At 34.8% G+C, this 72,089-nt stretch overlaps 2 protein-coding genes across 2 annotated transcripts; both read right to left on the reverse strand.

Annotated features, from left to right (window-relative positions):
- Nucleotides 1–12,622: 12,622 nt before the first annotated feature.
- Nucleotides 12,623–13,063, reverse strand: LOC128984216 (uncharacterized protein C21orf140 homolog). The gene has a single exon (XM_054403515.1). It carries the CDS (start codon nt 13,061–13,063, stop codon nt 12,623–12,625), a length of 441 nt encoding a protein of 146 aa, XP_054259490.1.
- Nucleotides 13,064–27,617: 14,554 nt separating this feature from the next.
- On the reverse strand, nt 27,618–46,153 carry LOC128984217 (uncharacterized). The gene is made up of 3 exons (XM_054403516.1): nt 46,029–46,153; nt 33,054–33,723; nt 27,618–27,764 (listed from the first exon to the last, which is right to left on the reverse strand). The coding sequence occupies exons 1-3, from the start codon at nt 46,151–46,153 to the stop codon at nt 27,618–27,620; spliced, it is 942 nt and encodes a 313-aa protein (XP_054259491.1).
- Between the last annotated feature and the right edge of the window lie 25,936 nt (nt 46,154–72,089).

The raw sequence follows: 72,089 nt of genomic DNA on the forward strand, positions 1-72,089 counted from the left end.
TATCAGGACATAAAACTGGCTGAAAACAGGGTGGGTGATAACTTAGAAATAAGTAATACATCTGTCTACATTTAAAATTAATTTAACCATGTCAACTTTGATTTAATCTTGAGACTACAACATTCTCGACATTGCAAATTAAAAATTTTACACACCCCAAAATTGTAAAACTAACCACCTTTTAATTCTTATATTGGATTTGTGTGGGAGTCTTAAGCAGTGTCCTGGAATCACTTGGAAGATTCAAACTTTAAGAGGTGTTGAATGTAACTAAACGTGATGCAAGTCATTTCAGTTGATCTTTTTTTATAGCCCAACTATCTAAACCTTGTTAAGTGGGTCAGTTGGAGTTTAGAGCTCATTGGAAACTCATATGCCTGAATCGCCTCAGCATTCGAGGAGTTACTTTTTCAGTGACATCTTCCTCTGCTTCGTTAACACTTTCCTTTGATTGGTTGTGAACAAACCAATCAGATTCTTCTCTGGTCAGGAATTAAAAAAAGGGGCTTAGGTCTTTCTGTTTATCTGGTTTTAATTTTTGCCTAGCAAGAAAGAGGATATTACTTAGATCAATTTCAACAAAATTTTAGCCCTAAATGAAGAAAGTAAAAGGCAGAAAAATACTTTGGTAGGTCAAAGAAGTCAACACAGGGCCTGACGACACATACTGAATCAATTTGGATTCTGAAAGATTTTGTCTTCTGAAGATACATTTATAGTCCTTAAAAACATTTCCATAGGCGAGCTAAAGTTTTTCCAGAGTCCAAATCCGTGAATCAACTCAGATTTACTAGAAATAACTGCGTCATACTTAGATGTTGTACTGATTCTTGCCCTTCTATGCAGACAGTTTGAGTAGGCACCAAAGTTTCTCTCGCTCTGGTTGTTGGAGTTGCCCCTCACGGAAATAGTTGGGTCACCTTAACCTTGTACCTTATTCTTAAAAATTAACAGATCATCATATTTTTTTGATTCTTGTTTTGACCACCATGGAGCATTATCAGACATAGGAACTATATCTCTTGTGTTCGGATTCTTTTTCATTTCTCTAGATATGTAGATATGAGTCACGAAGCAAAAGTGTCAGGACCTTTTGAACAGTCGGTTTCTAGATATTAATAGATAGTACTTTTGTCATTGCTGTGACAATGAATGTTGAAAACATAATACCAAAGTTGCCTTAAAAAAAAGTGAGTTAACAGTCATTTTCGGCAGCGGTAGATTTTTTACGTCGTAGATACACTCCAAGAATCATTGCGAGATTTAGCTTTTGTTAATCAAATGGTCTTGTAAGTTTTATAGGCCTTAAACCTTTCTTTCATGCAACTGAAACATTGTTTTGGACGATTGGTCTTAGGATCACTGTTTCATTTTCATCAGTCCGTGGTTTTGTGATAGCAGAGATCGATTTCTTACAATGATATTCAGCGTATGTGTTGATTTAATTTTTTAGGCTGGAGTATGTCTTGTCTTTATAGAATTCTTGAAACATCTTAAGGCCTGTGATTGTAAGATCATTTTGTCAAAATAGAGTCTCTTACTTTTCCTACTGCAGTAATGTAATTGGGCATTGGGTAATGAGGCCCAATGATCTTAAAAAAAACAGCCAATCAGTTGGGCTTCTGGCCAAACTAATTGTGCTGCATTACTCATCGCTGTCTCAAAGTCAACTACGTTTATGTTTGATTTGGTTTGTAAATGGGTTTCACGGTCATCATAATTTTAGTTTTTTTTTAGCAATTTTAATGTGAAACTAATGTAACTGTTAAATCTTAACTTACCGACGATAGACGTTATTAAAGATTTCCCTGGGAGTTCTTTGACTTGTCAATCCTTCTTCTCTGAGAGCTGCCCTCGACCTCACCAATTCTATGGCTGCCCTGTCAGCATCGTGGTTGTGGGGGTGCTTTAATGTTACGCCGGCTTCCGCACTAAACTAAGTCCGGCTCGCGCATACCGACACTTTACATTTCAGATAATGTACACCATTTACAATCTTATTTACTGTGTAGATAAAGTTGTCGTGTACATACACATTCCCCCTGTCCCTTTCCAATATTTCCATTTTGTGGAAATAGCAAATAACAATAACAAATAGTAACAATAACAGTAACAAAAAATATAAAAACTAACAACCTATAACACGAATGAGAGAATGTGGGATTTTACGAAGATGAACAATACTTTAGCGTGAAAGGCAACATAGCAACAAGTGATTTAATTTAGTGTGGTAGGCTATCCTCTGCTTCGTCTTGTGTGGACGAGTCCAAGATCTTATAGCCAGGGGAGTAAGCTTGGAGGAGAGCAAAAGCACATGGCTCATTCGTGGGCCTCCACTTACCATGCTGCGTTACCGACCTCATAACAATAAAACCAAAAACAACCTTTGAACCTGTAATAAACATTATTAGCCTACAGAACCGGGGGACCAATCCATGCTAGGGTTTGGTCAAATGAGTTTAAATAATAAAGAATCTCTTTTATAATTTACGAAATAATTTGTTTTACAAAACAGTAACATTTTATTGAACAAAAATATGTAATGTATGCATTGACACACAATAAGGATAAACATTAATGATATTACTTAAAGTGATATCAGCACAACGATTTTCATTTTTTTTTTAATATGGATTTTTCTAAACTAGAATTTATGTAAGGGTATCAAATAAAAAATGTTCCTATGCACATATCGATAACCTCTTTGCTATTATTCAAATTGGTGGGTTTTGAATACTACTGCACATACTCTACTTACTATATATACTATACTTACTGTAAACACAGTAAATGCTATACATACCTACATACATACACGCTCTACATACTATACATTCTCTACATACTAGACATATTCTATTTACTATAAATACTCGACATGCTATACAGGTTTGTGATGAAACTGGCGCTGGGCGTAGGAAGGGATGTGGATGGTTGGGGAGGGCGGTCCCAACCCCGGAGTCGGTGTCTTCCGTTGTACTAGCCATCCAACAAACGTTGGTCCTTTACTGCAGTAGTAGAACTTATGAAGTAATATGTCCAATGCTACTTAGACACCGCCGTTATGGTGCTATCAAGAATTTGTTTGTAGATTCCATTTTGCCCTGAGGGTCCAATGGAGAGTTGATAGGTATAACCAATGACTACCTAAGTAAAACATTCTATATATAAGTTATTGGTACCTATAAAAAAGTGCTGTTCTTTATAAGTTCTTAAAAAGATTACAGTACGGTATTCGAAAACAATTAAATAAATACCTAACCGTACAGTTTTTAAAGTTCTATTATTTTTTTGCTACTGTCCCGAAGTGGTATTAAACAGACTGTAAACATTTATTTTAATGAAATCTGATATTTTTATATAGGGCGTACCTGAACCCTAAAAGAATATTTTGAAAAATCGTGCCTGAGGTAAAACAAAAAATTCTATAACTATATATCCTAGAACGTGTAGTTTACCTAATTACAAATCACATAAAAATGAAATATTTAATTATATGTAAAATAATGTGGAAATCGGATAAAAAGTAGTTAAAACTTTTTTATTTGTAACTAAAAAAACGTGATAAGTTTACAAGTAATTCTTTTGTTTGATTTAATCTCACTTCTCAGGAGCAATTTCACAGATTATTTTCAGTTAGGCTAGTTCAAAGAAACTCTGTATAGCTCCTAAAATCGTTAACATTTGTTTTAATAAAAGTATTATTTTTGCAAAATTTTATCATAAATATGTTCTAGTAAAAATTCTAGTTAAAATATATATTCTAGTAAAAATTGAAAATGGTAATGAAATATAGTCGACTAAAACGGTAAGAAAATAATTTATTAAAAAAAAACACTGGTAATAAGTTCATCGTTTACATAGAACATTTCTACACCCTTTAAAATTAAGGTTATAATAATAATATATTTAAAAAAAAACGCCGATAACAAGTTCATTGTTTACATAGAACATTTCTACACCCTTTAAAATTAAGGTTATAATAATAATATATTCAAAAAAACACCGGTAACAAGTTCATTGTTTACATAGAACATTTCTACACCCTTTAAAATTATGGTTATAATCTATATCTATAAAAGAGGAACTATGTATGTATGTGTGTATATATGTATATACGTTATGGACTCCAAAACCGCTCGACAGATTGTAATGAAACTTTCAGGGATTGTTAAGCATCTTTCAAGGATGGTTCGATTAAAGTTTGGTGCAGATCCGTCAAAAGGGCTCTGCCCCAGAGGGTTTTAAGTGGGCCAATGTCAGACTTTTTGATCTAGAATGTTTACAAATAAATACAATAATTTAAAAGCAGATGTTTACTTTCACCAACTGTTTTGTACGTTTGAATAACTACAACATTCTGTATTAGCATTTATTAGTCATGATTTGAAATAGTGCCACAGTGTTTCTACAGATTGCAGCACAGAAAACTATTTTACTTTTGAATAAGTCCAAATGTATTAAACCCCAATCGCAGCACACCTGTGCACTTAACAACGTTTAAATTCTCCAATGTTAAATATTAAAACATAAAAACCGTTATCTAAGTACTGTATTATAAACAATAAAAGGGATGACTTTTTTAAATGTATGACAACAGCTAATTTGCAAACAAAAGGTGAGTGAGCGTAGCGAACGAACATCAACCTGGAGGCGAGTAAGCGTAGCGAACGAGCTAACCTGAAAACAAGTGAGCGCAGCGAACGAACTTCAACCAGGACGTGATTGAGCCATGCGAATACTTACGAAGTTAAGCGGGGCAAAGCCCGCGGGTAGAGCTAGTAATAATATATTTAAAAAACACCGGTAACAAGTTCATTGTTTACAGAAACATTTCTACACCCTAATTTGACTAATGGCATTGAGTTAAGTAATACAAATGACTAGAGAACCCGTGCGGCTCAATGAGCCGCATAGTATGAAACATAACGCCGAGGAAAACGTTATGCTTAAATTCGAGTAATTCTAGTTACATCTTAGAGTTGTTTAAACACTTGTTAGAAACTAATTTTAAATATCTCTATTTGTATCGTCAAGGTTCACCTACATTATTTCTGCTCTCAGTTTTAACTGATAACTTCTAATAAACGCTAAATGATCTGCTTCAATTCGAGCTAACATGTTGCAACTAAGTTTTTCCAGCATTGAGAATTTAAGAAAACTGTTGCCTAGACATCCCCCTAATCAAACTAATTTTCTCCGAAGAGAATCCTGAAAAGTGGAATGATATCTACCATTTAATGTGCTCCATTTTTTACCCATAAACTCTGAGTTATCAACTGGAAAGCCATAATCTGCTTTGAATAGGCAAAAGCAGCAACACCATTGATAGTTTGTTAACGTATTTTAACGTGTTGTGTGTTAGTCATAGTATATGACCCGCATCAGAACGTTCTCACGTTGTTCAGTGGGGATTCTCTTAAGAGGCTACCTGTCCCAAAGTTTTGATTCATTTGTCGAAATAGGTTGGATAACTCTGGATAGCAATTTTCATTTTCTCTTTTTGAACAGCGTATATTATTTGCCTCTCCTGAATTATAAAAATAAACTTAAAACAATCCATTTTTGTTTTCCTCAATAAAGTAGAGCTAGTAATACAAAAGTTTACAATAAAAACATAAGGTCCGCCAAGATTTTGTATAATCTTATTACTTGAACTTATCATAGTCGAGGTATTATTATTGTTTGTACTAATTTTTTTGAGATCTCTCAGTGTCAGAAGTAAACATTTCTCACGTTAATTCATTTGATCTGACATTATCAAGTTTATTTTACCATCGTGACAACACTACAGTATGTGCTTCGTATATTTTTTTCACTTCCAAAGTAAGTTGCATAGCAGAACTGGCAAATATTATTCACCTCACCAAGTGAATGTGTATGTATGGATGTGTATCTGTTAGACCAGGCCTCTCTTTCTCTACTCTCCTTATACGCATAAGATACCTTATTATTAATTGTCTCCTCCATCCGTTTTCAATATTTCTTCTTTGAACTTCAGGCATTTTCCGTTCTTCCAAAAAAACTGATTAACTGTTTAACTTGGTCTTAACCTACTATGTTTAAACATCAATATTTAGGCTACTCCCAAAAAGCTAATGAGTTTCTTTTTATAAACAGCTGATTTTTGTTTTTAAATTTGTTCTATGTATTTCTTATGGAGAAAACCCGACCTTTGAGAGGGTCTCGCGCCCTTAACAGTAGACATTTTAAAGTTCTAAAACCTTATTGCAAAACTACATATTGAGACGAATCTTTTGACACCTTGAACGTTGAAATTGGTCCACAAATAAGGGAGGAGTTGCGTTAACAAAATACGGCTTCACGTATTATATAGAATAGATAGATAGATGTTGTTTGCATCAGAGTTGTATCTGCAATTTCGGAAAATAATTATTTAAGTGTTAAGCTATCAAAATTGGGACACTAACTATTGTTTAGTCTATTTTGATTTTCATTTCTGAAGCTATTTCCAGTTTTGCTTTTCTGCCAGTGATGGTTACTTGCCAAAGTGCTTTATGTTTGTTATCAGATTGTTCAATGAGGTTGTGGGTTGATAACTACCTGAGGTTCCTTAAGTGTAAGTCATAGCTTCTTTTTTTGTCAACCATATCTATTTTATATCTTTAATGATTCCATTTATAGATTTAATGATTATATCTTTAATGATTTAAAAGGATCCTGTGGTTGCAAGGATTCTGGGAATGCGGTTGCAAGGATCCTGGGATGTGAGCGCTCAAAAGGCTCTCCAGCACTTCTTCTGGGCCATCCTCCTTAAGCATCGTTCTTAAGGGATTAGCTTGGCCTCGAGCTAAGACTTGATGGAGCTTTGCACATTCAGAAAAACTGTCCAGGTTCACACACAGATTCTTGACTATGGGTGGAGATGTTGTAAATACTTGCTACATGTTGTAATTACTTGGAGATGCTAATTTAATACTTGCTTGAATAAATTAGCTCAATTGATTTATAATGGTTTAAATACCTGCATTCAGTAATCCATTATGCTGCTTGTGGCAACTATAGTTTCGGTTCACAGGGAACCATCTTCAGGCCGTACAAGGCGTCGTTATTCACTTCCATATATGAAGGTCGTCATAAGTACATAGAACACGAACACACGAAAACACACATTGACACGAATATTTAACATTAAAAATACCGAGTACTCGGGAACACGAGACAGGTGACGCGACCGGGTGGAAGTTGTAGCTCGAACTAGTTGATGCTTCCCCTGCTTATAAAATAGCAAAAATGTTGGACAAAGTTATTAGGAAGGAAATAGTATTAGAAAACAGCCATAGTATAAAAAACAGAATTGAATTAGTCGAACAGCTAAAAAATCATGTAATAAAAGGAAACCAAAAATTAGTTTCATTTGACATAGTTAACCTTTACACCAACGTACCAGTTCAAGAAACAATAGCCATCGTACATAAAAACCTACAAAAAAACTCAAAACTTTCTAAAAACGCAATAGATGAACTCATTAACCTTACAAGAATTGTATTAAAACAAAACTATTTCAGATTCCAAAATGACTTCTATGTCCAAAAAGATGGCCTAGCAATGGGTTCACCCCTCTCCAGTATATTATCAGAAATATTTTTGAACCATATCGAAAATGAACATCTATTTTCTGATACCAACCGCTTTCGAGAGAAAATAACATTTTATTATAGATATGTTGACGACACTATCGTTCTTTTCAATGGCAACAGCAGACAGTTATCTTTGTTATGCAAATATCTATGCAATATGCATAAAAAAATCGAATTCACGCTTGAAGAAGAGAAAAACAACTCATTAAACTTTTTGGATTTAACAATAACCAAGAAAAACGACCAATTCTCATTCAAAGTCTATCTATAGAAAACCAACTTGTACCGACCAGACAATCAATGCAGATTCACACCACCCACATTCACATAAGATTGCCGCATACAACAGTTTTGTTCACAGGTTGCTCTCAATACCAATGAATGATGATGACTATAAAGAAGAAGTCAACATAATAAAATACATAGCGGTTGCAAATGGTTTTAACAGCAGTTTAATAGACAATTTAATTTACAAACACTCAAATAAAACCTCTAAAGCCCCTAATCAGAAACATTATATCTCTGCTAAGTATGGTTCGTCATTAAGCCACACTTTTAAAAATGTCATGACCAGAAATAATATAACAGTTTCATTTAAAACTACAAACAAGCTCGGATCCTTATTGAAAGAGCGGCAACAAACGAATTCCACTGTTTATGACAAGTCTGGGGTTTACAAATTAAACTGTAGCGATTGCCCAAAATATTACATCGGACAGACTTCACGCTCTTTCAAAAAGAGGTTCAGAGAACATATCCCCAAGAAAACTACAGGCCCACAAACTTCAAATTTCGCAGAGCATTTAATTTCACTCAACCACAACTATGTAAACATAAATAGTAATATGGACGTTTTACATCTTTCCCAAGACCGATCAACCATCAACACTTATGAAGAATTTGAAATATACAAGGCAGTCAAAACAGATGGTCAAAATGTTTTAAATGACAAACTCTCATTCCAATCGAATTCCATTTATAACACCGCAATCAAAATACTGGATGGGGGAGGAGGAGAGAAGGAATGAATGCGAGCCGGCAGTGATAAGGAGACAATGGCTGACGTCATACCGTTAGACCACTGACCACCAGTTCGAGCTACAACTTCCACCCGGTCGCGTCACCTGTCTCGTGTTCCCGAGTACTCGGTATTTTTAATGTTAAATATTCGTGTCAATGTGTGTTTTCGTGTGTTCGTGTTCTATGTACTTATGACGACCTTCATACATGGAAGTGAATAACGACGCCTTGTACGGCCTGAAGATGGTTCCCTGTGAACCGAAACTATAGTTGCCACAAGCAGCATAATGGATTACTGAATGCAGGTATTTAAACCATTATAAATATTCAAACGTAATCCGGAGGCTAACAACTCTTAAAAATGAAATTAGCTCAATTGAGTTAACATATCTTTTGAGTAGTCTGCCACACCCCCGAGTTTATGCATTTCTCAACTGAAATCTGCTATTAAGACTTACCCAGGTATCTTGATGACTGCAAGTTATTTTTGCAGACGCCATGCTCTGTCAGAATAAGTATTGTTGGGTTATTCTCCTTTAGTAGATGATTTAGCCACCCTACTTTTTTCGTTAGTTCTCTTATATTTTGATGGAGAATAGCTATGTGACTTTATCTCTTTCTCTGTCTAGTGTCTATTACAGTTGCTGGTTATTTATGGGCTCTCTTTTACAAAATTCTGATTCTTTCCTATAAAAAAATGTGTCTGTTCAGCTTTGTACACTTCTGATTGAATTAGAATCTGATGTCCAGGTTCCTGTGGAGATTGTGGGGGTGAGAGAGGATGAGAGCATGCTGTGGTGTCCTGCTGAGTATCTGGTTTTTTTTAAGAGCTGGTGTAAGAATAGAAAGATGTGAAATTGACCGGGTTTGCTCTTCGCTCATTATCTCGAGGTAAAACCCAATATCTTTGTGAAAAATCATCTATAGTTTGTTTTTAGACTTCAAAATGTTCAAATGGATGGTTTCAAAATTTTCATTTCTATTTCATCTGACTGATGTAATTCAGAGTTTTCCGGGATAATATGTTCTGTTATCTTTAGAATTGACTATTGGATTCAGAAGTAGATATCCCATCTATATGGACCAGCTGTTGCAAATTTTTTATTAAAAAATAAGGTAGTTGTGTGATCCAGTCACAGAATGCGCTAGTGCCTGAATTTCTATTTTATACCTTATTTTTGGTTTCTGACCAGGTTGATGGGTCATAACAGTTGCTATAGCTCACTATAAGTCATTCCCTAAAGTTGACTTGGTAAAAAAGTTTGTGTATGCGACAGAATTTAGTAATTTAGATCAGCGCAATCTGTAGGTGGCTCACATCAACTAGAACAATTTTGATAAAAAAGCTGGCTACAAATTTAACATGGGGATGGAATGTCTTCTTTAGCCTTTCTTTACTTTTTGAGACTTGTAGGGATACGCTTAAAACCTTTTGTTTTCTGGGTTCGACCTTAAAAGAGATTACTTGAAGGAAAGATCTGTTTGACAGTTTCTTCCAGTCTGTTTGTGGTTAAGCTTTTTGGCAGGAGTTTGGTTGGCTTTCCTATCCAAGTCATCAATAAGTTTTTTGGAGAGAGTTTGCCTGTTTCTCCTAGTAAAACTGTGGTTCAATTTTTTTGCAGGAGTGTACCTAAAACCATAGATCAGGCAAATGTAACAATAAAGAACCACTGTTGACTAGAAAAAAAGCTTTATTACCAATTAAAAAAAACCCCGGTACACTTTAGGCCTGTGCTTTAGTTCATAAGGAAAAGTATACCGTCCTCTGTTTATTTTGGATGGCTGAACATTTGAAATTACATCTGTTAATTGAATGATCATTTCGTCATCAACAATAGGAAATGTATAGTCATTTCCTGTTCATTTGGAGCTTCTTCTAAAAAACTGCTCCTTTACTTCGTTCTTCTCAAAACAAGTTCCAAGAACGTCTCCACATAACTGTTTGGGGGTTTCGTTTTTTGTGTTCTTATTGAAGATGAGCTCAACAATGATGTAAACATCAGGTTTAAGCTCTTCTTTAGAGACTCCTTTTTTTTGGGGGGGGGGGGGGTTCATAAGTCACTTCGTCTGGTTGTAGATCTATCTCTGATTCCAGGTCACTAAAAGCCTTTTCAGGATTTCAATTCGGTTTAAGAGTACAATACCAGCTGCCTGAAATCCACTTTTTAAGTTTTTACTTATGTTTTCCTTACCTAAAGCATCAAGATACTTTTTCAGAAGTCTTGGAAACCGGTCTTTTGGAACAGAGCCACGATTTTTTTTTAAGGGCCTAAAATTGCCACATCTAAGGGCTGTGTGTAAAAGCGTACTGTTAGGAGGTAGCAGTAAAAACTTGATGTTATTTTTTTGCATTCTTCAACTATATGGACAGAGCTGTGACTTGACAAAGTGTCTCCTCCTTGTTTAAAGTAGGGCAAAGCTACTCTCTGAAACCAATATTCTAAAATTTCCAAGGTGGACCACCCGCTTTTAGATCTATTACATACAGTGCCTGCTGGACCATTGCACATGTGTCCATGCTCTGTCCATGTGTCATAGAGATGTGCTGCCTTGTGAGTTATATAAGGAGGCAGTAGCCTTCCACTTGCACTTCCAGCAAACATTACAGACGTACTAGATTTAGATGAGTCTACTATACGCTCCGGATGCCGTGATCCTCTTCTCACGATCACTTGTTGTTTTTTGAGATCTCTCAGTGTCAGAAGTAAACATTTCTCACGTTCATTAATTTGATCTGACATTATCAAGTTTATTTTACCATCGTGACAACACTACAGTATGTGCTTCGTATATTTTTTTCACTTCCAAAGTAAGTTGCATAGCAGAACTGGCAAATATTATTCATCTCACCAAGTGAATGTGTATGTATGGATGTGTATCTGTTAGACCAGGCCTCTCTTTCTCTACTCTCCTTATACGCATAAGATACCTTATTATTAATTGTCTCCTCCATCCGTTTTCAATATTTCTTCTTTGAACTTCAGGCATTTTCCGTTCTTCCAAAAAAACTGATTAACTGTTTAACTTGGTCTTAACCTACTATGTTTAAACATCAATATTTAGGCTACTCCCAAAAAGCTAATGAGTTTCTTTTTATAAACAGCTGATTTTTGTTTTTAAATTTGTTCTATGTATTTCTTATGGAGAAAACCCGACCTTTGAGAGGGTCTCGCGCCCTTAACAGTAGATATTTTAAAGTTCTAAAACCTTATTGCAAAACTACATATTGAGACGAATCTTTTGACACCTTGAACGTTGAAATTGGTCCACAATTAAGGGAGGAGTTGCGTTAACAAAATACGGCTTCACGTATTATATAGATAGATATCAGTTTAGGTCTATAAAGTGATAAAATGCAGTTTGAAGATATAATAACACGTTCATTATTACAAAGAATATTTACACACAAAATTGACTATTACCATTAATTATGAGGGTGTTTCAGAACTCCCTATCAAAACTTCATGGGCACGTTCCTTAGGTCAAAACAAACAAAAAATGTCCTATAAACAATGGCCTATCTCGTTCCGTTTTCCGTCTGTCAGTCTGTATGTATTTTTTACACAATTAAACATAACTTTTGAACCATAGGCCTATAAGGTATAAACATCAAACTTGGTACATGTATTAAGACTATTAAGACACAGTTTTGAAAAAAATACAAGACACAGAAAATGTGTGACATTTACATAATTATGTACAATATGGGGAAAAGATAATTAAGATCTTATAGTAATGAAATAAGTAGTAGCAGTTATACCTTAGACGGTTCAAAAGTTATGTGTAATTAAAAAAAAATACATACAGGCGGACAGACAGAAAACGGAGCGAGATAGGCCATTGTTTACTTGACATTTTTTGTTTGTTTCGACTTAAGGAACATGCCCATGAAGTTTTGGTAGGGAGTTCTGAAACACCATAAAAAATATATCAATTTAGGCCTTTAATGTTTATAAACATCGTGGACAAAAGAGTTTACAAACGACAAGGACTTACAGGCTTTAGTCCAGTTCTTCTATTCCACTCGTATCGTCTTCACTGGAAACAGAATCATCGTCTGTGTTGTCACTTTCACTGTCACTACTGGCATCCACACGTATCACAAAACGTTCAGTCTCTTCCTCTACAATATGTTCACGGTTCAGGTAGTCCTCTTCTATTTTCTTCACATGTTCACATCGCTTCTTCCAGTCTTCTGGAGAGATCTCGACGAATTTCTCGGCTGCAAGCTGGAGAACTGTTTGTAAACAAAACTTGACGTTCTTTTGTTTGATGTAATCCTTCACTGTGGCCCAAATCACCTCAATCGGATTTAGATCCGGATGGTAGGGGGGTATTCTTAAAACTGAATGGCCGTGCTCAGCTAAGACCGCATCTATCTTATATGTTTTTAATTGGGGTTTTCGGTGTTTAATTAAAGCATACAACTGAGGTTTTAGCATGCTCTCGTGGTAGGGAATACAACAGTCAGTCAGCCATTTCTACATGTCGGTTTTTTCCCAAGATGATGTTGGCGCCGGGTTAACTTGCTTATTGTGGTACGGCGCGTTATCGATAACCAGCACGCTGTTAGGCTTCAGGTTTGGTATCAATTGGACTTTGATCCACTTCTCATAGTTCTCAAAATTCATGCCCCCATGGTAATCTTCCCTTTTAAATCCAGATTTAAACAAATAAACCATTTGCGACAAATCCATCCTCGCCTCCTGCATGTAGAACTATTATTCTGGAACCTTTGCTGACAGATTTCTTTAGGCATCCAACTGAGCTGTCCGTCCAGGTTTTCTCAGTTGTAGTTGTGCTGTGAAAATATGTTTCGTCCATATACACGATCGGTCTACTTTCCGCCCTATACCTGTTTACAGCCACCAAGTAGTTCAATCTTAGATTTCTGATATCGTTTTTTTTTTTTCAATTAATACTTTTCTATTGGATTCAATTTTTTCCCACCGGAAACCTAATTTTTTCACAACCTTGCGAACACACCATAAACTTCCTTTGAAACCTATATTATTCTTCAAAACGCGTAGCATTTCTTTGAGAGTAGGTCTTTCACCTTTGCTTACGTGGAACTCTTGAATGGTGTTACTGGTAAGTCAAAATCATCAAAGGTGGTTTTGGAACTTTTCTTAGGCCTCTGCTTCCTTGGCGTAGTAAATTTTGGTGACGATAGACCAGGTGTTTTCTTTTGTTCAATGACAATTCTTCTAACACTACTAAATGATATACCGCAAGCAGCAGCTACTTTAGTTTGTAGCGCCTTTTCATTCAAACGATTTTCTTCTCTTTTATCATTATCTTTTCTCATTGTATTGTAAACATTGTAAATTATTCTCCTACTTTGGCTGTGGATGACTTTTCTTTCGACTGACTTACTTGTAGTGTGAGGTAGTGAAGACGGTCCGGACATTGCTGGAGGTAGCGCGCTACACTGGTAATACACAACGGCACTAGGCTACAATGTTTTTAGAAAAGCAGAAACATCGTCACCGCACAGGGAGACAGACCCCAACTGACAGGGTTGTTGCCTTTGGCCATTGTTCTGCGCATGCGCAAACTTTCTCTTTGGTACCGCCCCCCCCCCAGACCAGTTTCATCACAAACCTCACGTCCTGTACCTACATGCATATATAACGGCGTTGCAGCCTCACCCAATGTTAAAATCGCCAGGTCACAAATACTCAAATCTATCATTTTCGCGCGCATACCATATTCTCAATAATAAAAATAAACAAATGACGGAACTGAACGAATCCTATACGATGATAAGAAATCAAATTATAGTGTAAATATAATTTCTCTTGGGTTGTTGAACTGTGTTAATTATAGAGTCTTAAAACAGGATTCATATTTACATGCATATAACGGTGTTGCAGCCTCACCCAATGTTTAAAATCTCCAGGTCACAAATACTCAAATCAATCATTTTCGCGTGCATACCATATTCTCAATAATCAAAATAAACAAATGACGGAACTGAACAATTTCTATACGATGATAAGAAATCAAATTATAGTGTAAATATGATTTCTCTTCGGTTAGTAAACTGTGTTAATTATAACTTAAACCAGGATTCATATTTTAAAGCATAATTTATGGATAATTTAATGGTTGGTTAATGTTATTATGTAGGAAAACGACAATTTTACAGAAGATTGGATACAAAAAAAATTGAAATTTACAACTTTAACTCTAAATTAGATTTTCCTTAACAAATGTATTAAGTATTACTGTATTGTAAAAATATTAATCATATCTTATAGTATCTGATTTATCAAAATTACCCTTAAAATTAAAGTATATTAAAGTATACTCTGGTATATTATAAAACGTATTACATCTACTAAAAACTTATTTCTGATCCACAGAATAAAAATATAAACTAACAATAAACTAAAAATATTGTTCGAAAGTCTTATTTGTCGAAGTAAAGGTCTCCAGGTCCTAAACTTCATGTGGCAGTTCCTCGTAGAACCGTTTGTGTACCTCTTGACGTACAACACAAGTATTGCCTCGGCAAAGAGAAACAAGGTCTTTTTACTTTGCTTTAGGGATTCTTTAAGGCTTATGATTCAACAAGGCAATTGGTACATCCTTTATGTTCTTTTTCTGTCTCTTGAGCTGATTTGTGGCATAGTCTTCCTGTTAATCTTGCTTTTACAATATCGTCGCCTTTTCGATACGTCATACATAATGTACACTGATCTATTTTAGGTCTGTGGAAAGACACATTTTTCTTTTCAAACGCTCGTCTGTAGGTTGAAAAGGCGGGTAGTTCTTGTGCTGGAAAATCCCGATGTTCATTTAGGTACATGCTATACATCTTCGGAAGTGTAAGATCTTTATGTAGATAATATCTGTTACTACTTGATCGGCAGTAATGTGATTCAACAAAAGCGAATCTGTAAATGTGGTCTTCTGCCATCTTTTTTTCATCACTTTCTCTGATTGATTGTGACTGTCTTCCACCCCTTTTGTCGCTGGTTAGAGCAGTTCTAACAATGCGCTCTGATATATTAAGAGTGTTTAAGAAAACTTTCTTGCATACCACAGTCTTTTCACTTTTGTGCGTTAAAGTATACTTCAAACTTTGTTGACGGTGCGATTCAACCTTTGTTGTTTTTTGTTTTGTTTCCGAGTTACAATGTGTCTGGTTATAAACTCACGCTGTAACTGTAATTTTCCCAAGTCGTAGTAGCTTACAAATATATTTAGTCTACCTTCTTCATCAATTTTGTAACACCCTTTCCCTAATCTTTGACAGTTGTTGATGTTGCAGGGTGGTCTCACTTCTCGTTTTGGCATTGTTTTTTGTTTGTTTTCGGGCTTACGTATTCTTTCCCTTTGTTTCGTAAACGCTTAGCTATGACATATGTATTTTTTTCCTGGGAGATTTAGGGGGTCTATGTTGGTCCTCACCACCATCAACCATGAAGTCTTCTGGTATCATTTGCACTGTGGGTTCTATGGTGCAGTGTGTTTCACAGCCCTTTAAATTATCAAAATGGTCCCAAAATAAAAAATTAGGCAAAATGGACATGCAGCAAATACTTCTTGTTTACTAATTCCAACCTCACAACTCCCTTCTTGGTACTCACCATCTTCATTAACAAGATTTTCTGACACATTATTGTTCTTGTTTGTATTAAAAGTTGTTGTAGATTGTTTGTTGCGTCCAACTGTTGTGTTCACATTGCTTGCCTTCTGTTTTGCTGGTAGTTTCTTTTTTGTTGAAACACGGTTTGTGATTTGAAAGGTGTATTTCTCAAAAGAGTTTTTCACATAAATTACATGATTCCAAAATTTCGTTAGCACAGTTAGAATTTTCACATTTTCCTACTAAGTCTGGATCTTTGTCAGTCATCAAAATTACTTATTGTTTATTCATCATTAGTCACTTCCTCGTTCTGGTTTTTTATCACTGAAAGGGGAATGTCATCGTCGAGCGGATTTTATCAAGCACACTGGCCTTATTTTGGATTTAGGCAGAGGTCAGTGTTTTTTTTTCGATTTGCGAGACGGGTATTGATTTCTTTTGCTGATGAAATTGGTGGTGGCGCTGCGGTGGTCGAGCCTGAGATACCCAGCAAGCCAACAATTGAACCGTTAGGACATCTGACTCCTTGTGAGGCTGAAGCTATCAGAACCTTGTGTTCTCGTTTCCCTGATGTGCTGACGCCAAAGCTCGAAGTCACTAACCTGTTAGAGTAAGAGATTCGTCTGACAGACACCCGTCCCGTCCGTTCTCACCCATACAAATTAGCTCCAACCAAAATAGAAACTCTTAGAAAAATCATCGATGAACTTCGAGAAAATGGTGTCATTGAACCTTCCCGTTCTTGCTACGCTAGTCTAGCTTTTCTCGTTCCAAAGCCTAATGGCAAGTCCCGAACGGTCCTGGACTATCACAAATTGATTGCTCAAATTGAAATTGACTCTTGCATTCTGCGTTTGATTGGTTCGGTAAGGCCAAGTATTTTTTTAGTTTTCGATCTGAATCAGGCCTATCATCAGATTCCCTTGAAACCTGAGTCTCGACCTCTAACTGCTTTCTGCGTTCTGTGGAATTTCTATCAGTTCACAAGAGTTCCGATGGGTCTTTGCGTAGGGGCCCAGACTCTCACCAGACTCCTTGATTCCATCTTTCATGACGTCAAGTTCAAATTTGTCTTCAATTATCTCGACGATCACTTGGTGTACAGTGAGAGTTACGAAGACCACCTGATTCATCTTGAAGAAGTCATGCGTAGATTGAATAGGGCTGGCCTTACCGTGAATCCTGACAAGGTTAGTTTTGCGAAGCCGGAAATTTCGTTCCTTGGTCTTATAATCTCTCATAGAGGCGTCTGTTTCGACTCCGCTAGAACCCAGGCTATCAGGGAGTTTCCTCCTCCCAGAGATGTCAAGGGCATTGCCAGATTCATCGGCATGGTAGGTTTTTACCGACGCTTTATCCCCAATGTAGCTGAATTGGCGGCTCCTCTCAATGAGCTTCGGAAGAAGGGCGCCAAGTTTGTCTGGGTGATGCGCAGCAGACGTATTTTGACCTTCTCAATGAGGCTATCATGCAGCCCAATGTTTTGGCGATGCCGGATTTCAATCAAAACTTTGTCCTGCAAACTGATGCTTTCTCCGTCGCAATTGCGGCTGTGTTGTCACAAGGCAGGTTAGGCTGCCAATTTTGTATGCCTCACGCACTTTGAATCCTTGCGAAAAGAAAAAGCTCTTATGTGTATGAACTCGATTGTTTGGCTGTCGTGTTTGGATTCAATAAATTCAGACGCTTTTTGGAACACAAGGAGTTTTTATTGGAAACTGATAACCAGGCACTCTTGTGGCTTCTTGCACATCCACGCCAGCTTAGGAAAATTGATCGTTGGGTTGTCCAAATATCGTCCCTTAAGTTTCAAGTGCAACATGTTCGAGGCACTCAGAATATGATTGCGGACACACTATCTAGGATGTACCATTCACCTGATGACCATCCCTCTGATAAAGAGCAACCGGGTTGTGCCGTGCTCTTGGAGTTTCCGCTCGCCTTTTCTGATTTTATTCCCCACCAGCTGAAGCTTAATAAAGACAGTTAAATTTGTGACAGTGAATATTGCGGATCTGGACTTAAGACTGTTACTACTGTGTTTTCTGGGTTTTGTCACTCAGGGCCCAGGAGATGGACCTTCAACCGGTGGCAAAACTTCTTCCAACTTGGGGCCAATCTTTTGGACTCTTTGGGATTTTCTCTCTGCCCAGTTTCATTGCCCCTCCACCTAGTGACTGAAATGCCCTAGACAGTTACCACCTAACCGCAAGTGCCTACTATTGTTATTTATTGTAAATCAATTTTTAGATATTAATGTCAAGATTTAAAGTCTATTTATTGTTATTTGTTTAATTATTCTATAGTCTTTATTAATTATTTATTTGAAAAAGTATATATTTTCAAGAGCATTTATTTTAGGGACCCTAAATGTTAAATTGTTACCAGATCAAAATGCGTTTATTGAAAGAAAGAGACATTTATGTATTTATTGTTGCAGTTTTATAATTTTTTTATTTTCTTAAGGTTAAACTTATTAAATTACTTTAACTGAAATTTGCCTATTTTGAATAATTAAATAAATACTTGTAACTTAGTAGGCTAGATGGGAAACAAAATAATTTAAAGTAATTTTTTCTACTGAGTTAGGGCCTATGTATTCTTGTTAATGTTTGTTGTTGTGTTTTAAATGGTTTATTACATTTCGTTTCTCTCAAATGGCGTGTTGTTCTTGAACCTTCCTCCACGGTTTTTCCTCTTAAAGTTTTGTGAGCCGCTCCTCGGGCCTGCACATGGAGTCACGTTTTCAAGTCGTTCGCCTGGGTGCAGGTACGAGGGCGTGGTTCACAAATGACTGTAATCTGTCGTTGTATGTCTTTTTAGGGCTGGGTTTTTGTCTTTTCAATTGATCTTTGTATAATTCAGTCAGATATTTTGGAAATTTAGGGTAGCAAACTACAAGCTTCCTCTTGAAGATTGATCATACGATTGTTAGCGAAACTATGATATTTGAAGTATTGAAACTATGAAGTAGTCACTTACGTTGCTGCAGTGTATTTATTTGTAATTTTTTCCGTCTTAAGACTGACTTTGAAGAGTTAAATCACTTTTTAATTTTTTCCGTCTTAAGACTGACTTTGAAGAGTTAAATCACTTTTTAATTTTTTCTCTTCGTGGAAGCCTCTACAAATTGCGCCATGGGCAATTTAGTATTGTTAGTAGCATATTTTCTTTTCAGTGTATGTCGGTCTTTTATGTTTGAGAACGCCGGAAAAATGCATAGCGCAGCATCCTTGCGCAACCTTACTCTTACCAAAGTCCTGTCTATGTCCGCCTCCCTGAAGTGAACTGTGTGTGAAGTCGACTGTGTTTCGTGGGAGCCCAGTCTTTCCTCTTCACTGCATATTTTAACCGTTGTCTCAATTCTTCGTTAGAGGGAAAACTTCCAAACATGCAAACTGTTAAAGTGCATTTGCTGTGGCAAGGTGATTTGCTAGTGTTTGTTGTGTACTGTTTTCTTTGCAATTACTAATTAATACAGGTATGTATTCATTGGTTCTACACAATCTTCCTTATCGCTACTTTCAACAATAAGCCTCCTATTGGGGTTGCGTTTTCTTTTCTTTTCTTGATCGCTTTGAATATCCGATTACCTTTCAACGTGCTTTAGCTTTTCTTTAGCTTTCAGCAAATCATCTGAAAATTTGTTACGGTACATGCAATTAAATTCTACAAAAAGTGAGAATTTGAAAGTGTGTTGTCATAGATGGAATCGTTTGTGGCAGTTAGATTAATGTATCTGCAATACTTAAATGCTATGGGAAGGGAGGGAAACAGGACCACGACGTAGGAAATGTACACATCAATATTTTAAGTAGAGCTATTGCCTATTAGCTACCTTATCTCAGATAGTTAGATCAATACAAGATATGAGTATCTAATCAATTAAAGGGAAAATAAACATCTTGACCAATAGACTGCAACAAGAAAGAAACCTACATATTTTACAGGTTTAATATTTCAATTTGCTTAAGGGTGACAAAGTGGCACCCTGCAGATTTTCATTATCTTTTTCAGGGTCTTGAAGAAATTTAAAACACTAGAAAACATTGGGTGGGCCTAACTTTCAGGGTTGGGTTAAAAATGCCTTTTGGCAACTAGACTATATTCCCTAATATTTCCTAAATAGTCTAACCAATGGTAACTTACTTCAGACATTTTAGAAGATTCCTTGCTGACTAGTCTGGTTGCAGTTTCAAAGATTTCTAGAATCTTAACAGACGCTTTCATTGTCTTAAAGTCATCCGAAGTTAGTTCTACCGAAAGCTTGATGCCCGCCCATCCAGATATTAATATTAGTGCATCTTTTTTCTCAACGAGCCTTTCTAGCATATAGTACGTTGTGTTCCATCTCATTGGCTCCTCTTGAATAAGTCTATGCTCGGGTAGCTCTAGTTGTCTCTGGATACTCTTTAGCACCTTCGTGTTTTGGCCTACTGTTTGAAGGTTCCCACAACTTTCCTTGCTTTTTTATTACTTTGCTTATCCTTGGATAGAATAGAATAGAAATCTTTATTTGCTACTAGCTGTAACCCGCGGGCTTTGCCCCGTTTAACTTTTTAATTTTCAAGATTATCTCGTTCGCATGGCTCAATCACGTCCTGGTTGGAGCTCGTTCGCTACGCTCACTCACCTTTAGGTTGGAGCTAGTTCGCTGCGCTCACTTGCCTTCAGGTTAGCTCGTTCGCTACGCTAACTCGCCTCCAGGTTGAAGTTCGAATAGTGCTGCACCCCGTTGGTAATCCTTGTAACTTTAATGCTATTGAACATCATAGAACAGAACCAACTTGTTTAATTGAAACAGCTGTTAAGATTCAATAATTCCATTTCTCATAAGGTTAACATGGGAAACTCCAGAGCCACTGGGGCGGAGCCCGAAAGGATTTTTGAAATAAGAATATGCCTATATGTTAATCGGGAATGTGAGCTATCATCATGCCAAATTTCAGCCCAATCCGACCAGTATTTTTCGAGTTTACTTTTCCCATACACACATACACACATACACACATACAGCAACCACCTCTTTTTTATAATAGTATAGATTAACATTATACATGTATTAGTAACAGTCAAGAATATAACTAGTCAAATGTCATGAAACATAAAACTTGGAAGCCAAAATAGAATTTTTTCTCTAAAAACTCTGAGAGGGAATGAAAGGGATTTTTAAAAGCCAATTATACAATTTTTTTAAAAAACATTGAGTGAGTTGGATATGATTTAACGATTTTACTAAGTTTATTATATATTATCTGTGACATCACTATGTGGCGTTTTAGAGTCAAATTTAATCTGAAAAAAAACTTCTTTTAATATTAAAATTGTTTTTCGTATTGTGACTATGGATCTCGTTACATAAAGTGTGAAAGGCTGTAAACCATGATATCATATACTGTATGTACAAATTAATATTTGTTTGGAATTCAAGTTTAATAAAAAAGAGGTTTACAATGAGTATCAGGCTGTTCATTACATGTAATTCCAGCAATATTTTTCTGAATCAGTAAAATGTCCTGAATTCTTGAACTGCTCCCCCAAAATATCAAACCTTAGCGATAAATACTTAGAAAAAAGGCAAAATAAGACATTCGTACATAGCTACTGTCAACAAGTGAGATCAGTGTTCTAACTAGATCAACAACGCGAGATAATCTATGTGAGATTCCCAGCTGAGCTGGTTATAAATGTGCATGCCTAGAAATTTCACACTTTGTTGTATATTATCAATCACCTGATCTGTGGGTCTTAAACTGAAAAGAATGTTTTGAGTTTTATTGTCCAAACAGCCATCTTTTATGACTAACTGCAATGTACGCGCTATACAGGAGTACGCCTGATAATCACTACCATTCAGTGCAGCTGTAATATCTGGTCCGTTATCACGAACAACTCCGACTACTTTAGATTGTACTTTAGATTATATCCCCCATTCATTGAAAACTTCTTGTTAAGAAGTTCCGTATGGCTTATTTCAGGGAATGGAACACATTCCAGACATTTGTGAAGCATTTTTTTTTTTTACTTTTGTTGGTTTTAAAATGAACTATAACTGCCATAAAATCACATTCGGCAACAGACGTCCACATTTCTGTTGTAATGGTCACGGACTTTTCCTCTAAAAGATCCGCCTTCAATTCGCTCATCACACGCTTGTACATTTTGATTATAATCTTGTTGTTGATTATAATCTTGGACACATTTGAATGTGTCCAGGTTCATCGTTGTCTGCTTTTATTGTTGTCTGATTAAGACGGTGTCTGTTTTTATCGTAGTCCGCGCGTGATTTATACTTCGACATCGTCCCGTGTGAACGCTCCCATAAGGCTACATGTACCGACTGACTGACTACATGTAGTGACTGGGAAGCGGGGCCCGACTAGCTAGTCGTCGCCCTACGATCGTGTGAACGGTGGTTTCACAAATTATGATCTACTTTAATAGGCTACTTTTCAATGAAATAACGACATTACAAAGTAGGTATGAATGGTGATGAAATTATTTACGAAAAATTTGAACAATATATACTAAGATGTCAATTTTTAGACACACAAAACACTTAAAAAATATATAAATTTAGACTAAGTTATGTTATCTTGAATGATTTAGATTTATTTAGTTGATTTAAATGATTGAAAAGTCAGCTGGTTTTAATTATTTGTTGTGAAGGAATAAGGTAAATAATAATTGGAAAACGTTTTTTACAACGCTGTGGTTACGGTTACGTCTATCCGTACTATATGAGTTCAAATTTATTTTAAAAATTGTAATCTTAGCGACACATTGTAGTCTTCGATAGAATGGTCATACACCTACCCAAAGAATAATATGACATGAAATTTTACAAGTTTGTTTAAACCTAATTATGATTATTGATTATGTTGATAAATCTAATCTAAAGTAAATACCCCCGCTGTAGCAAACCTGCCGACTTAGCGAATTTCAATTAATCTATTAAATTAACATTTATGTTTAACGAGTACCTAGGTTAGCTGCTACAGGGAAACTAATAAAGTATGTTTTTTATTAAAATATCAATAGATTAGTATGAAATTAATAAATCCACCAAGTTTGGTCAAAATATATCCATAAACAAGCCAACTACAACATTTTACAATATTCTCCACAAGAGTAACATGGGAATTTTCTCCGTAACCATTCACCGTACAAAAACACTTTGATATACTAAATAATTAGTTTTTTAAGCTCTTTAAAAAGTCTGGAGACAAATTTATAAGTTTAGGTGTTTTAAGGTTTGTTTTTAATCGTATATCATACATTTGTTTTTATAATCTTGAGTTTGGAATTGAATTTGTAACTTTAAAATTTTGAAAGATGGCTGAGCTGTATTGCTGGGTTGGATCACATCCTTCAAAAACTGGTCCAGAATAATGCTGTTTCTTAAAATGAGGGATATTTAGATAAGATTTATTTTTAGTATAAAAAATAAGAATTATAAATTCCTGTTAATCTTTTGACTACTTGTTGGAGTGGTCTATTTCCTTTACTTACACATTTCTTTAAAGAAAACAACAAGGTTTTCGAACTTAAAAGTGCTACAATTGTCCAAAGGACCAAACTCTAACACACCATCTGCAATATGTGTTAGGCCATGAAAATTATGTGTTATACACTTTTGTCCATATAGAGATTTAAAGGTTTGGACAAAATTAATAAGTAATTCTTTTGCATACATTTGATGGTTGGCTGATAAGCTTTTGCTAAGAAGAATGGACATAGAGAAAAGAAGTTTTCATCACTCCTCACCGAAAGTAACTGTTTTCGATAACAGCTGACATCTACGAAAGTAGTTGTTTCCCAAGCTCTAATTTAGGGCGAGGGAAAATCGATCAGCTGATTTTCCCTCGCTCTAAATTTACTTTCCCTCGCTCTCAATTAGTTTTCTATTTATTCACTACGCGCGCTAGTGTTTTGTTACGGTTTTATTTAATGATTTGGATCAGCTGTATGTATTGTTCAAAGTTGTTTTATTCTTTTATTTTGATGTTGGAAGTATTGAGAAATATACGAAGGTTTCCTTTAGAATATTTTATTTTATTTTTATATAAAAAAAATTTAACGAAAATATACTAAGGTTTACTTTTAGAAGATTTTATTTTATTTTTATGTTTAAACAAATTGTTTGATAAATAATTATTGCAATATTACTGAGATCTGCTTATCTGTGTTTGTGTATTTTTGCGTCGTGATGAAAAGTGTCGTTCATAACTCGTACCGAAAGTTATTACCCGGCACTTGCTCCATTATTCCCGTCCTCGGCTTAGCCTCGTACGTGAAAATAGCTCTCACGTACTCGGCTTCGCCTCGCACGTGAAATTGGAGTTCCCTGTGTTCGGCTTCGCCTCACACAAAAACTTGAGCGCGCACCGGAAAATGCCACTTTCGGTCCTAGTAATGAAATATACTATTTCATATATCTCTTCATAATCAGGGACCCGAATTTCATGAAGTACAAGTGGTCCAGTATAGAGTAAAAATTGCCTAAGCTCGGTAGCTTTTCACCTATTCACTTCTTCAAGACCTCTTGGCTGTCTGCAAAATTCTGCAAGAATGTAGGACCTCATTGAAACCAATTTTGAGGATATTCTCGGGATAATCATGTTTGGTAGTTTTAATGGGACTGAACCAAACATCCAAATATAAATCTTTGTCCTCATAACACCTAGACATACAAGGTGCAAAAAAATCCCTCTTGCCTACATCTTTTGCAAGAAGAGTAGCCAGTGTGACCCTTTATTCCTAAAATTAAATATTTGGCAGGGGCATTACAACAAATGCCTTTTATGCAGGGGCATCACAACAAATGACTTTTATTCTGATTGCTACCATCTTCCCATTATAACTGAAGCCATTATTTATAAGATCGACTGCCTCTTTCACAAAATCAGATAAAATATTCATAACAATTCAATGGTTTCTCCAGGCCATAATATATATATATAGGGAAAACGGTGGATGACAGCGATGGGATGTTGAATATAGACCCTAAAATTGGCCAAAACTCACAACTGCTACTGTAGAATAATGGTAGCCCATCAATGCCAACCATCAAATCAACAGATAGGAGAGATTCAATAATTTTAGGTACACTGGAAAACAGCTTCATCAACTGACTTCAAATTCCAATATGACAATACTGTCCGGGACTTACATCTCTTACATTTACACATCTTGGGGTTTTAACAACAGTTCGTGCGTCTGATGGAAGAGAACTAAAACATTCATGTTTGCGAAGTATGCACATAAAAGACGTTAAAGCCACATTTCTTATGTTGAATATAGTTGCCCAACCAGCTAATTTTGTTTGTAATTCCTCTGTTTGGCTACTTAAGTCCGAACTTTCACTATCTGAGCCATCAGATGAAAGACTTTGTTCCATTAAATCAAAAACATGGTTCGATATAGGAGATCTGTTGATTAAAGAAATGTTGCAGTTTTCCCAGTTTTCCTCTTGATCGACTAGGCCTACTTCTTTAAATTGTTGATTGTAATTGTTAGTTTAACTAGGTCAAGTACTAGAAGTTAAACAGTCTAAATTTGGTTGGAAAAGCTTTTTCATGCGTTTTATTTGTCATCATAATCATCATATTCTTAGTTCATGGGCTTAAGTCTAGACAACTGAAGTTACTTCGAGACAAGGGCTTCTGTAACAGTAAGATTAGAACCTCAATAGGCTATCCAGAAGTTTGCCACGTTTAACCACGATGAAAATAAAAATTATGGCTAACTTATAGGTAAGTTAGGCCTACTTCACCTGCCATTGATGATTCGCTGATTACAAGCAATAAGTTAATAAAACTTGTTATCTTTTGTTTAATTGTTCTTATAAATTACTAAGTAATTTAGCCTATAGGTCGTAAGTATGTACGTATGTATGTAAGTTTGTGAAAAAAGAAAATGCATCTACACTGCATTTAAAACTTTTACTTAAGTTGATCATAAACTAAACTTGTTTTAAAGCTTAACCGTAGGTTAAATTCAAAATAAATGTTTGTTAATATTTCCTAATGTATTTCAGGTTAGAATTGCATCATCCATGAGTCTACTTTAAGCTAAGTTAGGCATATTTATTTATTTCGTTTCAATTGCATGAGCAGATTTCTAAGTTAGTTTCTAAGTTTCATTTAACTTAGGTTACAGGTAACACAACAAGTAAGGTTCCAGAGTTGAAACTTTAATAACTGTTCGAACGAGCAATGAGCAAGCAGCAAGAGCAGAGCAACGCAAAGGGAACAAGATGGCGTCTAAATAGTATACAAATACTTTGTGATGCTAAGGGCAGCGCTCCCTGTGGCCAAAGGTTGAACCCTACAAATGTGCGCGCGCATGGCTACTTTACGATTCCATTGCACACAGTTGATTAAAAGCTTGAACATTCCAGTCATCCTACAACTGGACCTCTCCAATTTATTTAAAGTTGTTTTAAAGGTTGATTGATCAAACTGTAATCCCCAACTCAATATACAGCTTTAAATTACAGCTGTAAATAAGCTAGCGTGCTATCTGGGATAGATTATAGTTTTCCTACCCCGTTCTCCGGATTTTGGCAGATGTCTTACACGATTGGACGCTGAACAGTATTTCAATAGAAGGGCATCTTGGCTCGCCTTCGTTTTTACAGCGTAGAAAGCATAGTGGAATTCCCTTATAACCGCCTTAGAAAGCAGACTGCAGTTTTTCTTCGACCTTTGGTGCCCACAGGTTGGATACAACGGCATGCGTTTTGCATGCTTACTGTACCTGAATTATTATCATTACGATTTCAAAGGCCACCTATGCCTAACTGATACATTTTTCAGTTGTTGTATTGTGTTACATACTGTTAGCATCCAGTTTGCACATTGCAGAGTTTTCTAAAGATAAAAGTACAGTATTCCGAATAAAGATTTTAACAAAGACAATATTATTTTTTGCTAATCATTAATAAAAGTGATTGCTAAAAGTTGGCCTAAACTATGAGCAGTTAGCCCAAGAAACAGTAGCAGACTAACCTTAAACGTAGGGTGGAGTTTCTTAAACATTTACTTCCATTCTTGATAAATTAAATTTCAAATAATATTATAATCACAGGGCTGGTAACTAGCACACACCTACACAAACAATAATCAAACCTGTCCCGGGTGATCATGGGTACTGGTCGCGTGACTCATTCGTGCCTTCTGATTGGCTGAAATAGAGCTGGCCGAATTTTGTAAGGAACTCACACTTTTAAATTCCTTGTTTAGCATTTTTGTGGCCGTTTTTGTAACAAATAGGCTCCATAATTGAATTCAACGCGAAAAACCCTAAATCAATCATAATATCAATGTATAAAACTTTTTACTTGGCCGGGTTTTTAACTGGGCTAGCATATCATCTCTGCTATCAAGCTATCAATTTTAACAGCCCTGCTCGGGGTAGTTTGACGTAAACTGTAATTTCCTTTCATACAAGGCTTCAATGGTAGGCTGCCTCTTCTCTTGAAGTTTGTAAGTCCTAGGGACGAGTGGAGATGTAGAAGATTGTCTCTCTCTGTTAGGTTCAGCCTTACACACCATTAGGGTTATCTTAAAGCCATTATATACACGTTCGTGATTTTTGTTAGGTAAATATAAACATTTATAAAACAATTGCAATTCCTAACACTAATTTACTGTATTGTACAATACTATTTATTTACAAGAAAATTCTGAATATTTTATTATTTGACATAAACACAATTCCACGTCATTTTTCAACACTGAACCTCTCTTAAGTAAATTCTTTATCGAATTAATTGATTAATTCTTTAATCAATCGTTAATTAGTTGTTTTACTACTACAACTATGCACAATGTAGGCCTACATGGGAGGGGGTTGGATCCCGGATTTTGATACACATATTTCCCATATTGGATCGCGGAGTAGGACACACATAGTTGTATGTACCCTACTATGTTTTCAGAGATGACTGTGTTAATATTTCGATAATTTGTTGTAATATGTGTTCAGTTTATTCGATTATATTACCCCATATTGTTCGTGTGAATGCTCATAATGAGTGAAGCACCTATCCACCTTCTAACTAGGAAATATTTTGTATAATACAGATTAGAAGAGTTACTTAAAGGTACTGCTTGGTACTGCTACTTAAGGGCGACTGTATAGTAAATATACACTTTTCAATCTTTCCAACCATACAGCCTTTTAAAAATCTAATTGATAAATTTATGTAAAGTTTTATTGCATTGTTTATTGGAAATGAACCTTCTTGGTTCATTTTTATCATCAATAGTTTTAGCTATTCTCCTTAAAAATATAAATGACTGCTGTTTTGCACTGAGATCGTCCTTAAATGTGTTTTCATTACCGTACAACAAACAAGGTATATCAGTATTCGTAAAGTATTTGTGATAATAGCTTGCCGTCGATGAGAAAGTAAACTGCAGACCTAGGAACAACGAGAAAAGTTTTAAAAGTTGGTAAACCACCAGAGAGGGCAATCCTCCAAATGCGATTCTTGGGATTTTCCTGAGCTCTCTTACTGCACAGTAAAGCAAAAAAAGTTTATGGAGATACTTTGGTGCTATTCGGGTGTTTTATAATACAAACAATGATATTATCAACCTTTTCTGATTGGTATCGTATTTATATGTCTTTATCAACCTGCCCAACTTCATACTTTGTATAGGATACCGGCCAAAGCAATAAATCTAAACTATACAATACCGAAACGCAGGTAAAATCACGATGATTATTTTCTACTGAGATGGAGACAGAAATTTCAAATCCTGATGTTCACGTCTTAAACGATAAAAACTCCTTTCTCAGTATAAGAAATTTTATAAGCAAACAATTTCACATCTTCATAAAACTTACACAACTATTATTTCAAATTATGGACATTTCACTCTTTTAACGTTAATTACCTTTATTCCGTATTATAACTGTGAAATAAGGTATATGTATACCTGGATGTACATTTCTTACATATTCGAATCCGCCCCATAGGCATTACTGTTTTTCGTAATTATGTAACATCTTGTATTAGTCGGCTGATTGCGATAGAGCTGAGTCACACATTTCGAATATTGTAATTCGTGCTAAAAAATAAAACAAGGTTTGCACACTTTATTGATTAATCAAAACAAACAGTACTAAAAATCTTGTTTGTAAACAGCATGAAATTAAAATGTACTAAAGTAAAAAATGATTTTGTGTAGCGTACTTGTGATGCCACAGCTATTGCACAGTTTTCTTTTAAATCTAAACAAAGGTACAGAAGCAGGGTATGCGTTATTCATTGGATCCAACAAAACTGTCAATGCAGTGCTTCAAACAACGTCCAAACAACATTAGCATGCAAATTAACGGACACCACACGTTGCGAGTGGTGTGGAGAAGTAACCACCGTACTGGGCTGTGAACAAGTTTACATTCTGGTCATCTATTGATTTGGACTATTCAAACTTTTATGTTTAGTCATACCAAAGTAGTATGAATAGTGGTATTGTTACACATATTTATCATTAAATTATCATTTTGCATCTTATTTTAGATTATACTTATAGATTGCTGAACTTTAAGTGCTTTGAAATAGTATTCGAAAAATTATTTGCTTTTATACAACATGAAATCGGACATGCTGTACTTTGTCAAGCATTTATTTATATTTTCTCAAAAATCGCATACGGACTTGTGAAATCCGTTGTACCAGTAACAGTAAGTTTATTAGAGTCAGGTTTGATTTCAATCCATAGATAGTGTATTTAAAAACATTGGGTTGTTAGCCTTAGCTATAGTTTGACCTGAGTCAGTTTGGAAAAAATAAAATTGAATTTAGAACGAAAATCGTGCCAGAACATAGTTTGTGTTTAAGTGAACGTTGGTTAAGGGTGGGTATAATAGTTAAAATGAATACTCAAACCAGCCACACTTTTGATTTATTGAAAAAATAATTAAATTGATTATTCACCCCCTGATTATCAGACATAAAAGCACAAGGAACACCTTCTCTAGTTTCATTCAGTGTTACCAATGTATAAAGCTGGAAAATGTAATTGATTACACTATGAGTTCCGTCAATACTTACAGTATTCCGACCAAAATTCGTAAGTAAGAATTGCTGTGCTATTTGTCATAATGTATTATAACAAAATCATCTTTTCTCAATATAAGCCCTTTTTACCGATGTAAAATATACCCCTTATAACCAAGTGGGGTGATAAACACCTCGGGGCTTATAAATGTAGAAGTATTGTGATATTAGTAGTAAACGAGATCTGAAAAAGAAATTCCCATTAAAAATCTAAAATAATATGTCCAAACGCGTTTCTTGTATGAATTTTTGTCATTTTAAACTACGATGAATGTGTTCATTAATCTACAAATATCACTATATTTTTGTGAGAACTAGACTTAATACTAACAAAAATTAACCGTTTCAGTTTTAAGGTCTTAAAACATTACTTTTTTGTTACCAAGAGAATCTGATTGTATTTTCCTTGAAAAGTGTTTATATGAATGTTTGATATGAAAGATTTTTCTCTAGTTTACGTATTTTACTAGAGATTACAGTGAAACTTAAAAAACAACGCAGTACATAAGTTGTTAGTTTTTACCAATCACAGCCAGCCTAGAGATGGGTAAGTCTTTTGCGTTTAGTTTAGAAACATGCTTGGTTCTCTGGAGAGAGATACTCTTGTACTCTTTTTAGTTGTGACTAGTCTTGTAAAATATTTTGGATGGCCCACTTTTTGTTACTCTTAGTTCGTACATGTTGGTCCAGTTGACAGAACATCCATCATCATCATTTCTGACTTTTAGTATTCTCATGTCTTGGGAATACTTTATGAAATCTAAGAAGTCCTGGCTTGTTAAGTCAATGACAGTCTAAGGTTGCTTCCTCCGGGCCAAAGCAAAGATTGTTGTCAATTGACTTGGCACAAAAATCAGCTACTTCTACAGCTCGGCCTATGTTGCTATGAGCAGCATCTCCTTCACTTTGCCCGTGGTAGGGCTCAAAAAATCTCAAGCTAATATTAGTAATGTTGGTGCTGTTTTTTACACAGTACAACATCATTTCTGGCAAAATCAAAACTTTATTTTGTCCGGCACAACCGTCGGAAAAGATTTATTTTCTTTGACCACCTTGGTCACAAAATGAAGCATACAGAAACACACAGGTTACAATCCCCGATGAACCTCTCTTACTTGTCACTTCATCCCATTAAAAGCAATAGTAATACATCACAGAATCAAATCGTTAAGTTGAACCAGCTGTTAAGATTCTTTATTAATTTCAATTAAAAATATGAGTTCTCATAAGGTTAACATGGGAATCGCCAGAGCCACTGGGGCGTAGCCCTTTTGACGGATCTGCACCAAACTTCACACAAACCATCCTTGAATAATGCTTAATAATGCCTAAAAGTTTCATTACAATCTGTCGTGCGGTTTAACCAGGTGACGGCCCATGAGGAGTAGGTACATAATCTTTAATGTAAGCATACGTTGATATGCACATCATTTTAAGGCTTGTCGCACACTACGGCAGACCAGCTCAGGCAGATCAGGTCAGACCGTTCCGGCAAAATTCGTAAGCCATGTATTCAAATGTAGAGCCGCACACTACGTCAGGTCAGACCGCTCAGTTCAGTCCGGTCAGACCGTCTCCGGCACTTTTCGGTCAGCAAGCGATTTTTGCCGGAGCGAGACGCCGGCCCGCGGCCAGTGAACCAGTGTTGTGCAATAGCTCGTGCGGTACACAGTTCTGTGATTAGTTCAAGCAGTAGTTCAAGATGAGTTTTGATGAAAGATTAATTACTGCAGTACAGGGCTATGGTATGTTGTACGACTTGTCGCACAAAGACTACTACAATATAGTGATGAAGGATTCCGCGTGGGAGGAAATATCTACAAATCTGAATGAAGATTGTAAGTAATATGTGTTACCATACAGTAGTTTGTACATATATATAAACAGTAGTTTGTACCAGTTGGCAACTTTACAACAGAGACAAACATCACAAAAGAACACGAACATAACCTCACACATTGACACATTCTCTGCACTGCGTCAAAATAGATTGTCAGAGGTGAATGACCAGCTATCTCAGAACAGCTGGTCTCGTGTAGTATTATTATTAAAATGTAGTACTATTTATTATACTGTACTTGTTTAAGTTGCTTACTTATTAAGTTCTCGTTCTTAAATCACGATGCATTAAGGCTTATCCCAAGAGTACATAATACAGTGTATTAATTAAGTAATGAAACTATTCATTACTTTTAAAACCCAAAATAGATAGAAACATTTTGTTTGTGGCATTGGCATTTTCACTCTTATCTTTAAATAATGTAGATAATTTTATATAATAAAAATATTATTATATCACATACTATTAAATTGGGTTTGATAACAAAATTTTTTTTGTATATTGAGTGAAACCATTAAAACAATAGTAGAACAATCAGCACAATTTATTAAGATATATCTGTACAAATTTACAATTTTTATATTCTTATAATAATTTTGCAATTACTCTCTGTGTTTACATTTCCTTCATGTTGCTCTGTTCGCACGTCGTAGTTGCTCTGTGTCTTTACACGTTCTTCCTGCCTTTGTTGATCATATCGTCCTGCCACGACACTTTGCCTTGCACAGAGTTGAAGTATCTCTTAAACCCATCCCTGATTTCAAATGCTTCTAAAGATGCGTTTCCCCCTGTCCTTCTTAGTGGTCGCAATCCGTGGAACTCTTCATTAAGTTCCAGTTCACCAGGCCTCTATAGATTTGCCTCGTCACCTCGTAAAAAATTGTGAAGACATGTTGTTGCTAGAACTATGATATCTACGTGATCAGGTTTTACTTGGAGTTTCTGGGAGTACACTCTGAACTTTTTTGCCAATATTCCAAAACCACTCTCCACCACGCGTCTACCACGACTATGCCTGTAATTGTATACCTTGTTCTCTGTGTTATTGATCAGTTGTGGGCCAGGGAACGGCCGCATGATATTCATGTGCAGGGGAAACGCCTCATCGGCAAGCATGACATGGGGAAGTACAATGCTTGAGCCACCCAGGGCTTTAGCTGGAGGCAAGTCAAGAAGACCATTATGGAGAGATTTTCCTATTTGAGACTCTTTGAAGATTCCACCATCACTATTTTTACCATAAGTGCCAACGTCCACAGTAATAAAATTGCAATTGGCATCGACCAAAGCCAGCAATACTATGCTGAATCCTTTTTTGTAATTAAAAAACATTGATCCACTATTACCTGGTTTCTCAATGACGACATGTTTTCCGTCGATAGCTCCAATGGCATTTGGATATTGCCATGTTTCATTAAATGTTTCACTAATCTTCTCCCACTTGTTTTTGTCAGGCTTGGGCATAACCACCGGTGACAGCTTTTCCCAAATTACTCTGCAAGTGCTGTGTACAATGTTAGCAACTGTTGACTCGCCCATTCTGTAACTGAATGCTACAGACCTGTACGTGCCAGCGTGTCCAAGGAACCTGCAATAGAACGTATTTTTAAAATCATATATAAGTAATATTATAGATGGTAAATTTTTAAAATTGACATTTAGGGCAGACCAGAACTACAAGTAACACGGGTGGTTACTAACTTATCGAATTTGGACTTCCATAACAATAATGATTTGTTTTATTTTTAGGTGCACTAATAAAGAAAAGGTGGAACAACCTTAGGGATAGTTATAGGAAAGCATTAGCGAAAAAGAAAACAAAGAGCGGGCAGGCAAACAAAAACATCAAACCCTGGAAGTATGAAGACCAAATGTCTTTCCTTAATGACCACATGTCTGATAAACGACCGCAGATTAGTAATATAGAGTATGCAGACGATAATGAAACTGAAGTAGGAGACTATGACGCGGAAAAAACAGCGGAACACTTGTCTGATGTCTCAGAAACCGAGCAATCTTCGACACTAAATCCACCAAAGAGACATGCATCCAGTTCCCGTGTGGTTCGGAAAAAAACCAAGAACCAACGAGTACCAGTCAAGTGGCCGGTGTACTAGAGAATTATTTTCCAAAAAAAAAAAAAACACTCTACAAACACAACTTCAGATTATCTTACATCATTCTTTAAATCTGCCGAAGATACCGTAAGAACATTTACACCTTTTTTGCAAGTTGAAATAAAATCTAAAATATCGTCCTTATTGTCAGAATATGAAATGAAAAATCTCATTCAAGCCGAACATATTCCATGGTCTACTGGCACACGAACGACATCCTCGTCCTTACGCACAACCCCCTCACCAATGTTACCATCACTAACTGGAGAGCAGACCCCCGGAGAGATTCAACATTATTCCCGTGTCTTACATTAGTACTAACATTAGTCTAACATTAGTCCCGAGCCATGGTACCCCTCAATCTACAAGTTCAATGTACAATCGCACGATGGACATAAATACAGACCAATATAATGTTGCTCATGGATCAAACTTGCAGACCCAGATGCCCCATCAGCCAAATAATGTATCCTCAATTAACCAAGGGAACTTCAACACAGACTTTTCTTCAATTACTTACAGAAAAATGTAACAACAATGTTAAAGTGAACTAATCATATATTATCCAATCATATAAAATCATATAAAATCCAAATCTATTTATTTTTTAGTCCCAGTAGACTACACGGCTAAGCAAATAAATTATATTTTACATGTTCGTTAGAGTTAATTTGATCACAAGTTATTCTAGGCTACAGTGTAAACATTGTAGGTGGGCTAACCAATAAATACGGTATGCAAAAGACCTAGGCCCAATCTATGCTTAGTATGAAATATACAGATTGATAATTTAATAATGTAATGTTTATATTAAGTTATACAATGCCAATCAAACGCACATGAACCTAACAAAACTCTTTAATTATAACAATACTCTTACCTTGTACAAAGTTTTCGCCGTTTTGGAAAAGGAATGAATTCATCTTCACTGTCGTCATCATTTGGTATCGGTAGGTATTCTTCGCCACTATCATTATTTTCTGATGATATACTACCATCAGATATGTCGTCAATCAACTTATTTATTGCATAATCATCCATTTAGGTTGCTCATAAGATACACAATACAACAGTAAGAAAACATAACCTCAATAGTGACAACAACAACTCTTTCTCAGCTGATGTTGCAGATAGAACTCTCTGGTTCTCAGGTTTGCCAACTTTTGCAGATGGAACTATATTTCCCTGCTCATAAATCATAAACTATTCAGAGTTTCGTTTTGGAAATATTAAATAATTATAGAAATATGCTTTAAGAGTATATTAATGCAAAAAAATGAAAAATAACAAAAATTGCAGATGGAACCCTCTGGTTCTCACGTCTCGAAATGTATCCTCAATTAACCAAGGGAACTTCAACACAGACTTTTCTTCAATTACTTACAGAAAAATGTAACAACTATGTTAAAGTGAACTAATCATATATTATAATGATATGTGACACTTTCTGTTTTCCCCATTATCATATCTCTCATCAAGAGATATTTATATAACTTGATGTAATTTTTTTAGTACATTTATGTAACTTGTAATAAACCATGATTTTCAATGTAGTTAAAAATAAAGTTATTCATTAATGTGGGTTGTTATTCATTCAATACGGTGATTACATTTATGTTGGTCCAATCATTGGAAAAATTCGAAATAATGCAGCAACCTGTGTTTTATAAATTTTAATTGCTTTTAATGGTCAATTTTTATGAAACTTTTTTTCTAGGTGTTCCTTGGGACGGAGATAACATTTATCTAAGTCTCAACATTGAGAAAATTAAAAATATATCGCAACAACCTGTGTTTTATAAATTATCTCTTGTATATATATACTTTCCAATACGAAGATTACATTTATCTTGGTCCCAAAATTATGAAAACTTAAAAAATCGCAGCAACCTGTGTTTTATTAATTTGATTTGCGTTTTATGAAGCTTGAGTACTAAAAAGGATTTTGCTTTTCTTGACATGTGTAGGAATTGACTTTAAAAATAATTGTTATAATACTTGTTACTAATCTTACCTTAAGGTAACCGCCAATCGCTCCTCTGGTGATATGCTTCTTCTAAAACGTGTATCACATCTTTTTATTTCAGGTTCAATAATATGTAGCAGCTCCAAAAACTTTTCGTAACTCATACGAAAATATCTAAAGAATCTTGCGTTGTCGTTTTTTAATCTTGGGAAAAGAGTATGATACTCTCCCTCACTATCCCGTGCGACATTAATACTGTGCACCCAAAGTGTCCTCCTTTTTCTCCTGTTTTTTTGGGCCTTCTCGTCCTCTTCCGCAGCAAGTGCTAATGCTACTATAGCAGTTTCTTCATCACTACTACTAGAACCCATCGCACAATCGCATCGCACTGAACAAGAAGACACAAAGCATACATGCAGCCAATGCCGCTGTCTGTCGACTACTAGGTTGGCGCTCAAAAAACGCCTGAGCTGAGCGGACTGACCGGACGTAGTGTGTGGGAAAACTGCCGGACCTGAGCGGTCTGACCTGATCTGCCTGAGCTGGTCTGCCGTAGTGTGCGACAAGCCTAAAGGTCGGGTCAAGTGGAGTTCATGGCCGGAAATCGCATCAAAAAGGTTCATCCGTTACACAATGGCGGTAGTCCAAAGTTATTGTGAAATATACCTGCACAGGCCTTAGTATTGGTAAATAATCATAGTCAACATTAGCCGGGAAATCTGAAAACCGGTTAAATTTGTTTTGAAGATTGAATACACTTTTTCTTTGAGCTATTTGACCTTAAAATACAATTTCAGCTCTCAAGCTAATGTTTAATACGAGTAAGGCCTGTGCAGGTATTTTCCGCAAGAACTTTGGACTGCCGCCATTTTGTAACGGATGAACCTTTTGATACGCAGTTTCCGGCAATGAACTCCACTTGACCAGACCTTTAAAATTATGTGCATATCAACCTATGCTTACATTAAAGATTACGTACCTTACCTACTCCTCATGGGCCGTTCTCTGGTGAAGGTGAAAAAATGGTAATGCTTGCAAAAAGTAACTTTTATACATGTAAGTTAATGTGAAAGGTTTGAATTTTCTAACAAATTTATTTAAAAATATATTAAGCCGTTTCCAGACTTTTTTGTCACCCTGTATAGGTACGGTATAGATGAGCGTAGCATTTCCTCTTGATCAGCTGTAAATACTGACAAACTATTGTATTTTGAATAATGCTGTTTTGATATTTAGATACAATGGTATAGGAAAGATTAAGAATTGCCGAAATCTCTTGCTGCAGCACGGATTGTATGGTCATCGTTCAATATTAATTTAACAGCTGTTTTGATTTTTTCGGATGTTATGTTTTCTGTATGTTTTCTTTTTCCAAACTCGTTGAAATCATGCTCAGTTAGCTGAAACCAAACTACTTTTAATAGATTTGTTTAACCCTTTCTTTCCCAATTCTTTTTTTTAGAAAAAAATATATAGCCTATTTTGGGGTATAATTTTTTTTATGATTGTTAAGTTTAGGCCGAAAGAACTCATTTCACTAAATTTTACAAAAAGATTGCAATCTTTTTTCTGTTGATTATTGTTATAAGTTACTATGGTCATTGTAAGAACGTTGTAAAATTTATAATAATTAACAAAATACTTCCTTATTCCCACTGTGCATTTTAGTCAACAGTTTAATATTTTTGTCAATTTGCAAGTATTTCCCATAGTATACTATGATAAAAAAATATTGTATTTGTTATTTGAAATTGAATAAAACTGTTTTCTAATATTAGGGTGGCATACAAACAACAAAACCCCATAAATTTGTTTTAAAATTTTAATAAAAGAACACTCACAAACACCAATGTGCATGTTCAAAAGCATTTCAAAAGTAGGCTAGTCCCACAGGACACACTCAGCATTGTGAAACTCTAAGAAACACTTATTGTCTTTTGTACGGCATACATGTATTTGAGCACTTGGAACATCTTGCCCTGTTGTCAGACATCTCTGGCCAATGCCCAACATTATCATACCTCAGTTCTTCTAGTGGTAGTAGCCTCTTCGGCCCTTTTTTTTGTTTTAGGCGGAATTCGATTTGGTCTTCCTACTCTCTTAGACTGCTCAGTTCATTTAGTTGGCAACTACGGCGACATTCTCACACCAGTACACAATGCGCATATAGCCTCTTTTGCCCCTTATATCCATCCGGTAGAGCGCTATAAGCATACCAAAAAGGTACACCCCCCCATTGAGGTATTGTATACTTGGACATGTGCTGGGCGTGGTACATCTATTCCGGCTAAATCTGTTTTTGACCATCTTTGGCATATTGCTATTGGTTCTACATCAACGTTTGATGTCATTATTGTAATTGTAATGGCTTATTGTCAAGCCATGTTATTGCAAGGAGGATGCTTTTCACATCAACTGCCGAGTCGTATGCACCCCGTCCACGTTCCTCTAAAGCCTCTTTGTCAAGAAGGGGCACTGTCAGGTCGAATGACTCCTGTCCCCCAGATTCCTTTATCTTTTAAAATTGTGAACAAGGGAAGTGAGGTAAACCAATTGTCTGTAATATACCTTATGGTTTTGGTTGTGTGGAAGGTCTTCACAGAGGTGCAGTACAATGTCTCCTGAAAAGCCGATTTGGTAATCTTCACATGTGTCCCTTCCTGTGTAGATAGCAAAATTATGCATCAAACCCCCTGACCCACATCGCATAAAACCCTTATAACCCCATTTTTTTTTTCTTCACGTACAACTTGAATTGGGATGTCCGTTTAAAAGGGATCATATGCTCATCAATTGACTGATGTTCATCGGCTGGTAAGGTTCGGCTTACTTCAACCATATGGTTGATTAGGGGACGAACTTTAAATAGTTTGTTTGACCCGGGAGTTCTGGTATTATTTTTCGCAATGTGAAAATTTCACCAGATTGCATAAAATCTATTCCTTGTTAGGGGAAACATGAAACTGTCTTGTTCAAAATTAATAGCTGAAGCTAACCATATGTGAGTATAATCTGTGACCTAGCCCAGACCTGAAAAAAACGTTTAAAAACTTATTGTATACTATAGTACACGTTGGGAAAGAAAGGGTCATCCAGAAAATTGATAAAATAAAAAAATAAATTATTTGAGAAAGAAACTATATTTCCACAGTTGGCCTTACTGGGCTACTAACTCAAATATTCTAGCTGAATAGATTGCAAAAATCATTAGGTTACAGTTAGGCTTACTAATAATAACCCTTTACTAAAACAGATCGACGCATATTGGATTAACACACACACACACACACACACACGAGGCAAATGAAACTTTTTTTTAATATAGTAAGTTTTAGCATTTATTGTTCAAACTGTGATTCTAAAGTAGTAAACAATTAGGGAAAAAAATATCCACGGGCTTTAAAATGGCCAATATTGCTAATTTAAAGATTTTTCTAGTTACACCTACTCGTATATATTACAATTTGAGGAAAATGTATTTGGTTTTTTTTCTAAACTTAATTAGGCCCGTGAAACATCTTGGAAATTAGGGTAGTTTTCTTAATTTTCCTGTATGATAAACAGGCTGCATTTAGTTGGTATGCTTGACAGTTCATTCAATACTGCCTTTTTTATCGGGTGATAAACGGCAATAAGTCCAAGTTAAATCATATTAAGTTGAAAATAGCTTTAATGTATAAAATACAACAATTGGATGCGTATTACTGCTCAGATGCATGATCCCACAATTAAATGCATAAAAACCAAATTAGGGAAATATTTAACATGAATGGGACTCCTGCAAGCACATAATTACAATTAATGTTCATAACTAAAAAAAAAAAAAAAAATTGGTATGTTAGCACTTTTATATTGCATAATATGCAGAGAATTATGTAGATTCACACATTTTTCCCCTGTTATTGTGTACATTTTTTGCAACTTCCCTGAAAAAAATCATTGACAAACTTTACTTTTTAATATTGAAAACTAACGTTTTCTATTGCAACACTCAACTGCACATGTAAGCAAATGGAAATGAACCAGGCCATACAAACCATGTAACCATGTGAACCATGTATAACCAGCAAACGTACATACAATACAGGTTTAGATACAGGTTAACATACTTTACAGTTTAAGTGTAAGAAAGGGTCATGTGGCCCTAACTTTGCCTGTGTAAAAAATTGTTTTCTCATTTTATTTTTTACAATCATGTTCCATAAATAGAAAAAAATGTCTGCAAGGAATCTCAAAACAGCTGACGTCCCATTCCTCCCCACTCTCCCATGTATTTAAAACACGACTTTTTCAATTCATCAAGACTTGTATTCTCCCCAAAAAATGGTCCGCAACTCTCATTGAGTCGTAAATGTACACAAAACGTAAACCTACTCCACAACAATATACCAATTCATACAATACTATCCATTTTTTTAGATAATAGATTTTCTATTGTAAAGACAAATGTGACTTTTTAATTTGATTAAGTCTCTTGTTGGGTTGTACATGTTTTGACTTTAGAAACTTGAATTTTTTAAAGTCAATATTTAGAAAATACTGGTGAAAAATTTAGAAAATAATAGGTTAGATGGCCAACTTAATTAATGCACTATTAATTACATACAATATGGTACTTTTAAGGCAACATATTGAATGGACATCTTGGAGGTAAAACGCTCACCAAACAGCAATAAGAGAAGTTACAAAAGTTGGTAATCCACCACTGCGGCTCAAGGGGATTTCACTGAGCTCTCTTATTGTATAATAAAGAGGATATCGTTTGCGGCATTCCTATGAGGTCTTTGATTGAAACTTTAGCCTTTCTAGGGAACCCCTTGCAGTATTCAAACTTCTTATCTCTCCTTTCAGATTATTTCGATTGATATAGCTAGCTCATAATACTCGTACATATCCTTGTTTCACAGTATATAAGAATAACAATCCAGAACTTATTCTTTGTTTATTAGGTTCATCAGCACAAGTCCATGTATAATTTCAACTTTTAAATTTGAAATCAACCTATGTAAGGCTGAGTCAGTTTGTTTAAACTACTTTGAGGGTAAAAAATATTGTGCACATTCTTGCAAAGAGTTTTTCAGTAATTTAATATTGTATAATGCATATCAAGGTTGACATAAAAATTCAAGTATACTGTATTATGATATAGTTAACCCTGCTTATCAGCTCTCAAAATATCACCTCCGCCAGAGCTATTAGCGTTTTAATATTAGGCATTTTTAATTATTGAAAATTAGGATAGATCCCTACACGTTCATTACAAATTTAGTGAAAAACAAACAAATATTGAGCAATTGAGTTAACGGATATACAGGGTGGAACGAAGTTAGTGTTAAAAATTGTTATCTGTTAAACTACTAAGTATTGGTGACAAAATGGCACCAATTTAAGTTTCCATACCCTCACAGGTAGGGAATAACGGACAATTTAAGATTTTTTCAAAATATTTGTATTTGCTTACATAAAATGGCTTTAAGTGCACTAAACATTGTTTTTATTCCAAATTCATTGTCATTTTTAGAATCCTTGTTAAATTTCCAATATTAATAGTACAAATTCGTTGAGATGAAACTTCTGTATAAGCCCTTATTTGGCAATGGAAGTTTGAATTTGTGATTTTTTAGAAAAAAATAATAACCTTTTCCAAAGTTTTTCTATACTACACTGGACTCTAGAGAGTGTCCATTATTACTAAAAACTTCGGCAGTTAATAACCTTTAAAATGATGTATAAACATCTACTGTTCGTTTGATTTGTCGTTCTCAAATTTAAGAGTTTTCTTTAAAAACACGGAATGGCTAATGTTTAATTTCCTGCAAAAAATATGTATTGGATTCAATGATATGGCAGCAGCTGCTTTAAAAATCATGTTTAAATGGGTAATATTGCAATTTTCAGAATCCTTGTAAAATCCCTAATATATTGAGGAATTGTTCGGATTAAAACCTCATGAACCTAGGTTTTGTGATGTATCTTCATTTAGGGTTTTTTTCTTTTTAACTGGCATAACTTAAATATCGTTTACGGTGTTAGTTCTATGGTACACTCAACCGATGTGCGAGATTGAATTAATGCAAAATACACAACTTGAACAATGATAACAATGATAAAGATGGGTCTTATGGTGTGATTTGCTGGCATGCCAGGTCGCCAGACCTCTATTCCACTGGACTTGTTTTGTGTGGCTATGTGGAGTACTTGGACTCCTTATCTTTAGCGGAAGATAATAAGGAAATTTAAAACTGGATAATGAATGCAGATGTTCTAGTCAGAGGAACGTTGTAGTTTAATGTTACTGTTGGTGCCACTTGCAAAGAAAATTGGCTGTATATCAGGGAAAATAAAGAAGATTTTGAAAAAAAAAACACAAGTAGTTGGTATCAAATATAAGGCAACTATTAAAACGTTAAGTAAGTAAGGAACAGTTATTTAAGTTTCGAATACTGTGTGTTTTAGAATTAACTTTTATTTTTTGTGTAAATAAGTTAAACTACGTATTTCTGAGGTTTTAACAATTATTTTAGTAAAGAAATATATCACTTGGCTGATTTTCATTAGCATGTGTCTAAGCACTACAATCTAATTGCTATAATTTACTTAGGTTAATTTTGGGTTTTCGGTAATTAAATTGACAACATTGTAAATTGTAGTATCTACATAATTTTAGAGGTTACTTCATTGGAAGTATTTGCTTATCTTTAGAAAATAATCTTAAGTTAAATGTGCCATGTGTGGGTTTAAACAATATTCATTGTATTCAAAAAATTAAATTAAATAAAAGTTAAACATGTTTTCACAAAACCTACGTTTATATGGATGTCAATCCTAATAGATCTTTAATATTCTTATAATAAATCTCACAAGGATTCTAAAAATTACAATAAACCCTATTCAAATATAATTGTTATTGTAGCTATTGCCATATTATTTAAGCAAATACATGTTATTTTAAAGGGAGGCGATTTTGGCCATTCCGTGTTTTTCAAAAGAAACTCTTAAATTTGAGAACGACAAATCAAACGAACAGTAGATGTTTATACGTCATTTTAAAGGTTATTAACTGCCGAAGTTTTTAGTAATATTTGACACTCTCTAGAGTCCAGTGTAGTATAGAAAAACTTTGGAAAAGGTCATTACTTTTTTCTAAAAAATCACAAATTCAAACTTCCATTGCCAAATAAGGGCTTATGCAGATGTTTCATCTCAACGAATTTGTTCTATTAATATTGGAAATTGAACAAGGATTCTCAAAATGACAATGAATTTGGAATAAAAACAATATTTAGTGCACTTATGGCCAATTTATGTAAGCAAATACAAATATTTTGAAAAAATCTTAAATTGTCCGTTATTCCCTACCTGTGAGGGTATGGAAACTTAAATTGGTGCCATTTTGTCACCAATACTTAGTAGTTTAACAGATAACATTTTTTAACACTAACTTCGTTCCACCCTGTATATATGCATACAGGGTGTCCCGTAAGTAAACAGCTAAACTCTGGGAAATGGTTCTACGGGTTTTATAAAGAGAAAATCAAGAATCAAATTTTTCCCAAAATTGCTCCGTTAACCAGATATTCGCCATTGTTTATTTTTTTTTTACATCAACATTTGTAAATTTGCATTTTTTTCGATTATAATGCAATTTAGTATGTATGTTAAGGTTATTCAGACCCCCGTTAGAACAACAAATTCATCTTAATTCAATTACAAGTAACAGTTTTTCAATATAATCGTAGATACTTAATGGTTTTAAATGATATGCAAAGACATTATTGACTGGTTGCTTAAAAGCCGTTCATTAATAGAAATAGTAGTCCAGTTTGAGATATAATGGGCATAAAATAAAACATAAAAACACTAAGAAGAAAGATTCCCTGAAGTAAAAGAGATGTCAGATTCTGAAATACATGTCTTTCTCATTTGGACAGCTGCCCTCTCGGTTCAAATATTTTATTGAGAACAAGTTCTTTCAATTTTACTTTTCTAACATGGATCAAATGAGAATTATTTAGCTGTGCATAGTGTTGCGATATTTAAATGTTTAATTTTTAACAGTCTTAAACAAATGCACTCTTACTGGTATTGTTGAAGACACCATAAAATCAAATATTTTTATAATTTTATATGACTTACAAAAATAGCAAAAATTGTATAATATTTTAAGATCACTAACACTATTTTTGGGTACATTATCATTGTCGAAAAACATAAATTACGTGAAAGCTCATGACACTTTTAAGAAGTTTGTTTAATACTCATCCAATCTCGTTAAGTCATTTTTTCCATCCAATGCTAAAAACAGGTGGCCTCAATGATGATCCAATGTTCGTAGCAGTAACATCACATTCGATTGCAGTTACTAATCAAGTATAAATCACAGTTACTTTTTGCTTTGTAAGTAAAAATCGTGGCAATATTTGCAGGTACTGTGAAGAATTAATTTCATTTAATGCAAGTTTTTCTTCTTCAGGAAGACTTTCTTCGTTTTGCCAAGTGTTAAAAACATCACGGATCACCCACTCACCACAAAGTTGTTTGTCATTATAATCATAAAATATTTATATATTTATTTATAAATAGTTACACGATGTTCTCATATTATATTTGGTACATCGTCTTGACCATTGATCACGATATCTGTGTTCTTTCTAGGCATAATCTTCATTAAACATTGCATTTTTCCTGCGTTCTCGTTGGAGTAAATTTGTCAATAACACTGTTAAAGTCCACTTTGGAGGTCACGTCACATGCAGTGTATAACACAATTAGGCTGTTCAGTTTTCCCTCTCCCATAAAAGATCTCATTGCACTTATTATTCTGTTTAGAGCGGGAATTCATCTTTCTCTAGAACATCCTGTAATGGGAATAGTTAAAAAGATTCTTATGACAATTTCCAAGATCAGGAAAGAACTTTTCAATCATTATTGTTATTGTAAGCATAATATTCTTTGAAATATTTAAGGTTTTCGAGTTCTAAATGTATTTCTTACATGTGTTACTGCTTCGTCTTCTGAGTCCTCATTTTCATCCGCAAATCGCCTCCGTGCTCTATTGAGTTGATATTTGACAATGTCCATATTACAAAGAGCTAATAGGTTCTTTTCGTGCTCTTCAAGTGAGTCTCTTTTGCTCTTTAAGGAAGTTTTAACGAATTGTAATTTTTTACCAGCAGAAAGAATGCCCAAACCCTCTTTTTGAAGGTTGTTTCTGGTATTATCTACTCTTTCCAATATATCATTTAAAACTATGGCAAAAATGCTTGTGACATGACGACGAACATACGAAATATGAAAACGTACGAAGTGGAGGCTACTACGGCTGTTTGCATACTGATGAATTTGAATCTTGAAGCGTAGGAAAACTCTAACACCAAGACCATTAGCATTGCCCACTGCCGCGACAGCCAAAACATACTTTAATTTTAGACAAAGCCTCAATAACTATTCTGGGTAGATACAATATTCATAAATATACATCTACCTAAACATTTATTTTGAGAAAAATACCTTTCTGGGAAATGGTTGTATTTACAAAAGTTCTCATAACATCCGAGGTGCGCACAACTTCGCTGTTGCAAGAAGCACCTCTTTCATTTTGGAAATTGTGTGCTTAGAGAACAATTTACTGGGTGTATTATTAATCCAAAGTCCCAAAATCATTTACTTATTATTAAAATTATTTATGAAATTACCAAACCCTTGGTATTTTATATTCCTAATTAAAAGCTAATACAAGTCAATCGTGAATATACTGATATAAAAGTGAATATACTGAAAATATTTTAATGCATAGCCTGTCCTTCTCACCTGCTCGGTGGGACTACTATTCTGATGTTCAGCAGACCGTTCCAGTATTGGCCGATTACGAGTCCTGATAAAGATTTTTTGATGTATGGTCTGTCCCTGGGTCTTAGCAGTAGGTCGCGACCCATAGTTTGGGAAGCAAATGCTGTAGTAAATTAATACGGACATATTTTTTAACAAAAACATTATGGTGTAAATTCTCTGGTCCTTAAAGCATAGCTTTTGTGGAATGAAACTGAAAAAAATATGACTATTGGTTATATCATTTTATGAAAAAACAGTCACGCCTCGCTAAATTTCCTTCTACTTAAATTATTAGTTGATAAATAAGATTCGAAACAATATAGCGCATGTTATAATAAATACCCTCGCGCGCAGCAAACCTGCCGACTAAGCGAATTTCTATTTGTCTGAATTGATTTTAAATTAAATATATTGAAATAACATTAGGTGTAACGAGTACCTAGGTTTGCTGCTACAAGGAAACTAATAATGTGGGTTTTTAGTAAGATATTGATAGCTTAGTATAAAATTAATAAATTTGCCAAGTTTGATCAAATATCTATAAACAAGCAAATTGCAACATTTGACAATATTCTCCATAATAATGACATGGGAATTTAAAATTTACAATTTTTTAAAATTTTTTCCGTTACCAATAATCGAACAAAAATACTTTTATATACTAAATTATTTGTTTTTTAAGCTCTTTAAAAAGGTGTAAAGAGAAATTGGGAAATTTTGTGTTTTGAGGGTGAAAAGTGGGAAAACCCAATTTTTACCCCATAAAACCCCCCGTAAAGCCCCGTTACCATGGTCCGATCATGCTGGTTCGCGAACTCATTCAAGTTTGTACCGCTTTACACCTTTAAACCAAATTTCATCAATATCGGACAAAAATTACTCAAGTTATCGCGTTCACGGACGTATATATTATACATATAAATTTGAACGAATGGTGTTTTTGGCCTCTGGGGACATCAAAATGAAAAAGTAAATCGGTCCCGGGTCTAAGTCTTACCGTGCCACCTACGGTAATAGCTACTTCCCTATAGGGAAATTCGCTAAAACTTACCATTTTCTTTTCATATTCTTCATTGGCTATTTGTTGATCTATGGAATTCATTTCAGCCATAGTTTCAATGAAAAAATTGCCAACAAGTCATCAACTTCTTGATCATTTTCAGCCCCATCAATGTTTTGGATTTTTTTACTTGATCCAGCAGCAACATGCCCCATACTTGTCAATAAATCTTTGATTTCCTCATGATAGTAGAGCTTTCTTGAGGACTGTTACACTTTCTGAAAATCAAACCAAGGAAAAAAAGACCAACCAAGGAAGGTGAAATATTTGAAGAGTAGATAAAAATTTGGTTGCAACCAACTCAACTAATTTAATTTCTTAAATCAAGAATCTTGTTTAAGGAAATTGAGTTATACAATTTACATTAATTTACACTATTATCTTATGACATACAAAAATATGAATACCTTTCTCTTCCTTTAAAGTCTGATATTTTCAATATGGCAGTTAACTAAAGAATTTCTCATGAGACACCTTGTATTTTATGTCGATTTTAGACTGTAATTTTTAAAATGTTTGTATTAGTTTAATTTGTTCTATAAAGCTACTTAAAGGAGATACAGCGTGTAACATATTGGGAAAAGTAGCTTCTTGGTACATTCTGCATGATATAGCTCCTAAACGAGCAAGTTTGAAGAAAAAATGCAAAGAATAAATTATAAATGTCTTAAAATTGCATCTACATTCCAAAAAGATCATAAAATATTTTAAAATGATTCCTTTAAGTTCCTACAAAAAGCCACAAAAATTGCGATTAGAGTTCAAATTTAATATGAATCCCCCTGTACAGTACTGTATTTTATATTATGATCTTATTCCTGTATGAGCCACAACATGCAAAATGTTCACAAAAAGCCACTCCTTTCCAAATGTAACTCCTAACCAAGTAGCTTTATAAAAGAAATGCAACTACTAAAAACGTTTTAAATTGCATTTATATGCTAAAAACATTGTAAAATACATGCTGTCAAATAAGAAGTTTTAAAGTTAACCTGAATATTGGAAAATAGTTTTGTTAAAAAATATTTGAATTCATATTTTCGTATGTCACAAGAAAATAGTTGAAGTTCCTATTTAATGTTTTCTCTAAATCCAATAGCGGGTCTGAGATAGCAATGGTGGTACAGTTAAGTTGTTCACCCTATACAAGGTGATTGGTACTCAGTGTGACAATTTTTTTTGTGTGAGTACAAACTAAATGCAGTGTGATGATGCATATAAAATGTTCCAAGTCTAAAAATTAGCTTCCCAAAGAATTATTTTATGTTTTTTTTTTATAACTATGTTTTTAAACTTAATACAGCTATTTCTCAATTGCCTGTAAATGGATTTGAGTAGATAATGTCATTTTCGTGTTCTACATTAAATTTTGAATGAGAATAATGGAAAATGACGGGGATCAGTTGTAAAAACTCCATTGTAAATAGATTCAAAGATAAAAATTAAGATGTTTGATAACAATTAAAAAAACGTTGGTCAATTGCATTTGTTAACACCCTGTATACAAGAAAGTGTCGGAATATGTTAAAAACTGAGCCATTTTATAAGCATTTAACCATATGCTACACCATTGAGCTTTCTGTCTGCTTATGTACGCTTTAGTGGTTTGAAGACTACAAAGCATGGTGTCTTAAACATTTAAAACATAGAAAGTCGGCATGTATTAAGCAAAAGTTGTACTTTTGTTTCAACTTGAACAGTAAAACAGTAAAAAGTTTTCTGTTTTCTGGCATTCAAACCACTAAAACAAAATAAATATCTATACCTCAATAGTGTAGCATATGGTTGGAAAGCTTATAAAATGGCTCAGTTTTTAACATATTCCGACACTTTCTTGTATACAGTGTGTGAAAAATGCAACTGACCATTGTTTTTTAAATTTTTATCAAACATCTTAACTTTTATCTTTAAATCTATTTACAAAGGAGTTTTTACAATGGATCCTCCGTATTTTTTCTATTATTCTTATTCAAAATTTAATGTAGAACACGAAAATAACATTATCTACTCAAATCCATATTCAGGTAATTGAGAAATTACTGTATTAAGTTTTAAAACATGGTTATTTTAAAAAAATATAAAATAGTTTTATGGGAAGCTAATTTTTAGACTTGGATTATTTTATATGCATCATCACACTTCAATTACTTTGTACTTACACCAAAAAATTTTATCACACTGAGTACCAATCACCCTGTATTTACGTAGTAAACCTATATTTATTCGAACGAGTTCGCGAATCAGCATGATCGGAATATGGGAAAGGGGTTTATGGGGTAAAAATCTTTTCTATCGTTTCTCATTTTTTACCCTGAAAACATAACATTTTGCAATTTCTTTCCAAACCATTTTGTAGAGCTCAAAAACAAATAATTTACTCTATTGAAGCATTGTTGTATGCCTAACAGTTACGGAATAATCCTAAAAAAGTGAAAATTTAAAATTACCATGTTATTCTTTTGGATAATAAATAAAGTGTTGTAGCTTGCTTGTCCATGGGCATATTACTATAACATTTTGAAATTTTGTTAACTTCATACTAACCTATCAATATTTCAACAATCGTGCTGTAGCTTGCTTGTCTATGGGCATATTACTATAACATTTTGAAATTTTGTTAACTTCATACTAACCTATCAATATTTCAACAAACCCCTTTTTTCCCGTAGCAGCAAACCTAAGTACTCATTAAAATTAACGATTTTTCAATAGGAAATAGATTTGACAATTTTAAGGGAATAATTTAGTGGAATTCCAGCGGGGTAGATGGAAATTCGCTTAGTCTGCAGGTTTGCTGCGGCTAGGGGTATTTTTTTTATTAATGGCAGTATTTGGTTTGCCAGTATGCATAATCTAATCATGTGAAACGTGTTTTAATATTAACAGCTTATTGTTATTTTGCTATTTAATTGATTTTTCTTTGTTTACATGTTGTTTACCGTTTGCATTTGTGGTTAAATCTTGTTCCTTATGTTATGTGTGTGATTTTAAAGTTATGTGCCTAATTTGTACCAATAATATTAGTGAGTAAAGTGGTGTATGGATTTATAACAATTATTTAATTAGCGGCCGTTGTATCTAACCACAACTGTTGCTAGTTATTAAATAAATAAGACTAACACTTTGACCAACTTGTTTTTGGAACAAAGCCAAACTATTGTTCCATCTGCTTTAGTCCTCTTGAAGTTGAATGAGTATCCTTGATCAAAACCTCGTGGCTTTCCGCGAATCGTTGTTGATATATCCATTCCAAAAGTAAATGGAAAACAACTATAACTAGTGAGCAAATGAATCAAAATTTCTATACTTAAATTATGCTACTGTAAAATGTAAAACTTAGTGAGAAGAGCCCTAACTATGTTGTTACATTACAAATCCACAGATATGAATGAGCGTTTGCCGTCATGTATTTCCCTACTCCTAGAGTTGGAATTTTTACTTATAAAAATGTTGCAGGAGAGGGTGATAGTGTGAATCATAGGTATTTCCTGGTCCATCGGCCGGTGCCTCGAGGGCTGATGACCGATGGACTAGGGTTGGGGCTGATGACTCACCCAGCCAGGTATACAGTGGTGGCAAATGACACAACTCCTAGAGTGGTGGCAAATGACACAAATCCTTGAGTAGTGGCAAATGACACTGGTGGCAAATAACACATATTCCTTGAGGTGCTGGGTGTTGATAAAGGAGTCTTGGGTGGTGTGGTGGTGGTGGTTGGGGTGAGCCAATAGTTAATTTGGAGAGTGAAGGAGGGATCTTTTTCCCAAATTTGTATGGTTAAGTGTCATCCTCACATTCTTTTTCCAAAGATGTAGTGTTTTATTTTGTATTTCGGGCTGACCTTTCCCTTTAACTTCAGTTTCTAATTTGGTCAGTGTTCTTTTTCCTCTTGTCAATCTAATGACATTTATCATTGCTTTCATAATCAAATGCATAATAAAAAATATGTTTATTCGATTAATAAATAAATCATTTAAATTTATTAGGCATAACAGTCATGTAATCGACATGGTTAATATAACACATATTTTTAATATAGGGTTACACAATATCCCAGTAAAGAATAGATTAATAAGCAAATATATCACAGACATCACAAGGTTAATTCAAATGTAAAATTTAGGCTATTCGTGACTCTAGAATGAAAAGGTTTCATGTGACATCAACCTCAATTTGAGAAAAATGCGATTTAAGTTCGGAATTGCAATCCACGAAAAAGTATATATACTTATGAGACTTTTTGTAGTTAAAGTTTGTATAGCCATCCTAGAGTCCCTGTGTGAACAGTTTTGAATTTTTTCATTCACTCATTACTGAGTAATTAACATATGTTAAAAACAGATGGATCCTTTTCACTCACCTCAATGCTGATATTACGAGAGAGAAGGTTCCATCTGGCAGATGGAACCTTATTTGACCAACACTACATAGGAGATTATGTTTTGAAATAACATAGGCAAGTTTAAAATCAAGAACATGTCTGTATTTTTATTATTATTCAATACATAGGCATATGCTTTAGGCCTAATTGTCAAAAATTTACATTTTCAAGAAAAGTGATGCAAAATTAGGCCTACAGTTTAAATACTACTGTATAAAATTCCCTATCTTGCAACGGCATAAATTTGTACATGCTTTTAATGTCTTTAACTTTATCAGCTGGCAGAGTAGGTTGACATTTCAGCTTTGAAGGTTGAATCATTTTCCATACCGGTGGGCTTGGACTGCTTGACTGATTCTTCATTGTTGATGCGTGTCATAAAGGTTATAATCAATCATATATCTATGTTTGTATTTTTTTTTTGAATTTGTAGTTTTAAAGCTAGTTTATCAGCAAAAAGCATATAAAATTGTATTTCTCTAAAAAGGCTGTAACAATGGTTATAACAATTTTGTCAGCTTTAGTGAGTGCTGACTAATGCCGTGTTAAATATGGCTTTGAGGGACAGAATGAACGTTATAAGACGTTTCTTTATTTACTTTCCGTAAAAAACAGTTATACTTTCCAACAAAGTTGAATTTACTGTTCATGACTCTAGGTGACAACGCAATACCGTATCCATATACAGTAGTTACTACAGCATCCTGCACACATAAAAAAAATTATTACTGTTTTTATTATTTCATTTACAAAATAATTGTCCATTGCTACCTGAATACTACCAACTTATTTATTTATTCGTACATACGGCAATCGCCATTTTTCAAAATATGTTTGATTAGGTATACAGAATATTACTATACATTTTTCTTTTAAAGCCGCTTACATGCAATAATAACTACTAAATTCAATAATTTAAGTTGATTCAGTTGCAGGTACAATTAATATGACACAGAAATAACACAAAAATAGAGCATCAAAGACAAAATAGAACAAAGTGAATTTAAGCGCAGTATAATATAGTTCATGCTATATGCTATGAAAATCATGCTATGAAATAATATAATAACTTGATTACATATTTAAACACAATAAAATAAGCTTTTGAAAATGGACCCGAAAGAACAAGTTTACAACCATATGTTCACATATTTACATCTCAAATTACTATAACTTACACATTTTAATGTGATCAATCCGGTTCAATGTCTTTAAATTTGTTCCTGAAATAACCTTTTGTTTTAAAATTATCCTACCAAAAATAACATAAAACTCTTACCTCAACTTAAGGGTTAAACACTTGAAGATCTACTTCTTTACAGGAACAAGAGTAAAAGGGAAAAGACTGCATTGGCTAGGGACCCGTATACTGTATATAACACCCGCGTGAAGTTGGCCCCACCATAATGAGCACAAATTATAAAAACTTGTCCATAATTTAGTGCTAAATTTGTGCTTTTCAAAGGTACATATAAAAAAATTTTTGCTCAACAATAACACACCAAAAAATTATAAAAACTGTTGGCGGGGCTAACTTCACGTTCAGCCCGCCACCAAAGGAATTATCAATGTATTGTTCATAGAAATTTAGTGCTCATTTTGTGCTACAACAATATATACGTTTTATAATTTGTGCTCTTAAAACACCCGAGTAAATTAAGAAAAACTGCCGCCGGTGATGACGTCATCCGCCCCGCCACATTGAGCAAATCGGTTGAAAATGGTGTCATGATTTAGTGCTCATTTTGTGCTACAACAATATATAAGTTTTATAATTTGTGCTCTTAAAGCATCCGAGTAAATGAGGAAAAACTGCCGCAGGTGATGACGTCATCCGCCCCACCACATTGAGCAAATCGGTTGAAAATGGTGTCATGATTTAGTGCTCATTTTGTGCTACAACAATATATAAGTTTTATAATTTTTGCTCTTAAAACACCCGAGTAAATGAGGAAAAACTGCTGCCGGTGATGACGTCATCCGCCCCGCCACATTGAGCAAATCGGTTGAAATGGTGTCATGATTTAGTGCTCATTTTGTGCTACAACAATATATAAGCTTTATGATTTGTGCTCTTAAAACATGCGAGTAAATGAGGAAAAACTGCCGCCGGTGATGACGTCATCCGCCCCGCCACTTGAGCAAATCGGTTGAAAATGGTGTCATGATTTAGTGCATGTCCATAACTTCACTAGCCATGTCCTTCCTAACTCGTGTCGCTTTTAGGTCTTTCTCAACCATTTCCTCCCCTAGCTTTCTTCTCTTGTCGCTTGAAAAGGGTCGCTTGTGTATTTTTTTCGTTGTGTTGTAATGTGCATTCTTATCACCAAAGATTTGGACATCTACAGTAGCTTCAGACCATGGTGTTTTGGGTTCTCAGGTGGGGGGTTTGGGCATGTTATAATCAATTTGTTGCCTCATTTACAGCTTGCTCTTGCTGCTAGCCAATACTTAGCTTCATCTGTACAACTAATTTAGTTCCCTTTAAAACTTCATGAACAAGGCCATTACAGCGAATCCCAGACGGCACTATTAAAAACATCAGTCCAAATACTAGGCTTCAAAACAACCTACCTTCGTTTTGATTTATCATATGACGAAGATAGATATTTAACATTTCTCATGTAAATCTTCTCTTCTGGTTCTATTGCCCGCCATTTATCTTTTGGGATAAATATTTCTATTGCTGTGGAGTGTCTATCTTCCAATGTTTGAATAGGTATTGTGAATTCATTTCTGGTCTTCAACTCCAAATACATTAACACTTATATTATTCTGTGTTTCAAATTTTTCTATATCAGATATTTTTACGGGATATTTTATATTTGTCTTATATTGTGTTAAAAAATCAGGACTTAGTAAATTTTTGTATAGTAGAAGTCACATGAAAAAACGACTAAGTGTAATTGGAGAAAAATAATCTAAGTGTTAAAGAGAAAACTTTGTAAAATTTTTCTAAGTTCAAAATTGGGACTTTAATGTTTAAGTTTGACTGTCACAATTATATTGAGAAAAACTCTTTAGTAGAAATTACATTTTAAAAATTTCAATTAATGAGAAATAATAATTTAAATCAGAATTCTAAATTTAAATATTCAAAACAATTTTATACAATAAGATTTAACAATTGCAATTTTCAAAACCAAAACTAAATCTTAAAAGTTAAATTTGTAAATAAAAAATACTTTATAGCAATTCAGAATGTTGAGTCTACATTTATACAGTGTGTGTGCTATAGGAAAGACTACTTATGTTAACTCAGTGAGTGAAATTCGGCTGTGTTTAAAAATCAGGACATAATACATTTTTTACAAGTCCCTTAATCATTGAAATTTGGCCAAGTTTTTAAAAATCAAGACTTAGTATATTTTAACATAGTAGAAGTTACACAAAAATGACAAAGTGTCATTAGAAATAAATAATGTAAGTTTTAAAGAAAAATCTTGTGAAATTTGTTCTAAGTTCAAAAATTGGGACTTTAATGTTTAAGTTTGACTGTCACAATTATATTGAGAAAAACTCTAAGTTTCAAATAATAAATACACAAACAGGCAATCACTTAACTAAGCGTCATTTCCACACGAGCAAGTGAAGAAGCGTCCATACCACTGCAATTAATTATGCAGACAGACCAGTCTCAGGTGTTCTATTGGATGCCAGGACAGGGGCGTGGCGCCAGATGTCTAGACAGGTCCACAGTGCCGACGCCTTCTACTAGCCCAGCCCCGCATGTGCAAAAAAAACTTACCAGAGGAGGAGGAGGAGCTAGAGACCAAGATGGCTGCGCTGCGACGGAAGGGGACTGACTGAAGGAACCGGTTTTCCCCGCCTTTTTATATAATTCCCAGCGAGTGAATTCTCTACAATTTCATAAAATAATTTTTAACAATTGCAGTGTATTTGTAAAATTTGTTTTAACAATTTCTGGAGAAAATTAAAATATGAAAGTACAAATTTAATTTGACACCTGTCACCTGTCATCACATCAATCAGGTCAATGTGTCTGGCGCCAGGGACCTGTCTAGACATGTGTTGCCACTCTCTCCCGCGCCGCGTTCTCTCTCTCTCTTTCAATACCCCCCCTCTCGACATTGAATAGAACACCTGAGACTGGTCTGTCTGCATAATTAATTGCAGTGGCGTGGACGCTTCGTCGCTTGCTCGTGTGGGGTTCACCGAATCTTGGCGGAGGTACCCGAAGTAGCCTTGATGTGTTGTTAGTGTCGCTGTTGAAAGTGAGAAGACCGGTCGCACTCAAGGCCAGCAGCATGCCCGAGTTTACGCAGTTGTTATATATCGATGGTTTACGCACAAACCTCGCACTGTCAAGTTGATGATTTTGAGAATATACATGTGAATGCATGTGGATTTGAAATAGTAATGAAGTTGTACAATGGTATTGAACATTAATATAGGCTTGTATTGGCCGAGAGCTGGATTTTTAAAAAAGTGGTCAAAAAAAGCTCACCATGTTATTCTTATGGGGAAAACGTGCCTAAAGTGAGGACTCTTTCTGGGTTCGCCACTACTCAGACTTGCATTTACTTCCATAATGTGTTTTTTCTGTTGTTTGTTGACTAAGGGAATAGGATTTGTCATATGGGACCATTTTTTGATGGCACCAACAATTAGATGTGCCAGTTTGATTTGCCGTAGTTATTAAGATGTAGTCCATGAGTAGTAAAGTGTGATATTTTGAGAGTGCTTAGATCAATTAAAAATGTATTTTCTATTCTTGCTGTCAACTCCGTCAAGTAACTATTAACTGCATCTAGCATGTTATCACTGAGGTTATTAACTTTATCGTATCCATCGGGTATCCTGCAAACAAATACTGGTCTGTTGATGCTTATTTCCTTAAGTTTTTTTCTAGGTTTTGGAAAAAGTTCTTTTAAATTTCCATTTAGGCTGTCGTTAGTTCCGCCTAGTACATGTGTTGTTAGCTTATTAAGTTATTAGCTTTCCTAATAGGGGAGTTCTTTCTGCCGCACCCTTTATAATTGTAGGATTGTTTTTTTTTTCTATGGTAGCAGAATCTATCACTTGTAGGAGTGAAGTATTCTTGCACGTGGTCTCTTTACCAGTGTTTAATAATATACTCTCATTCGAGCTTTTTTCAGCGTCCGTCTGACAAAGTGTTTTTCATCCAGTTCACTGAATTACTCAATTTAAATAGCTCAAGACGCCAGTTATTTATAAGCTATGTCTCTTTTTTCACGTTTGTAATTTCAAGTCTTTTCAAGAAACGTCAAGCTCCAGTTTAATGTCTTAAATCGTTTTTACTTTACATTTCAATTTGCTAATTTTAAGATTTATTATCTTTGTGTAAAATAGTCAGAGCGATAAAGAGAATCAAGAAATGATAATATGTCTCATGTGACGGTACTGATTTAAAAACTAGTGGTGTGTAATAGAGAAGAAAATATCGAAACTCAGTAGCCTTCCATCTCTGTACACTTTTCAACTCTCTAGGTTTTCTTACAATTTCCACTGGCACATGTTTCTTTATAAAAAGTAGTGAATCTGATATTAATGTTCGGCAATAAATAGGCAGTAAAAAAGGTTTTGCGCCGAGTTGCCGGATAGACAAATTTGTTTTCACTTCACCCGTGCATATAGTCCGAGTACAAATTATTTTGGGAAATCTAACTGTGCCACATCTAAAATTGGAGTTATTTGGCACTATGGTTGATAGTTATTATTAATGTTGTTTTAAAGTCAGAGTAAGTTCGGGGAGTACAATCGGTTTCCAATAATACTCTACGTTTTTCATGTGTTTCGCCTCTTACAGTGCATCTAGTACAGCTGAAAACCCCCGAGTGTGTTATCACCCCTAAATGTATGCTATAGCAGGGGCATCACAGCAAAATCCTAATTACTCAATGTGTACATTATTGTCGTCAAACATAAATCAATTATTTAATACTTCTATTAATTCTCTAATAAATTCACCTAGAAATTGTTCTACATTTTGAGGCTTCGCGTCCCTATAGTAAATGCCTATAGAAAATACTTTATTTTTTGATCTCTTTCACGGTAGGAATCTACATTAATATTGGCCAAAGTTCCCCTCTGCTACTTTTGAAAAGTGGAAGACCATCTACATTGAGTAGCAAGTGTAATTCTCTAGGTATATAGGATAAAAGTGACAAAAACATATTGAGCTTTGTTTTATCTAACATGGAAATCATTTCCAGGTTGGTCTGACTTAATATTAAGTTTATTTCTTGGAGTTTTCAAGATAGTTCTGGCTTCGAATAGTTCTGCGAATCGAATAATCATTGAATATAAATTGAATATTCATTGAATGCTGAATTTCCCTATTTTACGGTCACCTCTTGCACTTAACCCTCCTAAAAATTTATAGTGCTTATTAAACAAATGAAATATTTCAGTAGGTATGCAAATGTTTTCAATCCTACAGTTAATATCCCCATGTTTATCCTTATCTATCTATAACGGTTGTTAAAGCTTTGTGCGATTCTAATAAAACCCAACTTTCATCGAACGCACATAAAGGATGACTAGACCCTTACTATTAAACTTATACAAAAATTGATTTCACTCACTAAGTAGGCCGAAGAACCCATGAACCGTCCAAACACCGTCGAATATGATTAACTGCTCACATATCAAACAAACTGACCCAATTAATGACACAGAACAATAACAGATTAATTCGTTCAGTATAATAAGCGGCCTTGCGGCTGTTTAACTTGTTTATTATATTATATACTTTCAAGTAAATACATACTTTCTGCACAGGGAATTTACAACATTCAACTGTAAGAAAACATTATTATAATATACTAAGCGGCCTCGCGGCTTTGTCAATGTGTTAATTATAATTAGGGGTCTGCGGGTATTGAAATATTAGGTTCGGGCGGGTTCGGGTTGGATACTGAAAAGATAAACTTCGAGTCCGTGTAATTTTCGGGTCGGGCTCAAAATGACCAAAATTCAAGATTCGAGTATTTTTCGGGTTTTTATTGACATTTTACCAAACAAAATGTTTTATGCCTGATCTTATAAATATTTTATTTACCAGTATCAATGATATAAAGAATGAAGATTAAAGTATTTGTATTAATATGGATTTTCTACAAATATTTTGAACCATTACATTACGGATTACCATAATGATAATTTATATTTGTATTTGTGATAATTTAATGATTTCCAGATATAAAGTAGACAAGTCAGCAAGAAAGCTGTTTTATTATACATAACATACATTATCATATACTGTATAAATTGCAACAGGACCTAAAAAATAAAAACTTAACAGTAAGCAAACAACTTTGTTTCCTAGGAACTTTTGATATTAATATTAATATTTTTATTAAGTACATAAAAAAATGAAAAACCATCCTGCTTGGTCACTGAATAAAAACAAAACACAAATTTGTAGCAACTTTGGTTTCCTAGGAACTTTGGATATTAACATTCAGTACATAAAAAAAGCACCATCCTGCTTACAAAAATTTGTAAAAACTTTGGTTTCCTAGGAACTTTGGATAATAACATTAAGTACATAAAGAAAAAACCATCCTGCTTGGTCACAAAATAAATACAAAACACAAATTCGTAGCAACTTTGGATATTAACATTACAGTAAGTACAAAAAGGAAAAAAACCATCCTGCAGGACCACAAAATAATTTGGTTTCCTAGGAACTTTGGATATTAACATTCAGTACATAAAAAAAGCACCATCCTGCTTACAAAAATTTGTAGAAACTTTGGTTTCCTAGGAACTTTGGATAATAACATTAAGTACATAAAGAAAAAACCATCCTGCTTGGTCACAAAATAAAAACAAAACACAAATTCGTAGCAACTTTGGATATTAACATTACAGTAAGTACAAAAAGGAAAAAAACCATCCTGCAGGACCACAAAATACAAAACACAATATTGTAGTCTGTTTGGATAGGTTTACTGCCTGGTACTAGTTTTTGCAGTTTGAGTTTAAATTTTGGTTTAGGAACTCTTATTATCCAACATGCTTTGATGTTAACTGTCTCCTCCTTTTGGTAACAACATTACCAGCTGAGGAGAATACCCTTCCGCTGGCAACTTCTGTGGCAGGATTCGGTACGGTAGGTAATGTTTCACCACCATCTTGAGAAGAAGGAACCTATGAATGTTGTTTGACCACTAAACAAGGAGATCATCGTCTTCGGAGATTATATCTTCCGAAAGATATTTTTCAACTTGCATATCACCTACAAGACAAGGAATGGTCTATAGGTGCGTGCATAGGTGCATATAGTCAAGTACAAATGATTTTGGGGAACCTAACTGTGCCACATCTAATATTGGAGTTATTTGGCACTCTGGTTGATAATGCTTATCAATGTTGTTTCTAAAGTCAGAGTAAGTTCGGGGAGTACAATCAGTTTCTAAAAATACTCTACGTTTTTCATGTGTTTCACCTCTTACAGTGCATCTAGTACAGCTGAAAACCCCCGAGTTTGTTATCACCCCTATAATGTATGTCTTAGCAGGGGCATTACAACAAAATCCTAATAACTCAATTTGCACAGTATTGTCGTCAAACACGAATCCATCATTTAAAACTACTATTAATCAACCCCAAAATAAAAATAGAATCTTCTAGAAATCACATACAATTTTGAGGCTTCCCTTTCCCATACTAAATGTCTATAGGAAATACTTTATTTTTTAACTCTTTTACGGTAGGAATCTGCATTAATATTGGCCAAAGTTGTCCTCTGCTAATTTTCAACAGTGGAAGACCATCTACATTGAATAGAAAGTGTAATACTCAAGTAATGTAAGATAAAATTGACAAAAACATATTTAACTGTTTTTAATCCAACTTGGAAATAATGTCCATGTTGGACTGACTTAATTTTAAGTTTATTTCTTGGAGTTTTCACGATAGTTTCTACCATCGTTTGGTAACTTTATAAATGTCAAATACATCTAGCGAATTTCCCTATAGGGAAGTAGCCGTTACCGTAGGTGGCACGGTAAGACCTGGACACGGGGCTGATATGCTTTTTTCATAATTATTTTTCATATATATATATTTAAATATAGATACGTCAGTGAACGCGATATCTTAGGTAATTTTTGTCAGGTTTTGTATGAAATTTGGCTTGAAGGTGTATGGCGGGATATACTTGAATGAGTTCGCAAACCAACATGATCGGACAATGAGAACGGGGCTTTTATGGGGGGGTTTTACGGGGGTAAAAATTGGTTTTTCTCATTTTCTGATTTCAAAACACAACATTTCCCAATCTCTCCTATAAAACAAATAACTTAGTATATCTTCTATCTATGTATCTATCTATCTTCTAGCCAGAAAATTCCAATTCTCCCGTCGAAAATAGAATTATCAAGCCCATCATCATAAAAATGTTTAGTCAAACTTACATAGCTACGTGTTTGGGGGTCATGTGTAAAAATATCGGTGGTCAAAGCGAATTTCCTATCTTCCATTTAATTTTATAACTTCTTTCATCACATCATACTTATCGGTAATAATTCTTTTTTTAGTGAAACTGCTAGGTCTGTTGTATTGCAGAGCTACTTTTTTAAGCAATTTACAAAACCAATGTGTTTAACTGTGCAAATCTGTTGCTAATCTTTACATATCATGTGAAAATGACTTGATTTCTAGTACTGTGAGTACCTCCCTCGTTAAAAGACTAAACCGTTGTAGACTTACGTAAAGTGAGCTAGCAGTTATTTCAATAACTCCTTTGATTAATAAGTTTTACACGTCAAAAATGTCCTTGCTGTCAGTGGACTTCAGTCATATTTATCATATTCTGTCAATTTCAGTCATATTTAGTCTATTAACATTTTCAATTTGATTTTTTACAAGGATTGTTACACAGAAAAGGCAGCAAATTATATTTTGTATTCAGCTTTGAACTGAAATAAAGTTAGGTAAACGTGAGTGAAGAGAGTTAATTACACAGCTAGGTTTGTGCCTCGCCTTGTCCCAGTAACTTGTGATTGCGACTTCAACTTTACTAACTAACTCTAACATCAACAAACTCTTCAACGAGCTCTTGCTCACTAAATTGTGTGGTTGACATATTTCCCTAGCCTTAATGGTCCAGTGTATACTTAACTAATAACAAAAAAATTATTCTATTTCAATGTAGGTGAAAATATGATTATAATTTATAGAGGATTTGAAGAATTTAAGTAAAAATATAAAAACTAAGTATAGTTAAACTAAACATAATTACAAGAATGCAGTATGTTGTTGTAAAAGTAGACGTGCATGAACTCTGACCCTTATAAAAAAAAAACTCATCACAGAATTTGTCAGAAACAAGTAAAGTGCCAACTCTTCCAACAAATTCTTGGAAACGTCATTTTTTCAATATTGTTTTATCTTTCTACTTTTCTCCAAACATGCCACTGACACAATAGATTGCGTACATTTATTGCAAACTTCTCTTTCACAAAAATATATTAATACCATGTCATCATTTGTTGATAACACCGGTGATCCGCGGATGAGTGGCCTTAATTTTTTTTTGCACTTTGAGGATGGGGCATGTGGTGTGAGAGGGGTGATGGAATCGCAACCTTAGATCATCCTTATCGATGGATTGTGCTGATCTAAATTACTAACCTCTGTCGAATACTCAAACTTTTATTCCAAATCAAACAATACTAATAGAATCATAGAATAGAACGTAATAGAATAGAACGTTTAATAGAACGTATTGTGAGCTGTAGCAATTGTTAGTACCCGTTAACTACAAAATTAAATAAGGTAGAACAATAGAATTTTAGACACTAGTGCATTCTGTGACTGGATCGCCCAACTATGTTCTTTTTTACTAATAAAACTGGCGACAACCGGTCCTAATATATGGGATGTCTACTCCAGTATCCTACAGTCAATGGTTGTACCTAGTCCTTCTAATGTGTATTGAATTACCCCTCAATTAAAAACCTTTAGTCATGATTAATTTTAGTTCATTGTTTTTGGAATAGTAATAATTCAAATGGCCATTAATTAATTGAAGCAATTACATTCGGTTGTAGTAGTGCGGTGAAGAGCATCTGTCATATCCACCACACTCGTAGCCTGATCGTCGCCGCGTGTTTGTTTGTAATTTGCATGTTAATGCAGTTAGTCTTTGTTTGGTTCGTGCACTGAATATTGTATCATGAGAGTGTATTGTAGACGGGAAGTTTATGACAATTGTGAAAAATAGCATCAAAGGCATTGCATGAACCATAATCTCGAGTCAAAAAGTATACTTAGCTATTTAAGTTCTTGCTTTAATGGCAGTAAATTGTGTAAGTTCACTAAATCCAAGTGTGCATCCGCCGTTTGTCAGCAATTCGTGTTGTTTTTTCAGTACTGCTCTGTCCCCAAGACTTATTACCAACTACATTGCTGGAAATGTTTTACAGCATTCCTTATATTCATCACCAACTTTTGCCTACAATATACTCTCAGGATTACGGCACGGGCTAAAACAAAGACTAACTGTGATAGCTACACATACTTATATTCGAATAGTTTGAATGTTGTTTTGCTGAATCGAGTTAGTTTTAAATTAGTGACTTTTAATCTTGAGATAATCATACTCTTTTAAGTAGATTTGTAATACAGCCTATGGGAACGTTGATTGTAAGAAAATCTCCAAGAACTGAAGGTTAACGTTTAACACGTTGCCTATCAGCCGTCACAATACTCTTTACGGGATGCCTTCATAGATCCAATAGTGAATGTGTTAATCAGATGTGTTAATGGCAACACGAAATTCGAAATGTGGGATGTGTAAGTTCAGACATAATTTAGCGTTATTAATTCAAATCACCACTACAGTATACAGGGTGTCCCAAAAATCCGTAGTGGGCTATTCAAAAAATTCATATTAACCCTACAATGCATGATTTTGTATTCCAATTTCAAAAAAATTCCACAAGGTAGGCAATGTGGTACTAACTTATGGAAAAATAGTTAAAAAATTTTTCTTTTGTATTTTATGTGTTTTTTTAGATTTTATTAGTTGGGTCAAATTTGGCACAACATGCACTAGTGTTTAAATTGAGAAAAATAGGAGTGGGTCATAAATAGCCCAATATGCATTTACTGTAAATATTTTTATTTCAACTTACAGAATTAAGTTTCATGTAAATTTACATATAAAACCTGTAAATTAAATTATACATGAAATTCTTTGAAATAAAACACTTCAAACAAGTGACAGAATGTCATTGCTTTAGTCTCTTGGTTGAAATTCAAACTGAATGAAATAGTTTGAAGCAATTCTTGTCCTTGTTAAGGCACAGCGACAGTTTGCATTTTTCACAGGTAATGAAAGTTTTACTGTTGCATCTTGGAAGTTTGCATCTGAGCCTGGTCTCAGACCACACGGGCCAATGTCCAACTTCGTCCTTTCTAACTTCCTTTGGTGGTATGTACGAAACATTGGGCTTCCTTTTCTTTAGCCTGAGCACATTCTCCAGTTCATTACTGGGTCTTCCCCTCTTTGGAGTGGTAGAGTTCCCCAGTTTACAAAGAGTGATGGCAACCTCTTCCCTGAACTCTGCAAGGTGCATTACATAATTTTCTCCTTTCTGGGCACACGCCCTAACGTACAGCAACCAACTGTTGCACATGGTAACATCAATAAGGTGATAGAAAAGCCGCAAATACCACTTTCTGGTTCTCATTTTGATTTTGTAGCGACCTATGATGGAGTTTATTTTAAGACTTTCTTCCAACACTGGTAGTAGTGTTTTTGTTGCTCTAGCCATAACTAATTGAGCTGGGCTGGCTCCAATTACTTTAATAGGTGAATTCCTCAACTCCAACAATGCAACACTCAAATCTTCTTTGTTTTCTTTAACTTGTTTAATTAGTTTTTTGCCACTTTCACATATGATTCGGCTTTTCCGTTTTACTGATGATAATAAGGTGACGAGGTTACTACTTCAAATTTCCACTCTTTAGAAAACTCTTTTAAGGCATTACTTAGTAGTTTTGAGCCACTGTCTGAGACTACCACATCGGGTATTCCATAACTTAAAACTGTTCTTTGCAAAAATGTATTAGTCCAGCTGCTTAAAGTGAATATACTTTTCTTAGTTCAAAAAATGACGAATAGTAGTCAACCGTGATTAGAAAATTTTCTTTTTCAATTTGAAAAAATTCAACTCCTACTTTTTGCCATGGACGAGATGGAATTTCATGAGGTTTTAAGGGTTCTTTTCTTTGTGAGGATGTATACTTCTGACAAGGCCAGCATTTTTCTACAGTCGATTTGATGTCTTTCGTCATTCCTGGCCAAAACATCACGTGATGCGAGCCAATATGGACTGGGTGCTTGTCTAATGCAAGAGGGTAAACCTGTAGCTTACGCGTCCAGGTCATTGACAGATACAGAGGCATTATACGCGCAGATAGAAAAGGAATGTTTGGCGATTGTATTTGGACTTCAGCGTTTTGAAGAATTTATCCATGGAAGGAATGATGTTCTTGTGGAAACAGACCACAAACCACTGGAGTCAATATTTAAGAAGCCGATTGTTTCTGCCCCAAGACGATTACAGAGAATGCTACTAAGACTTCAGAGATACAATTTCAATGTTATTTACAGTCATGGAAAATCCATAGTCATAGCAGACTGATGCTATAATGTTGTCAATTCGTTTGGGGTCGAAGCATTCGGTGAAATCAAGTAATGTTGGGTCCTTTTCTTTCATTTTTATTAATAATAATCCAGCATCTCTCATTTTATTTCTTACATTGTATTTATCTTTGTTGGAACAATGATTAGATAAGAAATCTGATCTGCAAGTGCTGCAATCCCTTTCCTGTCTTTCCTTAACAATGGAAATATCTTCTCTGTTAAAAAATCACTAGCCTCATTAGAAGAAACATTTATTTCCAACCCCTTATCTTTAATGAGTGAACGTTTTTGAGGGAAAACTTCCTCTTCATCTATATCTTTAGTGGCATTTTCCCCACAATGTGATGCATGCTTACCTAGGAAAAAAATTACCGTATGAACCAAAAATGTTTCATGTAAACTTCAAGATATACTAATTGTTTGGAGTTTATTTCCCTGCAAGGAAATTTAAAAAGATTCCAATTACCATTCATACAAAGATATGGCCCAAAAACAATAAAATGACAAGTTTCACGATTTTGCATTACAAATTTAAAACAAAAACTATAAAACAAAAACCAAATTTGAGACACTATTTTTAGCCTTTTTTTTACTTCATTGACTATGTTTACCAACAACGAATATCGCGGGTGTGACTTTATCACTTTAATCACATTTATTAGTTTTAAATTTGTACATGTTTGTAAACTGATCAGAAATAATACCGAAAAGCAGTTTGAATTAGTAGAGATATAAAACTTAAACAGAGAGCAACAATTTTTATAAATCATAGCCTAACCTAACGAATATAAACAACAACAATAAAATACAGACAAGATATCACTTAAAGAATGTAAACAAAGATAGGTAAAAAACACATTGTTGATTTAATGTAGGCCTACTCATTCTAACAAACCTGTTAAGTTAGGAACAGTTACATTGTTACAGGTGGTTTTAAACCATCTTTCAGTGACAAAACTTATGACAAGTGTACTTTATAAGACTATTAGGGTTTTGTAGGGCTTAATGTATCAAAAAATTAACATAAACTTACAAATTTCCATACTGTAATACACACTTATAGGTAAAAACTAAAAAGTAATTGGAATAAGTATTTTTCTTATAGGAGTAAAACTTATAAAGTTTTTAAAATCAGTTAGGCGTATCAAACATGTCTGTCACTGTCAGTCTATTTTGATGACTAGGCAATTCAGTCAAATGTAAATTCAACATCGCTTTCTTCATCTCCAGCTTGGGTCGGTTTACTATTCTTTGAGGTTTATGGATACAGATTGGCAGAGGTCATCAGCTTCAGCATTTCTGATGAAGGTTGAAATTGTGTGCAGCCTCCAGAGTATTTTACATGCTGACCAGCCAACAGTAATCCTGATACAGTGTTTGTAACCAGTAGATTAACAATCTCTCACAAGCAGCATTTGAGTGTGGCAATACCAGAGTATTTAGAGCAAATCTTCCTAGGTCTGCGAAACTTCTTCCCCTAACGCATTTTTTTAGTTTCTAACATTATGCCAGAATTTGTCTACTTTTTGCTCTTTGGTCTTAGGAGGAAACCCTCATCCTGAGAAAGCCCTCATCCTGAGAAAGCCCTCCAAAGTCATCAATCATCTGCATAACCTCACTATCCACCACTAACCTTGGTAGGGTTTTCATTAAAGGGAACAGTGGTGGTTCTTTTCGACTGACAATCGAAGTAGCATTGATTATGTTTTAACACTGCAATTTGCTGAGGATCGGGTTATCAAAGTAATATATCTTCTTTTTTTCTTTGCAATCTGTCATCAGAAAGTTTCTACAGTGAATGTAAAAATCAGTGAGGCATGTTCTCAACTCCTGCTGATACTGGTCTATTTATCATGGATAGCACTCCACTCCCAAGGTACATTTGCTGAGGCATCAAGAACATTTCCGCTTTTGTTTTGTCCTGTTTACGTACTCAGGTTTCATGTACGAAAGGATGAGATCTTTAAAACGTCAACTCCATTTTCGCATGAAGTGCGGTTATTACAACCTGGTCACTCTGGAAAAAGCATTCAAATTGTGGAATTTGGGCAAAACTCATAAAAAAAGACAATTTTGTTGAGGCCATCATTGAGGCTGCGATAAACATTTTCTGCGGTGATAAGTCGTTGCTCAGCCAATTTACTTGTAAAGTATAATCGCAACGGCTCCCACTGCTCCAACATCCTCTTCACAGCCACCAATAAGGAGAGCCATTTTGTTTGAGAAGGTTTCAAAATTTTGTGAGGCTCTTCATCGCAAAATACCTGAAACTCGATTAGCTCTGTCTGACGCTTTGAACTAGTAAAAAAAATTAAAAGTCTCTACACAAAAGACTGTCCATTATTCAACGTATCAAACGCAACGTATTCAAAATGTCCACTTCTACGCTCTTTTAACTTCACTCGATGGAGTAATATTTAAAACAAACGCAAATTGTGTAACAAATATAACATACAGGCCTACAGTAGGTATACGCAACAACAGAAGAGTTATATTTTGTCTTCTAACTGCTAACATCGATCTCTATTACTAATAATAGAGATCGATGACTGCTCACCACTAAGCAATTTTGTATTTGACTTATGATATAACTACGGATTTCACAGACCTGTTCCAAGACTTCATCGTCAGGGGAATACTCTATCTAACTCAGCATCACGATTACGACTTCTTTAATGACAGTGATTCTGCACTGAAGAGGATTTTCTCCAATTGAAGATAGCTCCCTTTTCCCCATCTTGTTTCTGCGCTGTGTTGTGTGTGAGGGGGGTGAAAGCAGAGTATTGGGGTTAGTGTCGTGCTCTTCAACCACTTGTTTTCCTCCATTACCGCGTGTTCTCCTAGTTTCATTATATAAGCCATCTTTTTATTCTAGTCCAATCATTGTCAAACGATCACCTTTTTTTTGCCTTCTTGTTATTGTTAAGTTTTCTTTAATAATTTTTATTTGCACTGTTAAATTTTCAATTCATTTTTGATAACCTTTCATCTCGGTTCATGTTCCTCCCAATGTTGTTACAATCACCATTAGCACTTAAGTCACAATCAATCATTGTCACACTCTCATTGTTCATACTTGTTATTGTTAAGTTTTTATATTTTATTGCACTGTCAAATATTCAAATTTTTTATATTTTCCTTTTCGATCCTGTATTTAGTGAAGCAGGCTGTTAATGTTAGTTCAATTTTAAGACCATTGCATGTTTTTTTTCTCTCTCTTGTTTGCCGATGTTGTATGTTCATAGAATATATATTTGTTTTTCATTTTTCATTACTCAGTTGCGAATCATTAGTGATAGTGGTGTTAGCATGTACTCATAAAGCACAACCAAATAGCAAGATGTAAAACTTATAGCATGTTTATAGTATTTATTGATCCACAAATTGTTATGCATGTAATTGATTGTACAAATGGCGATTTTGCCGTAAATAAATAAATAAATGATATTAGACAATCATATCATCTGCCACTCGCCGCTCTGAAACTGCGCAGCTGATGCCTTTGCAACGTTGTCAGATTGGACAGCAAGGAAGCGATGTTGCCGTTGTCTTTACATTGCAAGGTCCAAACGTACATAAATCTTAATTAATCAATATAAAATATTTTTTGTTCTTGGCACCGAAAAAATAATCATATTTTATGACAAATAATCGTACACATTGTCAAAAGATCGTAAAATTTTTCAAAATTATTTTTTATAGGTATGGGGCAAAAATATTGTACAAATACGATATTTATCATACACCTGCCACACACTGTGTTTAAGGCTGAGTTACTACCGCTGTAACAAACTACATCCGCTAGGCAGCGTGGTGATGTCGCCGCTTGGAGCGTGCTGTTATGTATCATTTTTTTAGGTGACCTTTATCTATTCGAATTGAAATATAGAATGCCCAACAGTTCTTGGAACAGTCAAAACTGCAAGTAGAGCCTCGTCATCTAACTCCTCACTGAGGAGATACTAAAAGGTAGCATCGCGCACTATTGTGAGCCCTGGTATTCAACTAACTATGAAAATCGCGCGGTGGTTGAAAACCAATCGCTCTAAGCAAAACGGCTGCCGCAACAGCGATAGTATCTGAGCGATAACCGCTGTACGACTATCGCTACAGTCGCTCCAAGCAAAATGGGCCTTTAGCGATCCAGCAAGATGCGGGCCATGGGAACGGGATGCTATGAGATTTTGAATGTTTAGAAAATTCGATTTTGACAGATACAAGAATTTAGTAGCATTCACTTGGCGTGATGGCATTAAAATGTCAGAAATGTGGTGTGCAACATTTTAAAGAAGAACAAAGAGGACGAGGCGAAGAATTTTCATCCTGCTGCCATAAAGTAACTTAATGGAGCAAATCATTTGAGGAGAAACTACAATGAGAACATTAGATCGTACAACTCTGCGCTCGCAATGATCAGCACTCGAGCTAAAATTGAAGAACATAACGATTGAGGGCCTTTCATGTATAAGGTGCACGACACAATTTATCACTTAATTGGCACCTTTCAACCGTCAGAAGGGGAGTGTCCCACTTATGCCCAAGCTTATATCTACGGACGTCGAAACCGCTGTTCAAGAAAGAATGCTAAACAAAGCTAATAGCTCTTGCAGCACTGAACTCATGCACATTTTGACTCAACATTTGGTTGATATTAATCCATACGCGCAAGTTTTCAGCATGATGAGCTCCGTCCTGCAAAATACTCCTACTGAACATCAAATAAAAAAGACCTTAGCATGCATATAGCCAACGATCGAGCTCAAGACCAACGTCGATACAACGACGCAACTTCTAACGACGTTGCTATAATATCCTAATTTATTAGTCGTGCGAATTCGCTCTTATAACTTATAACAAATTATACATGCCTTGGGGCCTATAGTAAATAAGGAAAATTATAAGAGGACAAAAAACTAATAGTTAAAACATACTTTAATTAGTAGGGAAAGAAAAGTTAATTACAGCTCATAAAATAAATAAATAAATAGCCATGGTAATGAAAAATTTCTTAAGTTTGTTTTAAAAATTATTACATCTGCTTGTACGCCCTTTGGAAGTTTATTATAGAATTTTGTTCCAGCGTATTTGGTTTTTTGTTTCGAAAATGCGCTAATAATAACAATATAATATAGTAAAAATAATAAATAATAAAAATATCATGTCTCAGGAGCATTATAGTCTGTTAATTTAGTGTGGCCTTGACTGTACTCTACTAAGGATTTGTGACGTCAGTAAAATGAACGTACTTGATTACTCAATTTTCGATACACATCACATCATCACAAAGAATAAAGTTAAACAGGGTTAATTTTACTTACCATATTCTTTTTTTTTCAGTTTCAGTAGCATCTTCTTTTCCGATGAAGATATCTACTATTTCCATCCACGCCTTCTTCTTCAAATCCCTGTCTGAGTACACGTTGGATGTCATGTCCCATATTGCAGGCCTATTTTGTATTACCAATATGAAACGCTCCGTATCTACTTTATCTGTACCGTTGTTCATGATCGGCACGTTTAGCACTCCACTACCACTAGTGGACTGAGTGAGTAATGCCCGAACATTCCGATAAGAAACTATGGTGCGACGTGGTGGAGCCATCAGACTGGTGTCTTTGAAAATCGCAACTCCGAGCCACCACATTTCTGGTCGCGCGGCCAGACGCGCCACCAAAGCTCAGTGTGAAGATGTCCCACTTAAATCTATGCTAATGTAACGTAGCCACCATGGTGGCCCAGTGTGAAGGGGGCCTAACTGTTTCGGAGTAAATTCCAAAAACTTTACATTTAAAATTCCCGTTTCATTCTTAAGGTGAAATACAAAACTGCTGTAGTTTGCTTCTTAATGGATAAATTTTGATCGAATTGGGCAATTAACCCTATAATTTTTTTTTAATCACTATTTCTCTCATTGTAGCAGCAAACTTAAGTACGGGGATGATAATAACTGGGTTATGGAAATTGTTTTGGAAAAATTCTAGCAGACTGATTGAAAATCGCTGCGGTCGCAGTATTTTACTTTATTTGGAATTATCACTCATGGAAGTTTACGAAATTTTGAGATCAATTAAACTATAACAATTGCGCAGGAAGATTATTACCCCTTAAATATATAGAGATTGAAGTAAATAGACATATTTTGATCCCAAACACGTAAGAATATTTCTCCCAGTGGCACTTGACACCACCTGTGTGTCGGGCGTTCTACACTGAGCTGTGGAGAGGAATGTTTGTAATGTACAAGTTGTACTTATACTATGATAACACAAATTTAAAAACATCTTTCCTTACTTTCTTTAATCTGGGAATCTGGCAAGTCAGTGCTGCGTATCTACTTTAAATGTTATGTACTTTCTAGTAAATAAATAATTACCATCGTTATGACACAAATTTATACTTTAAGCGAATTTCCCTATAGGGAAGTAGCTATTACCGTAGGTGGCACGGTAAGACGTAGACCCGGGACCGATTTACTTTTTCATTTTGATGTCCCCAGAGGCCAAAAACACTATTCGTTCAAATTTTTATATATGTATCTATATATATATATATAGACTTATATATATACAGGGTGTTGAAAATGTCTGGAACCAACATTATATCTGGTGAGTGGTTAAAGAAAAACAACTGATATTTTGTATACGGATATACTATGGTTTTACCTATCTTTTGGTGCCTTATGACATTTTTTACCACTTATAGGGAACGTCCCGTAGAGGATGCAGTAAAAAGTTTTAATAGAAGCCTATGGTAAATGATACATCATTTTAAAGGCGATTTTTTTCTGAGTAAGGAGCCACAAGTTTCATCTCAAAAGGACCACCCTAGCAAAAATGGCGACTGTTTGAAATTTAAAAACCCACTTATAGGGAACGTCCTGTGGAGGATGCAGTAAAAAGTTTTAATGGAAGCCTATGGTAAATGATACATCATTTTAAAGGCCATTTTTTT

Source organism: Macrosteles quadrilineatus, unplaced genomic scaffold (genome assembly GCF_028750875.1).
Source record: "Macrosteles quadrilineatus isolate MER2022 unplaced genomic scaffold, UCM_ALF_1.0 Scaffold_2__2_contigs__length_208266976, whole genome shotgun sequence".
Taxonomy (NCBI): Eukaryota; Metazoa; Arthropoda; class Insecta; order Hemiptera; family Cicadellidae; genus Macrosteles; species Macrosteles quadrilineatus.

Bases quoted from the DNA above. Each gene is read 5' to 3' on its own strand.
- LOC128984216 (XM_054403515.1), bottom strand. From the start codon at position 13,063: ATGCTAAAACCTCAGTTGTATGCTTTAATTAAACACCGAAAACCCCAA.
- LOC128984217 (XM_054403516.1), bottom strand. From the start codon at position 46,153: ATGGGTCGCGACCTACTGCTAAGACCCAGGGACAGACCATACATCAAA. The intron at 33,724-46,028 runs GTGAGAAGGACA...GTTCTATTGCAG, and splicing joins ATAGTAGTCCCACCGAGCAG to GTTCCTTGGACACGCTGGCA. The intron at 27,765-33,053 runs GTAGATATCATA...ATGGTGTGTAAG, and splicing joins TCCAAGTAAAACCTGATCAC to GCTGAACCTAACAGAGAGAG.